This window comes from Salmo trutta, chromosome 28 (assembly GCF_901001165.1).
Source record: "Salmo trutta chromosome 28, fSalTru1.1, whole genome shotgun sequence".
NCBI lineage: Eukaryota > Metazoa > Chordata > Actinopteri > Salmoniformes > Salmonidae > Salmo > Salmo trutta.
Window position 1 is genome coordinate 4,357,665 of NC_042984.1, and position 70,603 is coordinate 4,428,267.

Consider the following 70,603-nt stretch of genomic DNA (forward strand, 5'->3'; position numbering starts at 1 on the left):
ACCACTCAGCCAGTCTCCTAGTCAGAGAGTAGAACAGAGAGATACCTCCTCCACCACTCAGTCAGTCTCCTAGTCAGAGAGTAGAACAGAGAGATACCTCCTCCACCACTCAGCCAGTCTCCTAATCAGAGAGTAGAACAGAGAGATACCTCCTCCACCACTCAGTCAGTCTCCTAGTCAGAGAGTAGAACAGAGAGATACCTCCTCCTCCACTCAGCCAGTCTCCTAGTCAGAGAGTAGAACAGAGAGATACCTCCTCCACCACTCAGTCAGTCTCCTAGTCAGAGAGTAGAACAGAGAGATACCTCCTCCACCACTCAGTCAGTCTCCTAGTCAGAGAGTAGAAGAGAGATACCTCCTCCACCACTCAGTCAGTCTCCTAGTCAGAGAGTAGAACAGAGAGATACCTCCTCCACCACTCAGCCAGTCTCCTAATCAGAGAGTAGAACAGAGAGATACCTCCTCCACCACTCAGTCAGTCTCCTAGTCAGAGAGTAGAACAGAGAGATACCTCCTCCTCCACTCAGCCAGTCTCCTAGTCAGAGAGTAGAACAGAGAGATACCTCCTCCACCACTCAGTCAGTCTCCTAGTCAGAGAGTAGAACAGAGAGATACCTCCTCCACCACTCAGTCAGTCTCCTAGTCAGAGAGTAGAAGAGAGATACCTCCTCCACCACTCAGTCAGTCTCCTAGTCAGAGAGTAGAACAGAGAGATACCTCCACCACCACTCAGCCAGTCTCCTAGTCAGAGAGTAGAACAGAGAGATACCTCCTCCACCACTCAGTCAGTCTCCTAGTCAGAGAGTAGAACAGAGAGATACCTCCTCCACCACTCAGCCAGTCTCCTAGTCAGAGAGTAGAACAGAGAGATACCTCCTCCACCACTCAGTCAGTCTCCTAGTCAGAGAGTAGAACAGAGAGATACCTCCTCCACCACAGCCAGTCTCCTAGTCAGAGAGTAGAACAGAGAGATACCTCCTCCACCACTCAGTCAGTCTCCTAGTCAGAGAGTAGAACAGAGAGATACCTCCTCCACTCAGCCAGTCTCCTAGTCAGAGAGTAGAACAGAGAGATACCTCCTCCACCACTCAGTCAGTCTCCTAGTCAGAGAGTAGAACAGAGAGATACCTCCACCACAGCCAGTCTCCTAGTCAGAGAGTAGAACAGAGAGATACCTCCTCCACTCAGCCAGTCTCCTAGTCAGAGAGTAGAACAGAGAGATACCTCCACCACAGCCAGTCTCCTAGTCAGAGAGTAGAACAGAGAGATACCTCCTCCACCACTCAGCCAGTCTCCTAGTCAGAGAGTAGAACAGAGATACCTCCTCCACCACTCAGTCAGTCTCCTAGTCAGAGAGTAGAACAGAGAGATACCTCCTCCACCACTCAGTCAGTCTCCTAGTCAGAGAGTAGAACAGAGAGATACCTCCTCCACCACTCAGCCAGTCTCCTAGTCAGAGAGTAGAACAGAGAGATACCTCCACCACCACTCAGTCAGTCTCCTAGTCAGAGAGTAGAACAGAGAGATACCTCCTCCACTCAGTCAGTCTCCTAGTCAGAGAGTAGAACAGAGAGATACCTCCTCCACCACTCAGTCAGTCTCCTAGTCAGAGAGTAGAACAGAGAGATACCTCCTCCACCACTCAGTCAGTCTCCTAGTCAGAGAGTAGAACAGAGAGATACCTCCTCCACCACTCAGTCAGTCTCCTAGTCAGAGAGTAGAACAGAGAGATACCTCCTCCACCACTCAGCCAGTCTCCTAGTCAGAGAGTAGAACAGAGAGATACCTCCTCCTCCACTCAGCCAGTCTCCTAGTCAGAGAGTAGAACAGAGAGATACCTCCTCCACCACTCAGCCAGTCTCCTAGTCAGAGAGTAGAACAGAGAGATACCTCCACCACCACTCAGCCAGTCTCCTAGTCAGAGAGTAGAACAGAGAGATACCTCCACCACCACTCAGCCAGTCTCCTAGTCAGAGAGTAGAACAGAGATATACCTCCACCACAGCCAGTCTCCTAGTCAGAGAGTAGAACAGAGAGATACCTCCTCCACCACTCAGCCAGTCTCCTAGTCAGAGAGTAGAACAGAGAGATACCTCCTCCACCACTCAGCCAGTCTCCTAGTCAGAGAGTAGAACAGAGAGATACCTCCTCCACCACAGCCAGTCTCTGTTAAATATGTGTATGTGACCAATAAGATTTGATTTGATTTGATTTTAGCAGTGGAAACACGTTCTCTGGAGTGATGAATCACGATTCACCATCTGGCAGTCCGACGGACGAATCTGGGTTTGGCGGATGCCAGGAGAACGCTACCTGCCCGAATGTATAGTGCCAACTGTAAAGTTTGGTGGAGGAGGAATAATGGTCTGGGGCTGTTTTTCATGGTTCGGGCCCCTTAGTTCCAGTGAAGGGAAATCTTAACGCTACAGAAAACAATGACATTGTAGATGATTCTGTGCTTCCAACTTTGTGGCAACAGTTTGGGGAAGGCCCTTTCCTGTTTCAGCATGACAATGTCCCCGTGCACAAAACGAGGTCTATACAAAAATGGTTTGTCGAGATCATTGTGGATAAACTTGACAGGCCTGCAGAGCCCTGACCTCAACCTCATCGAACACCTTTGGGATAAATTGTAATGCCGAATGTGAGCCAGGCCTAATCGCCCAACATCAGTGCCCGACCTCACTAATGCTCTTGTGGCTGAATGGAAGCAAATTCCCCGCAGCAATGTTCCACCATCTAGTGGAAAGCCTTCCCAGAAGAGTGGAGGCTGTTATAGCAGCAAACTTGGGGACCAACTCCATATTAAATGACCATGATTTTGGAATGAGATGTTGGACGAGCAGGTGTCCACATACTTTTGTCCATGTAGTGTATATACTGTATTACCAGAACATGCCCCTATGGAAACACACTGGGTTGGAAATCGATTACAAATTCAGTGTGATTTGTGAGTGGTGATGCTCTTTAGTTTCTTTGCTGGTAATTTAAGTGTTTTTTTTCACATTGTTTTTTGAGAGTCCAAGGCTAATCTCTCTCTCTCTCTCTCTGCCTTTCACACTCCTCTCTCTCTCTCTTTCCCTAAATCCCCTTCTCCAACCCCCCGTCCCCTAGGTGAGTCTGGACTCCCGGGTGAGAGAGGTGATTAACAGGAAGATACAGGAGCCAACGCCCCACACCTTTGAGGACGCCCAGCTTCAGATCTATACCTTAATGCACAGAGACTCCTATCCTCGCTTCCTCAACTCGTCTATATACAGATCACTGGTTCACCCGGGCTCCCACAACTCCTCAGAGGCATAGGTTCACCCGGGCTTCCTGCACCTCCAGAGAATCATAGGTTCACCCGGGCTTCCTGCACCTCCTCAGAGTCATAGGTTCACCCGGGCTTCCTGCACCTCCAGAGAATCATAGGTTCACCCGGGCTTCCTGCACCTCCTCAGAGTCATAGGTTCACCCGGGCTTCCTGCACCTCCAGAGAATCATAGGTTCACCCGGGCTTCCTGCACCTCCTCAGAGTCATAGGTTCACCCGGGCTTCCTGCACCTCCTCAGAGTCATAGGTTCACCCGGGCTTCCTGCACCTCCAGAGAATCATAGGTTCACCCGGGCTTCCTGCAACTCCTCAGAGTCATAGGTTCACCCGGGCTTCCCACAACTCCTCAGAGTCATAGGTTCACCCGGGCTTCCTGCACCTCCAGAGAATCATAGGTTCACCCGGGCTTCCTGCACCTCCAGAGAATCATAGGTTCACCCGGGCTTCCTGCAACTCCTCAGAGTCATAGGTTCACCCGGGCTTCCCACACCTCCTCAGAGTCACAGGTTCACCTGGGCTTCCTGCACCTCCTCAGAGTCATAGGTTCACCCGGGCTTCCTGCACCTCCTCAGAGTCATAGGTTCACCCGGGCTTCCTGCACCTCCAGAGAATCATAGGTTCACCCGGGCTTCCTGCAACTCCTCAGAGTCATAGGTTCACCCGGGCTTCCCACAACTCCTCAGAGTCATAGGTTCACCCGGGCTTCCTGCACCTCCAGAGAATCATAGGTTCACCCGGGCTTCCTGCACCTCCAGAGAATCATAGGTTCACCCGGGCTTCCTGCAACTCCTCAGAGTCATAGGTTCACCCGGGCTTCCCACACCTCCTCAGAGTCACAGGTTCACCTGGGCTTCCTGCACCTCCTCAGAGTCATAGGTTCACCCGGGCTTCCTGCACCTCCTCAGAGTCATAGGTTCACCCGGGCTTCCTGCACCTCCTCAGAGTCATAGGTTCACAACATTTCACTCACTCACACACACTACTCTCTCTCTCTATCTCTCTGCCTTTCACACTCCTCTCTCTCGCTCGCTCTCTCTCTCTTTCTTTCTCCCTTTCTTTCTTTCTTTCTCTCTCTTGCTCTCTCTCTTTCTCTCTCTCGCTCTCTCTCTTTCTCTCCCTCTTTCTCTCTCTCTCTCTTTCTCTCTCTCCCTCTCTCTCTCTCTCCCTTTCTCTCTCATCCTCTCTCTCTCTCCATCCACTCCCCTCTGTCTCTCTCCATTCCATAACCACTTAAGGAGAAAATATCTATCCTTTTAGGGATTTTTATAATGTTTGTTTTGTGATTTTTCTGTAGGATGTTTTTTGTTGCCCAACCCTTTCACTTTTTCTATTTTTGTTTTTATTTTTATGAACTTCATCATGCCACTTAGGGATTTCCTGTTCCCTATGTAGTTCACTACCCACGTAAGGCTTTGGTCAAAAGTAGTGCACTATATAGGGAATATGGTGCCATTTTGACAAGCCAAGGTAACTGGAAGACACAGGGTTGTTCACGGAGAATAAAACAAGACACATTCATGGAAGACAGAGACATTATTTCTGTTGGATATCATTCTACAATTCGTGGTGACAACTGTTACTCGCATTTACATACAACAATCTGCTTTGTTCACAGTATGTTATTGTTTTACTTTCTCCTGACAAAACGTCCTGATTTGAGAAGATAAAAGAACCTCGGCAATAAAGACACTGGTGACTTTCTAACGTCCACACAACGTTCACACAACATTAAAGACACAACGTTCACACAACATTAAAGACACAACGTTAAAGACACAACATTAAAGACACAACTTTCCCGATCCTGACCCCTCCCCTCTGCCGGACCGCCTGCACACTGCTGCTCTACTCCGCTTCTGACCTTTGAACTGTCACCTTTGACCTGTCCACTGTCTCCCTCACCTCACTGCTGTGATTGGCTATCAGAGGCATCGGGATGAGCTGTGGTTGGTCGATCGATCAGGGTAGGAACGGGGGCTAAGACATTTTCCATCCCAGGTGCAAAAAAAAAAGAAGAAAAGACTCACAATAAAAAAACATACACCTGTCTGTTAACAGTTAAAACAACTGTTTCATGGGAAATGGAGTTTGAGGACAACACCTGTCTGTTAACAGTTAAAACAACTGTTTCATGGGAAATGGAGTTTGAGGACAACACCTGTCTGTTAACAGTTAAAACAACTGTTTCATGGGAAATTGAGTTTGAGGACAACACCTGTCTGTTAACAGTTAAAACAACTGTTTCATGGGAAATGGAGTTTGAGGACAACACCTGTCTGTTAACAGTTAAAACAACTGTTTCATGGGAAATGGAGTTTGAGGACAACACCTGTCTGTTAACAGTTAAAACAACTGTTTCATGGGAAATGGAGTTTGAGGACAACACCTGTCTGTAGTTAGAAGACTGAAGATGATGCCTAGGTCTTTACTAGACTTGTTGTCACTCAAAATGCTTTAAACTTAGTATTATTAATGTTATTTATTTTATATTTTGTTAAACTGTGATAATGATTTTATTGTACATATATAAACAGAAACCCTTGACCATCAACACAAACCTCGAGCAAACTCTCAATCAAATCATCAACTGTGTTAAAAGTTCTCTATATGTGGCACCCTATTCCCTCAATAGTGCACTAACAGAGTCCATAGCTTTTTGTCAAAAGTAGTGCACTTCATAGGGAATAGGGTGCCATTTGGGACGACGCCTGTGAGTTTTGGTGTTTCCAGTTTGAAAGGCCCTGCCACTCTGGCACCGCCTGTAGGTGGTGAATGGTACTCCCTCTATGTTCGGGTGTCTCCCTGCTGAGTTCACACAAACCCACTAATACACACAATCCCACTAATACACACAAACCCACTAACCCACTAATACACACAATCCCACTAATACACACAAACCCACTAATACACACAATCCCACTAATACACACAATCCCACTAATACACACAAACCCACTAATACACACAAACCCACTACTACACACAATCCCACTAATACACACAATCCCACTAACCCACTAATACACACAAACCCACTAATACACACAAACCCACTAATATACACAATCCCACTAATACACACAAACCCACTAATACACACAATCCCACTAATACACACAAACCCACTAATACACACAAACCCACTACTACACACAATCCCACTAATACACACAATCCCACTAACCCACTAATACACACAAACCCACTAATACACACAATCCCACTAATACACACAAACCCACTAATACACACAATCCCACTAATACACATTCTCTGTGTGTGTGTGTGTGTGTGTGTGTGTGTGTGTGTGTGTGTGTGTGTGTGTGTGTGTGTGTGTGAGTGTGCTAGTGTATGTGCAAGTGTCTGTGTGTGTTTCAAGTCCGTTTCCAGGTATGTTGGACAGGTGTGTCTTAGCTCTCATATAGTAGGCATCGTGCCAACATCGTGCCAACAACATCGTGCCAACATCGTGCCAACATGTGCCAACATCGTGCCAACATTGTGCCAACATCATGCCAACATCATGCCAACATCGTGCCAACATTTCTCCACAACAGCTCTGGACTGAAAGATGGCCAACAAACATTTCATCCACTCTGTCCCTGGTGCTTCTGGGTAACATACTGTGAACTGAACTGCTCCCATCACTGTCTCAAATCAAGTCCCTTCACTCTATCTGGTCCCCTTCCTGTCCCAAGTCAAGTCCCCTCACTCTGTTCTGTCCCCTTCCTGTCCCAAGTCCAGTCCCCTCACTCTGCTCTGTCCCCTTCCTGTCCCAAGTCAAGTCCCCTCACTCTATCTGGTCCCCTTCCTGTCCCAAGTCAAGTCCCCTCACTCTGTCTAGTCCCCTTCCTGTCCCAAGTCCAGTCCCCTCACTCTGTCTAGTCCCCTTCCTGTCCCAGGTCAAGTCCCCTCACTCTATCTGGTCCCCTTCCTGTCCCAAGTCAAGTCCCCTCACTCTGTCTAGTCCCCTTCCTGTCCCAAGTCAAGTCCCCTCACTCTGTTCTGTCCCCTTCCTGTCCTAAGTCAAGTCCCCTCACTCTGTTCTGTCCCCTTCCTGTCCCAAGTCAAGTCCTCTCACTCTGTTCTGTCCTCTTCCTGTCCCAAGTCAAGTCCCCTCACTCTGTTCTGTCCCTTTCCTGTCCCAAGTCAAGTCCCCTCACTCTGCCTGGTCCCCTTCCTGTCCCAAGTCAAGTCCCCTCACTCTGTCTGGTTAAGCAGTACATACTGTAGGACCAGTTCCCCAGACAAAGATTAAGCCTAGTCCTGGACTAAAATCTATTCTGAATATACACTGTGTGTACAAAACGTTAGGAACATGTTCCTAATATTGAGTTGGAACATGCTGGCCCATGTTGACTCCAATGCTTCCCACAGTTGTGTCAAGTTGGCTGGTAGTGGATCTATACTCTGAATATTTCGTTCCATCTCATCCCACAGATGCTCAATTGGATTGAGACTTGTTGACTGGGCAGGCCACTGCATTAAACTGAATTCACTGTGATGCTTGTGGAACCATTCCTGGACAATCTCAGCCTTGTGGCATCGGGGGTCATTATCCTGCTGAGAAAAATATATTTGCAGATGCACCTGATTGGCCAATGATGTTCAGATATCCTTTTGACATTCAAACGTTGCTCCGCTTTTATCAACGGGCCCAATGTGAAACATCACCATCACATCACCATCACCAGCCTGCAGTGATGACACGCTGCATGATAGATGTACTGATGAAGTGTTCTCCGTACCCTAGTCCTCCCATCAGTGTGAAACAGCAGGGACCCGGGATTCAACAGACGAGACAATGTTTTCCAATCCTCTAGTGTCCAGTGTTTGTTTTCCTTAGCTCGCTGCAACCGCAGTTTCTTGTTTTATGCTGAAAGAAGTGGAACTCTTAAGGAACTCTTAAGATCGTCGGCTGCCATACCTCATTTGTGTCAAGGTACGATGAGTTGTGCATTCTTTTATAGGTCTTTGGCCATCAATTTTGTACAGGACTGTCAGTTGACTAACTGTAGCCCTTCTGTTGCTCTGCACAATTCATATCAGTCTCCTTTGTCCTCTTTTTAAAAAAAACAGCAGTTCTTGACACACTCAAACCGGATTGGCTGGAACCTACTACCAAACCCTGTTCAAAGGCACTTCAATATTTTCTTACCCATTCATCCTCTGAATGGCACTCATACAACAATCCATGTCTCAATTGTCTCAATGCTTAAAAAATCCTTCTTTAACTTGTCTCCTCCAGGTTCATCTACACTGATTGAAGTGGATTTAACAAGTGACATCAATAAAGGATCATAGCTTTCACCTGGATTCACCTGGTCAGTCTTATGTCACGGAAAGAGCAGGTGTTCCTAATGTTTTGTACACTTAGTGTCGACTCCATTGAAAGTACATTCTAGTCCAGGACTAGGCTTAGGGTCATTGTCCTGCTGGAAGGTGAACCTCTGTCCCAGTCTCAAATCTCTCATTCTAGTCCAGGACTAGGCTTAGGGTCATTGTCCTGCTGGAAGGTGAACCTCTGTCCCAGTCTCAAATATCTCTCATTCTAGTCCAGGACTAGGCTTAGGGTCATTGTCCTGCTGGAAGGTGAACCTCTGTCCCAGTCTCAAATCTCTCTCATTCTAGTCCAGGACTAGGCTTGATCCATGTCTGGGAAACCAGCTCTAGAATATTTTTCATAACAAAGTTTCTTTTCAGATAGGGTGTATGTCTGTCCACAAATTGCATTTTTCCTTAACAAGAAATTACTATATTTTGTGAATACAAAAGGGAATAATCCATATTTAACATAATACATACATGTACAGTGGCTTGCGAAAGTATTCACCCCCCTTGACGTTTTTCCTATTTTGTTGCCTTACAACTTGGAATGAAAATAGATTTTTTTGGGTGTTTGTATCATTTGATTTACACAACATGCCTACCGCTTTGAAGATGCAAAATGTTTTTTATTGTGAAACAAACAAGAAATAAGACAAAAAAACTGAAAACTTGAGTGTGCATAACTATTCACCCCCCCCCAAAGTCAATACTTTGTAGAGTCACCTTTTGCAGCAATTACAGCTGCAAGTTTCTTGGGGTATGTCTCTATAAGCTTGGCGCATCTAGCCACTGGGATTTTTGGGCATTCTCCAAGGCAAAACTGCTCCAGCTCCTTCAAGTTGGATGGGTTCCGCTGGTGTACAGCAATCTTTAAGTCATACCACAGATTCTCAATTGGATTGAGGTCTGGGCTTTGACTAGGCCATTCCAAGACATTTAAATGTTTCCCCTTAAACCACTCAAATGTTGCTTTAGCAGTATGCTTAGGGTCATTGTCCTGCTGGAAGGTGAACCTCCGTCCCTGTCTCAAACAGTAGATGTGACAACAGAGAGCAGAATAACAGAGAGCAGTAGATGTGATAACAGAGAACAGTAGATGTGATAACAGACAGCAGTATATGTGTTAACAGAGAGCAGGATAACAGAGAGCAGTAGATGTGATAACAGAGAGCAGAATAACAGAGAGCAGAAGATGTGATAACAGAGAGCAGTAGATGTGGTAACAGAGAGCAGGATAACAGAGAGCAGAAGATGTGATAACAGAGAGCAGAAGATGTGATAACAGAGAGCAGTAGATGTGATAACAGAGAGCAGAATAACAGAGAGCAGTAGATGTGATAACAGAGAGCAGTAGATGTGATAACAGAGAGCAGAAGATGTGACAACAGAGAGCAGAATAACAGAGAGCAGTAGATGTGATAACAGAGAGCAGTAGATGTGATAACAGAGAGCAGTAGATGTGATAACAGAGAGCAGTAGATGTTATAACAGAGAGCAGTAGATGTTATAACAGAGAGCAGTAGATGTGATAACAGAGAGCAGTAGATGTGATAACAGAGAGCAGTAGATGTGATAACAGAGAGCAGTAGATGTGATAACAGAGAGCAGTAGATGTGATAACAGAGAGCAGAATAACAGAGAGCAGCAGATGTGATAACAGAGAGCAGCAGATGTGATAACAGAGAGCAGAATAACAGAGAGCAGTAGATGTGATAACAGAGAGCAGCAGATGTGATAACAGAGAGCAGTAGATGTGATAACAGAGAGCAGCAGATGTGATAACAGAGAGCAGAATAACAGAGAGCAGCAGATGTGATAAGAGAGCAGTAGATGTGATAACAGAGAGCAGCAGATGTGATAACAGAGGGCAGTAGATGTGTTAACAGAGAGCAGAATAACAGAGAGCAGTAGATGTGATAACAGAGAGCAGCAGATGTGATAACAGAGAGCAGTAGATGTGATAACAGAGAGCAGTAGATGTTATAACAGAGAGCAGCAGATGTGATAACTCATCACATAGAGCAGAGAAGAGAGGGAGGGCACTTGGCAGCTTCACTGTGTAACCCAGTAATGCTCTCTTACTGTTACCCTGTAACCCAGGCAATTTTAACTGAGTGGACTATCCTAGCTAAATACAATTAAATGAAATGTCACCTTTAACTGTAGCAGCTTTGCAACATACAACTGTTTTACTGAATGTAAATTAACCAAGTGTCACAGTTGAAAGTAGGCCCAGGACCTTTATCTAATATTCCATTTGATGTTTTTGGTAGAGATGACAGAGTTCATCTCCTCAGCTTCTGTTGTCAGAGGGCCATCTGTTGGATGCTAGAGGGACAGGACAGGAAGGAGGACAGGCTGGACAGGAAGGAGGACAGGCTGGACAGGAAGGAGGACAGTCTGGACAGGAAGGAGGACAGGCTGGACAGGAAGGAGGACAGGCTGGACAGGAGTCAATCCTCACATATCTAGATTGAAAAAATATATAAACGCAACATGTAAAGTGTTGGTCCCATGTTTCATAAGCTGGAATAAAACATCCCAGAAATGTTTCATACGCACAAAAAAAGCTTATTTCTCTCAAATGTTGTGCACAAATTTGTTTACATCCCTGTTAGTGATCATTTCGCCTTTGCCAAGATAATCCATCCACCTGACAGGTGTGGCATATCAAGCAGCTGATTAAACAGTATGATCATTACACAGGTACACCTTTTGCTGGGGACAATAAAAGGCCACTCTTACACAACACAATGCCACAGATATCTCAAGTTTCGAGGGAGTGTGCAATTGGCATGCTGAATGCAGGAATGTCCACCAGAGCTGTTGCCAGAGAATAGAATGTTCATTTCTCTACCGTAAGTCGCCTACAATGTTGTTTTAGACAATATGGCAGTACGTCCAACTGGCCTGAACCGCAGACCACATAACCACACCAGCCCAGGACCTCCACATCCGGCTTCTTCACCTGCGGGATCAACTGAGACCAGCCACCCGGACAGCTGATGAAACTGGGGGTTTGCACAACTGAAGAATTTCTGCACAAACCGTCTCAGGGAAGTTCATCCGTGTGCTCATAATCCTCACCAGGGTCTTGACCTGACTGCAGTTTGGCGTCATTACCGACTGCAGTGGGCAAATGCTCACCTTCAATAACCACTTGCATGCTGGAGAACTGAGCTCTTCGCCGATGAATCCCGGTTTCATCTGTACCGGGCAAATGGTAGACAGCGTGTAGGGTGTCGTGTGGGTGAGCGGCTTGCTGATGTCAATGTTGTGAACAGAGTGCCCCATGGTGGTGATGGGGTTATGGTATGGGCAGGCATAAACTACAGACAACGAACACAATTTAATTTTATCAAAGGCAATTTGAATGCACAGAGATACCGTGAAGAGATCCTGAGGTCCATTGTCGTGCCAATCATCCACCACCATCACCTCATGTTTCACTATGATAATGCACAGCCCCATGTCGCAAAGATCTGTACACAATTCCTGGAAGCTGAAAATGTCAGAGTTCTTCCATGACCTGCATACTCACCAGACATGTCACACATTGAGCATGTTTGGGATGCTCTGGATCGATGTGTACGACAGCATGTTCTAGTTCCCGCCAATATCCAGCAACTACACACAGCCATTGAAGAGGAGTGGGAAAACATTCCACAGGCCACAATCAACAGCCTGATCAACTCTATGTGAAGGAGATGTGTCGCGCTGCATGAGGCAAATAGTAGTCACACCAGATACTGACTGGTTTTCTGATCCACGCCCATATGTAACCAATGTGAAATGGCTAGCTAGTTAGCGGTGGTGCGCGCTAATAGCGTTTCAATCGGTGACGTCACTCGCTCTGAGACCGTGAAGTAGTTGTTCCCCTTGCGTTGCAAGGGCCGCGGCTTTTGTGGCGCGATGGGTAAAGATGCTTCGAGGGTGACTGTTGTCTGTGTGCGGAGGGTCCCTGGTTCGAGCCCAGGTTGGGGCGAGGAGAGGGACGGAAGCTAAACTGTTACACATACCTCTTCTTGGTATCTGTGATCAACAGATGCACATCTCTATCCCCAGTCATGTGAAATCCATAGATTAGAGCCTAATGAATTTATTTCAATTGACTGATTTCCTTATGTGAACTGTAACTCAGTAAAATCGTAATTTTTGGTATTCAGTGTAAATGCTTAATGTTATCACCAGAAAGGACGGGGGAATATGTGTCCAGAGAGAGAAAGGGGGGAGGAATGTGTCCAGAGAGAGAAAGGGGGGAGGGGGGGGGTAGTGTCTCCAGAGAGAAAGAGGCTGAATACTTCACCAAAACAAGAGACAGGGGCTAACTGAATATATACACTGAAACCTAATTAAGACTACGGTAATTAAGCATCTAGTCTTGCAGCTCTTTAGACCTAGAAGTCACGTTGCCTCCGAGTGTCTTGTCAGGAGAGGTTGTGTCTAGACTTGACAGTTCATGCAGCTTTACTATTCTGATCATGTTATTCTGTCTACACCTACATTTAAATGTCCACAGAGTGGCCTTTTTCCAGCGCTATATTCAAATGCCAGCATGCATTCCACAAACGGTGGAATAGGCAAAATATCACAAATAACAACAACGACTGACGGCAATAGCTACCTAGCAAGCTAACCTCTGTAGCTAGCCAACAACGCTAAAGGGAATGCAAAAGGGTTTAGCATAACTCTGTTAGCACATTCACTGAGGTGAAATCTGCACACAATTTTTAGTTTAACTCAGCAAGTCAGTTAAGAACAAATTCTTATTTACGATGACGGCCTACCAGGGAACAGTGGGTTAACTGCCTTGTTCAGGGGCAGAATGACAGATTTTTACCTTGGCAGCTCAGGGATTCGAACAAGCAATCTTCACACTTACTGGCCCAACACTCTAACCACTAGGCTACCTGCCACACCCGATGTACCACCCCCTGAAGTGTTCAGCCAGATCCGAATATAATCGGATCACAAAGCGACCTTTTAATGCGATCTTTGTATTCTGAAGTCACATGTAAGTGTCAAGTGTAGACACGAGGGATTTGAAAGGCTGGCCTGGTCCTGCTCCCCGATCCACAGGTATGGAAATAACCTGCTATTGCCAAAATAAACATAGCACTCCACACACACTACCACGAAGCACTCACATTTCAAGTGTAGACACGACCTCACAATCGTGGTCATTGCGGTACACCGTAGCAAAATGTTTTGCAATGTTGTGGAACATAAAAACAAAAAACCCACCTCCCCCTCTGTTTTGAAGCATTTTGGTCTGTTTCCTACATTGTGAACAGGACTCTAGTCTCGGGCCGGGGAGAGATGGCAGCTGTACCATTCCAAACCCGCTGCGACTACCTCATGACCTCGATGACACTGAACTACAACATTCAGTCATTTATAGATGTTTACAAGTTAATTACAATTAGGTTTGTATTCAAGGATAAGGTCAGCAGCAGATGGACTTCTAGGAATAACTAGCAAGTGCCATGCAAAATGTAGTAGAGCTGAGATATACAAAAACCCAAAAAAAGGCAAGTGAATTGGCTAGAGGTTTGTTCCTCTTTTGGGTTTTTCCACAGCAAACTTTTCAGTTGATCTGGTGAGAAGTGATAGGAAATGTATATCAACTTTTGGAAGGTTTTATAATCTATGATGAAGTTAGATGCAGATCTCTAGCACTCTAAAATATTTTATAAGAAAAAGGGTGAGATTTCAGGCGTAACAAGTCAGGTAAAATTGTCAAAAGGGGATACTTCCTTTTGGGGGGGGGGGGGGGGGGCTTTTCCACAGCAAACATTCCGTCATGTAGATGGACCATCCTTGAGTCTTTCACCTTGTTTGCATTGGCGCGTGTTTAGCGGGACACAGCGCTGTAGAACGTTCAGACAGAAATATGCTATGTAGAACAAACATGCTTCTCTGACATGGTTGCATGTTCTACATATCTGCTCTAGACAGCTGATTTACTGAACTGCACCTGACCCAGTTGATTTACTGAACTGCACGTGGCCCAGTTGATTTACTGAACTGCACGTGGCCCAGTTGATTTACTGAACTGCACGTGGCCCAGTTGATTTACTGAACTGCACGTGGCCCAGTTGATTTACTGAACTGCACGTGGCCCAGTTGATTTACTGAACTGCACGTGGCCCAGTTGATTTACTGAACTGTACGTGGCCCAGTTGATTTACTGAACTGCACGTGGCCCAGTTGATTTACTGAACTGCACGTGGCCCAGTTGATTTACTGAACTGTACGTGGCCCAGTTGATTTACTGAACTGCACGTGGCCCAGTTGATTTACTGAACTGTACGTGGCCCAGTTGATTTACTGAACTGTACGTGGCCCAGTTGATTTACTGAACCTCACGTGGCCCAGTTGATTTACTGAACCTCACGTGGCCCAGTTGATCTACTGAACTGCACGTGGCCTAGTTGATTTACTGAACCTCACGTGGCCCAGTTGATTTACTGAACTGCACGTGGTCCAGTTGATTTACTGAACTGTACGTGGCCCAGTTGATTTACTGAACTGCACGTGGTCCAGTTGATTAACTGAACTGCACGTGGCCCAGTTGATTTACTGAACTGCACGTGGCCCAGTTGATTTACTGAACCGCACGTGGCCCAGTTGATTTACTGAACCGCACGTGGCCCAGTTGATTTACTGAACTGCACGTGGCCTAGTTGATTTACTGAACTGCACGTGGCCCAGTTGATTTACTGAACCGCACGTGGCCCAGTTGATTTACTGAACTGTACGTGGCCCAGTTGATTTACTGAACTGCACGTGGCCCAGTTGATTTACTGAACTGCACGTGACCCAGTTGATTTACTGAACTGCACGTGGCCCAGTTGATTTACTGAACCGCACGTGGCCCAGTTGATTTACTGAACCGCACGTGGCCCTGTTGATTTACTGAACCGCACGTGGCCCAGTTGATTTACTGAACTGCACGTGGCCCAGTTGATTTACTGAACCGCACGTGGCCCAGTTGATTTACTGAACTGCACGTGGCCCAGTTGATTTACTGAACCGCACGTGGCCCAGTTCATTTACTGAACTGTACGTGGCCCAGTTGATTTACTAAACTGTACGTGGCCCAGTTGATTTACTGAACTGCACGTGGTCCAGTTGATTTACTGAACTGTACGCGGCCCAGTTGATTTACTGAACTGCACGCGGCCCAGTTGATTTACTGAACTGCACGTGGCCCAGTTGATTTACTGAACTGCACGTGGCCCAGTTGATTTACTGAACTGCACGTGGCCCAGTTGATTTACTGAACCGCACGTGGCCCAGTTGATTTACTGAACCGCACGTGGCCCAGTTGATTTACTGAACTGCACGTGGCCCAGTTGATTTACTGAACCGCACGTGGCCCAGTTGATTTACTGAACCGCACGTGGCCCAGTTGATTTACTGAACTGCACGTGGCCCAGTTGATTTACTGAACTGCACGTGGCCCAGTTGATTTACTGAACCGCACGTGGCCCAGTTGATTTACTGAACCGCACGTGGCCCAGTTGATTTACTGAACTGCACGTGGCCCAGTTGATTTACTGAACCGCACGTGGCCCAGTTGATTTACTGAACCGCACGTGGCCCAGTTGATTTACTGAACTGCACGTGGTCCAGTTGATTTACTGAACTGCACGTGGTCCAGTTGATTTACTGAACCTCACGTGGCCCAGTTGATTTACTGAACCTCACGTGGCCCAGTTGATTTACTGAACTGTACGTGGCCCAGTTGATTTACTGAACTGCATGTGGTCCAGTTGATTTACTGAACTGTACGCGGCCCAGTTGATTTACTGAACTGTACGTGGCCCAGTTGATTTACTGAACTGCACGTGACCCAGTTGATTTACTGAACTGCACGTGGCCCAGTTGATTTACTGAACCGCACGTGGCCCAGTTGATTTACTGAACCTCACGTGGCCCAGTTGATTTACTGAACCTCACGTGGCCCAGTTGATTTACTGAACTGTACGTGGCCCAGTTGGTTTACTAAACTGTACGTGGCCCAGTTGATTTACTGAACTGCATGTGGTCCAGTTGATTTACTGAACTGCATGTGGTCCAGTTGATTTACTGAACTGTACGCGGCCCAGTTGATTTACTGAACTGTACGTGGCCCAGTTGATTTACTGAACTGCACGTGACCCAGTTGATTTACTGAACTGCACGTGGCCCAGTTGATTTACTGAACCGCACGTGGCCCAGTTGATTTACTGAACCGCACGTGGCCCAGTTGATTTACTGAACCTCACGTGGCCCAGTTGATTTACTGAACTGCACGTGGCCCAGTTGATTTACTGAACCGCACGTGGCCCAGTTGATTTACTGAACCGCACGTGGCCCAGTTGATTTACTGAACTGCACGCGGCCCAGTTGATTTACTGAACTGCACGTGGCCCAGTTGATTTACTGAACTGCACGTGGCCCAGTTGATTTACTGAACTGTACGTGGCCCAGTTGATTTACTGAACTGTGCGTGGCCCAGTTGTTTTCAGGCTCCCGAGTGGCTTGCGGTCTAAGGCATTTCAGTGCTAGAGGCGTCACTACAAACCATTGTTCGATTCCAGGCTGTATCACAACTGACCGTGATTGGGAGTCCCATAGGGCAGCGCACAATTGGCCCAGCGTCGTCCGGGTTATGGTTTGGCCTGGGGGTAGGCCTTCATTGTAAATAAGAATTTGTTCTTAACTGACTTGCCTAGTTAAATAAAAAAGTGTTTTACAAAATGCTAACAAGAACTTACCAGGACCCCCAGTCTCGTTCAACACTCCCTACATCTGTTTTTAATTCAATTGACACAAGTTCCCATTGGGAGGACAAAGTTTACATACAAAATAAATCACTTGCATGACAAAACTTTTCAAACCAGTCGACTGTTTTTGTCAGGATGCCCTCTTCTCCAGCAGCCTGAAATCCAACGAACAGTTTTGATACGTTTTATCACTGTTTCAACAACGGAGAAAGTAGGTTTGGATGTCAGGCTACTTCTCCAGTCCCCGCTAAACCCTTTACTAACATACGATCAGGCTACTTCTCCAGTCCCCGCTAAACCCTTTACTAACATACGATCAGGCTACTTCTCCAGTCCCCACTAAACCCCTTTACTAACATACGATCAGGCTACTTCTCCAGTCCCCACTAAACCCTTTACTAACATACGATCAGGCTACTTCTCCAGTCCCCGCTAAACCCTTTTACTAACATACGATCAGGCTACTTCTCCAGTCCCCACTAAACCCCTTTACTAACATACGATCAGGCTACTTCTCCAGTCCCCGCTAAACCCTTTACTAACATACGATCAGGCTACTTCTCCAGTCCCCACTAAACCCCTTTACTAACATACGATCAGGCTACTTCTCCAGTCCCCGCTAAACCCTTTACTAACATACGATCAGGCTACTTCTCCAGTCCCCGCTAAACCCCTTTACTAACATACGATCAGGCTACTTCTCCAGTCCCCGCTAACCCCCTTTACTAACATACGATCAGGCTACTTCTCCAGTCCCCGCTAAACCCCTTTACTAACATACGATCAGGCTACTTCTCCAGTCCCCGCTAAACCCTTTTTACTAGCGTACGATCAGAGAAGGACAAGAGGAGAAACTGACAACTGTCCCGTCTCCTCCTCATCCCATTTCTCATTCCACTCCTCTGCAACTCTACATCTTCTAGCAGAACCTCCAGCTTTATTCATTTGTTCATTTTAACAGAAGAATTTAAACCTAAATGGAAGTCTTTAAGAACCTGTGCAGCGTGTACGTAAGACAGTAGATACAGAATATCTCCAAACAACGGCCTGTTCTATATACAGCAGGTGTGTATCCCAAACGGCACCCTATTCCCTTTATAGGGCACTACTTTGAGTGCCCTATATAGTGAATAAGGTGCCATTTTGGGACACACATTAAGAGTGCATATACTCTATCTACAGCAAGTGTATAAAACTAATAGCAAAATAATCATTTGTGGCACAGAGAGGCAAAGAAAGGCACCACTATGTTCCCTAATGCCAAAAACAAAAGCTTTTTTTTTTTTGTAAGATATAGCTTAAACTAATAAACATCAAACCAAAACCTTGTTTTTAAGAATAAGTCCTTCACTTCAGCCTGGTACCGGGTAGTGCTCATGTCAACTCGTGTCAAACATGACATTCAATAAGAGGTTGTAGTAAGAGAGCAGATACAGAAAAGTTACCCAGACTAGCTCCATAATCATAGAAATTAAAATACTAGACTAGCTCCATAATCATAGAAATTAAAATACTAGACTAGCTCCATAATCATAGAAATTAAAATACTAGACTAGCTCCATAATCATAGAAATTAAAATACTAGACTAGCTCCATAATCATAGAAATTAAAATACTAGACTAGCTCCATAATCATAGAAATTAAAATACTAGACCAGCTCCATAATCCTAGAAATTAAAATACTAGACCAGCTCCATAATCATAGAAATTAAAATACTAGACTAGCTCCATAATCATAGAAATTAAAATACTAGACCAGCTCCATAATCATAGAAATTAAAATACTAGACCAGCTCCATAATCATAGAAATTAAAATACTAGACTAGCTCCATAATCATAGAAATTAAAATACTAATACACGTCAAACATTTTCTCAAAATATATTCCAGATTTATGAGGATATCAAAACCAAAAAAAAACAAAAGAAAAAAAATGAACAATTTGCAGTTGTAACAAAATAGGTCCCAGTTCTTCTTTATCCGTGTCAGCTCATCTCGTAGCAAATCATCTTCTCCTCAACAGAACTGGAGTGGAAGAGAGAAAAGGTTTCAGTGAAGGTTACACATGTGGTTGATTTACTTTAGTTGAATGCGCTGATTGCAAGTCCTTCTGGATAAGAGCTAAATTACTAAAATGTGACAATACGTGAGAGATTTTTTTTTTTTTAACTATCTAGTAGGTGTGTTGTATTATCCTGATGTGAGAGAATGTATAACTTCATTAAAAATCTGTATGATTACCACTACATTAGTAACCAGTAAAGTCACCACTTTTGCTTGACAATGTCTGCTGCCATCTAGTGGTGACACTGTGGTACTGCAAAAGGGGCTGAGCAGCCAAGACACAACCGTATCCCCATGATTCCACGTCCCCTACATCTCCTAGCCCTTATTTACAAATCACAACAAGTCAAGGTTAGGTACCTCTCATTAGTCATATGTTGGATTCCAAATGAACCCCTTACCTCTACCCCTATACACATGACTACAGATCTGACAGAAGCAAATATGGTAAACATTCCACCTAACCAAATCAGAACGTGAACCACCATACATTCAACTAACCGTTCCAATCATTTAACATCTAGAGAGGAGGGTAGAGGTAAAGGGTCCGTGTGGAACTCAGCAACATGCCCAAACCCTTATCAATCCTAATTCCAACAAGAAAAAAGTTGGACCCGTTCCAAAATAGACCTGCCGGTTCTTGGTGACTTCTGATTGGCCAACAACGACAAGCTACACGACTCCACTCTCGTGAAAAGCAATGAGCGAGAGCAGAAAAATAAAACGATTAAATGTATCTCGCCGTGTAGCTACTGCAAGTGGTCGCGTTCAGATCAGTACTGGATCCTTACAGTTAAAATTACACCCGAGACCCGTAACAAATCACATCAGATCAGAACCAGACCCCGTGACATTATTTAGAATTTTTGATTTGGACACAGGCGGGTCCCGGATCGGGTCTCGGGTCTTCAGGAAGACCTCTAACTCCACCACCACCAGTAAAGAAGGTACTCCCTACAGGGTAGTGTATATAACTAGGGAGCAGGGTAGTGTCTATAACTAGGGAGCAGGGTAGTGTCTATAACTAGGGAGCAGGGTAGTGTCTATAACTAGGGAGCAGGGTAGTGTATATAACTAGGGAGCAGGGTAGTGTCTATAACTAGGGAGCAGGGTAGTGTCTATAACTAGGGAGCAGGGTAGTGTATATAACTAGGGAGCAGGGTAGTGTCTATAACTAGGGAGCAGGGTAGTGTCTATAACTAGGGAGCAGGGTAGTGTCTATAACTAGGGAGCAGGGTAGTGTATATAACTAGGGGGCAGGGTAGTGACTATAACTAGGGAGCAGGGTAGTGTCTATAACTAGGGAGCAGGGTAGTGTCTATAACTAGGGAGCAGGGTAGTGTCTATAACTAGGGAGCAGGGTAGTGTATATAACTAGGGGGCAGGGTAGTGACTATAACTAGGGAGCAGGGTAGTGTATATAACTAGGGAGCAGGGTAGTGTATATAACTAGGGAGCAGGGTAGTGTCTATATCTAGGGAGCAGGGTAGTGTATATAACTAGGGAGCAGGGTAGTGTATATAACTAGGGAGCAGGGTAGTGTCTATAACTAGGGAGCAGGGTAGTGTCTATATCTAGGGAGCAGGGTAGTGTCTATAACTAGGGAGCAGGGTAGTGTATATAACTAGGGAGCAGGGTAGTGTCTATATCTAGGGAGCAGGGTAGTGTATATAACTAGGGAGCAGGGTAGTGTATATAACTAGGGAGCAGGGTAGTGTCTATAACTAGGGAGCAGGGTAGTGTCTATAACTAGGGAGCAGGGTAGTGTCTATAACTAGGGAGCAGGGTAGTGTCTATAACTAGGGAGTAGGGTAGTGTATATAACTAGGGAGCAGGGTAGTGTCTATATCTAGGGAGCAGGGTAGTGTCTATAACTAGGGAGCAGGGTAGTGTCTATATCTAGGGAGCAGGGTAGTGTCTATAACTAGGGAGCAGGGTAGTGTCTATATCTAGGGAGCAGGGTAGTGTCTATAACTAGGGAGCAGGGTAGCACAGCCTACCTTCCAGCGGTTGCCACAGCCGTTGCACAGTACGAAGGTTGTCATGGGTTCGTCAGCACTGCGCGTCTGCACCTAGGAAACACAGAGAACGACAGCTTGTACAGCAGGGGTAGGCAACTCAATTCAGCCGTGGGACTATTTTTGTCAGAGCAGATGGTCAGGGGGGAGCGGAACATAACGATAATAATTTGAACACTGCAAATTGACTACAACTAAGCCTAAAAAGAGATTGTATTTGAAAATAACATACATTACATTTCATTGAGACACGATCACATATTTCTGATGATTTTACAGTCATTTTTGAACCCAAAATAAATATCTAGAAATACAGTACCAGTCAAAAGTTTGGAAACACCTACTGATTCAAGGGTTATTCTTTATTGTTACTATTTTCTACATTGTAGAATAATAGTGAAGACATCAAAACTATGAAATAACACATATGGAATCATGTAGTAACCAAACAAGTGTTAAAACAAATCAAAATATATTTTAGATTCTTCAAAGTAGCCACCCTTTGCCTTGATGACAGTTTTGCACACTCTTGACATTCTCTCAACCAGCTTCATAAAGGTAGTCACATGGAATGAATTTCAATTAACAGGTGTGCCTTGTTAAAAGTTAATTTGTGGAATTTCTTTCCTTCTTAAATGCGTGTTAGCCAATCAGTTGTGTTTTGCCAAGGTAGGGGTAGTATACAGAAGATAGCCCTATTTGGTACAAGTGCATACTGCGCATTCGGTATTCAGACCTCTTGACTTTTTCCACATTTTGTTATTTTACAGCCTTATTCTAAAATGTATTAAATACATGTATTTCCTCATCAATTCCTACACCCAATACCCCACAATAACAAAGCGAAAACAGGTTTTTAGAAATGTTTGCTAATTTCTTCAAAATAAATAACTGAAATACCTTATTTACATAAGTACTCTGTACCGTAACACCCTGTATATAGCCTCCACATTGACTCTGTACCGTAACACCCTGTATATAGTCTCCACATTGACTCTGTACCGTAACACCCTGTATATAGCCTCCACATTGACTCTGTACCGTAACACCCTGTATATAGCCTCCACATTGACTCTGTACCGGTACCCTCTGTATATAGCCTCCACATTGACTCTGTACCGGTACCCCCTGTATATAGTCTCCACATTGACTCTGTACCGTAACACCCTGTATATAGCCTCCACATTGACTCTGTACCGTAACACCCTGTATATAGTCTCCACATTGACTCTGTACCGTAACACCCTGTATATAGTATCCACATTGACTCTGTACCGTAATACCCTGTATATAGCCTCCACTTTGACTCTGTACCATAACACCCTGTATATAGCCTCCACATTGACTCTGTACCGTAACACCCTGTATATAGCCTCCACATTGACTCTGTACCGTAACACCCTGTATATAGCCTTCACACTGACTCTGTACCGGTACCCCCTGTATATAGCCTCCACACTGACTCAATACCCTGTATATAGCCTCCACATTGACTCTGTACCGTAACACCCTGTATATAGCCTCCACACTGACTCTGTACCGTAATAGCCTGTATATAGCCTCCACACTGACTCTGTACCGTAACACCCTGTATATAGCCTCCACACTGACTCTGTACTGGTACCCCCTGTATATAGCCTCCACACTGACTCTGTACCGTAATAGCCTGTATATAGCCTCCACATTGACTCTGTACTGGTACCCCCTGTATATAGCCTCCACACTGACTCTGTACTAGTACCCCCTGTATATAGCCTCCACACTGACTCTGTACCGTAACACCCTGTATATAGCCTCCACACTGACTCTGTACCGTAACACCCTGTATATAGCCTCCACATTGACTCTGTACCGTAACACCCTGTATATAGCCTCCACACTGACTCTGTACCGTAACACCCTGTATATAGCCTCCATATTGACTCTGTACCGTAACACCCTGTATATAGTCTCCACATTGACTCTGTACCGTAACACCCTGTATATAGCCTCCACATTGACTCTGTACCATAAAACCCTGTATATAGCCTCCACATTGACTCTGTACCGTAACACCCTGTATATAGCCTCCACATTGACTCTGTACCGTAACACCCTGTATATAGTCTCCACATTGACTCTGTACCGTAACACCCTGTATATAGCCTCCACATTGACTCTGTACCGTAACACCCTGTATATAGTCTCCACATTGACTCTGTACCGTAACACCCTGTATATAGTATCCACATTGACTCTGTACCGTAATACCCTGTATATAGCCTCCACATTGACTCTGTACCGTAACACCCTGTATATAGCCTCCACATTGACTCTGTACCGTAACACCCTGTATATAGCCTCCACACTGACTCTGTACCGTAACACCCTGTATATAGCCTCCACACTGACTCTGTACCGTAATAGCCTGTATATAGCCTCCACATTGACTCTGTACCGTAACACCCTGTATATAGCCTCCACACTGACTCTGTACCGTAATAGCCTGTATATAGCCTCCACACTGACTCTGTACCGTAACACCCTGTATATAGCCTCCACACTGACTCTGTACCGTAATAGCCTGTATATAGCCTCCACACTGACTCTGTACCGTAACACCCTGTATATAGCCTCCACACTGACTCTGTACTGGTACCCCTTGTATATAGCCTCCACACTGACTCTGTACCGTAATAGCCTGTATATAGCCTCCACATTGACTCTGTACTGGTACCCCCTGTATATAGCCTCCACACTGACTCTGTACTGGTACCCCCTGTATATAGCCTCCACACTGACTCTGTACCGTAACACCCTGTATATAGCCTCCACACTGACTCTGTACCGTAATTGCCTGTATATAGCCTCCACACTGACTCTGTACCGTAACACCCTGTATATAGCCTCCACACTGACTCTGTACCGTAACACCCTGTATATAGCCTCCACACTGACTCTGTACCGTAACACCCTGTATATAGCCTCCACATTGACTCTGTACCGTAACACCCTGTATATAGCCTCCACATTGACTCTGTACCGTAACACCCTGTATATAGTCTCCACATTGACTCTGTACCGTAACACCCTGTATATAGTATCCACATTGACTCTGTACCGTAATACCCTGTATATAGCCTCCACATTGACTCTGTACCGTAACACCCTGTATATAGCCTCCACATTGACTCTGTACCGTAACACCCTGTATATAGCCTCCACATTGACTCTGTACCGTAACACCCTGTATATAGCCTTCACACTGACTCTGTACCGTACCCCCTGTATATAGCCTTCACACTGACTCTGTACCGGTACCTCCTGTATATAGCCTCCACACTGACTCAATACCCTGTATATAGCCTCCACATTGACTCTGTACCGTAACACCCTGTATATAGCCTCCACACTGACTCTGTACCGTAATAGCCTGTATATAGCCTCCACATTGACTCTGTACCGTAACACCCTGTATATAGCCTCCACACTGACTCTGTACCGTAATAGCCTGTATATAGCCTCCACACTGACTCTGTACCGTAACACCCTGTATATAGCCTCCACACTGACTCTGTACCGTAACACCCTGTATATAGCCTCCACACTGACTCTGTACTGGTACCCCCTGTATATAGCCTCCACACTGACTCTGTACCGTAATAGCCTGTATATAGCCTCCACATTGACTCTGTACTGGTACCCCCTGTATATAGCCTCCACACTGACTCTGTACTGGTACCCCCTGTATATAGCCTCCACACTGACTCTATACCGTAATAGCCTGTATATAGCCTCCACACTGACTCTGTACCGTAATTGCCTGTATATAGCCTCCAAACTGACTCTGTACCGTAACACCCTGTATATAGTCTCCACATTGACTCTGTACTTGTACCCCCTGTATATAGCCTCCACATTGACTCTGTACCGTAACACCCTGTATATAGCCTCCACATTGACTCTGTACCGTAACACCCTGTATATAGCCTCCACATTGACTCTGTACCGGTACCCCCTGTATATAGCCTCCACATTGACTCTGTACCGGTACCCCCTGTATATAGTCTCCACATTGACTCTGTACCGTAACACCCTGTATATAGCCTCCACATTGACTCTGTACCGTAACACCCTGTATATAGTCTCCACATTGACTCTGTACCGTAACACCCTGTATATAGTATCCACATTGACTCTGTACCGTAATACCCTGTATATAGCCTCCACATTGACTCTGTACCATAACACCCTGTATATAGCCTCCACATTGACTCTGTACCGTAACACCCTGTATATAGCCTCCACATTGACTCTGTACCGTAACACCCTGTATATAGCCTTCACACTGACTCTGTACCGGTACCCCCTGTATATAGCCTCCACACTGACTCAATACCCTGTATATAGCCTCCACATTGACTCTGTACCGTAACACCCTGTATATAGCCTCCACACTGACTCTGTACCGTAATAGCCTGTATATAGCCTCCACACTGACTCTGTACCGTAACACCCTGTATATAGCCTCCACACTGACTCTGTACTGGTACCCCCTGTATATAGCCTCCACACTGACTCTGTACCGTAATAGCCTGTATATAGCCTCCACATTGACTCTGTACTGGTACCCCCTGTATATAGCCTCCACACTGACTCTGTACTAGTACCCCCTGTATATAGCCTCCACACTGACTCTGTACCGTAACACCCTGTATATAGCCTCCACACTGACTCTGTACCGTAACACCCTGTATATAGCCTCCACATTGACTCTGTACCGTAACACCCTGTATATAGCCTCCACACTGACTCTGTACCGTAACACCCTGTATATAGCCTCCACATTGACTCTGTACCGTAACACCCTGTATATAGTCTCCACATTGACTCTGTACCGTAACACCCTGTATATAGCCTCCACATTGACTCTGTACCATAACACCCTGTATATAGCCTCCACATTGACTCTGTACCGTAACACCCTGTATATAGCCTCCACATTGACTCTGTACCGTAACACCCTGTATATAGTCTCCACATTGACTCTGTACCGTAACACCCTGTATATAGCCTCCACATTGACTCTGTACCGTAACACCCTGTATATAGTCTCCACATTGACTCTGTACCGTAACACCCTGTATATAGTATCCACATTGACTCTGTACCGTAATATCCTGTATATAGCCTCCACATTGACTCTGTACCGTAACACCCTGTATATAGCCTCCACATTGACTCTGTACCGTAACACCCTGTATATAGCCTCCACACTGACTCTGTACCGTAACACCCTGTATATAGCCTCCACACTGACTCTGTACCGTAATAGCCTGTATATAGCCTCCACATTGACTCTGTACCGTAACACCCTGTATATAGCCTCCACACTGACTCTGTACCGTAATAGCCTGTATATAGCCTCCACACTGACTCTGTACCGTAACACCCTGTATATAGCCTCCACACTGACTCTGTACCGTAATAGCCTGTATATAGCCTCCACACTGACTCTGTACCGTAACACCCTGTATATAGCCTCCACACTGACTCTGTACTGGTACCCCTTGTATATAGCCTCCACACTGACTCTGTACCGTAATAGCCTGTATATAGCCTCCACATTGACTCTGTACTGGTACCCCCTGTATATAGCCTCCACACTGACTCTGTACTGGTACCCCCTGTATATAGCCTCCACACTGACTCTGTACCGTAACACCCTGTATATAGCCTCCACACTGACTCTGTACCGTAATTGCCTGTATATAGCCTCCACACTGACTCTGTACCGTAACACCCTGTATATAGCCTCCACACTGACTCTGTACCGTAACACCCTGTATATAGCCTCCACACTGACTCTGTACCGTAACACCCTGTATATAGCCCCCACATTGACTCTGTACCGTAACACCCTGTATATAGCCTCCACACTGACTCTGTACCGTAATAGCCTGTATATAGCCTCCACACTGACTCTGTACCGTAACACCCTGTATATAGCCTCCACACTGACTCTGTACTGGTACCCCCTGTATATAGCCTCCACACTGACTCTGTACCGTAATAGCCTGTATATAGCCTCCACATTGACTCTGTACTGGTACCCCCTGTATATAGCCTCCACACTGACTCTGTACTAGTACCCCCTGTATATAGCCTCCACACTGACTCTGTACCGTAACACCCTGTATATAGCCTCCACACTGACTCTGTACCGTAACACCCTGTATATAGCCTCCACATTGACTCTGTACCGTAACACCCTGTATATAGCCTCCACACTGACTCTGTACCGTAACACCCTGTATATAGCCTCCACATTGACTCTGTACCGTAACACCCTGTATATAGTCTCCACATTGACTCTGTACCGTAACACCCTGTATATAGCCTCCACATTGACTCTGTACCATAACACCCTGTATATAGCCTCCACATTGACTCTGTACCGTAACACCCTGTATATAGCCTCCACATTGACTCTGTACCGTAACACCCTGTATATAGTCTCCACATTGACTCTGTACCGTAACACCCTGTATATAGCCTCCACATTGACTCTGTACCGTAACACCCTGTATATAGTCTCCACATTGACTCTGTACCGTAACACCCTGTATATAGTATCCACATTGACTCTGTACCGCAATACCCTGTATATAGCCTCCACATTGACTCTGTACCGTAACACCCTGTATATAGCCTCCACATTGACTCTGTACCGTAACACCCTGTATATAGCCTCCACACTGACTCTGTACCGTAACACCCTGTATATAGCCTCCACACTGACTCTGTACCGTAATAGCCTGTATATAGCCTCCACATTGACTCTGTACCGTAACACCCTGTATATAGCCTCCACACTGACTCTGTACCGTAATAGCCTGTATATAGCCTCCACACTGACTCTGTACCGTAACACCCTGTATATAGCCTCCACACTGACTCTGTACCGTAATAGCCTGTATATAGCCTCCACACTGACTCTGTACCGTAACACCCTGTATATAGCCTCCACACTGACTCTGTACTGGTACCCCTTGTATATAGCCTCCACACTGACTCTGTACCGTAATAGCCTGTATATAGCCTCCACATTGACTCTGTACTGGTACCCCCTGTATATAGCCTCCACACTGACTCTGTACTGGTACCCCCTGTATATAGCCTCCACACTGACTCTGTACCGTAACACCCTGTATATAGCCTCCACACTGACTCTGTACCGTAATTGCCTGTATATAGCCTCCACACTGACTCTGTACCGTAACACCCTGTATATAGCCTCCACACTGACTCTGTACCGTAACACCCTGTATATAGCCTCCACACTGACTCTGTACCGTAACACCCTGTATATAGCCCCCACATTGACTCTGTACCGTAACACCCTGTATATAGCCTCCACATTGACTCTGTACCGTAACACCCTGTATATAGTCTCCACATTGACTCTGTACCGTAACACCCTGTATATAGTATCCACATTGACTCTGTACCGTAATACCCTGTATATAGCCTCCACATTGACTCTGTACCGTAACACCCTGTATATAGCCTCCACATTGACTCTGTACCGTAACACCCTGTATATAGCCTCCACATTGACTCTGTACCGTAACACCCTGTATATAGCCTTCACACTGACTCTGTACCGTACCCCCTGTATATAGCCTTCACACTGACTCTGTACCGGTACCTCCTGTATATAGCCTCCACACTGACTCAATACCCTGTATATAGCCTCCACATTGACTCTGTACCGTAACACCCTGTATATAGCCTCCACACTGACTCTGTACCGTAATAGCCTGTATATAGCCTCCACATTGACTCTGTACCGTAACACCCTGTATATAGCCTCCACACTGACTCTGTACCGTAATAGCCTGTATATAGCCTCCACACTGACTCTGTACCGTAACACCCTGTATATAGCCTCCACACTGACTCTGTACCGTAACACCCTGTATATAGCCTCCACACTGACTCTGTACTGGTACCCCCTGTATATAGCCTCCACACTGACTCTGTACCGTAATAGCCTGTATATAGCCTCCACATTGACTATGTACTGGTACCCCCTGTATATAGCCTCCACACTGACTCTGTACTGGTACCCCCTGTATATAGCCTCCACACTGACTCTATACCGTAATAGCCTGTATATAGCCTCCACACTGACTCTGTACCGTAATTGCCTGTATATAGCCTCCACACTGACTCTGTACCGTAACACCCTGTATATAGCCTCCACATTGACTCTGTACCGTAACACCCTGTATATAGTCTCCACATTGACTCTGTACCGTAACACCCTGTATATAGTATCCACATTGACTCTGTACCGTAACACCCTGTACATAGCCTCCACATTGACTCTGTACCGTAACACCCTGTATATAGCCTCCACATTGACTCTGTATTGTAACACCCTGTATATAGCCTCCACATTGACTCTGTACCGTAACACCCTGTATATAGCCTTCACACTGACTCTGTACCGGTACCCCCTGTATATAGCCTCCACACTGACTCAATACCCTGTATATAGCCTCCACATTGACTCTGTACCGTAACACCCTGTATATAGCCTCCACACTGACTCTGTACCGTAATAGCCTGTATATAGCCTCCACATTGACTCTGTACCGTAACACCCTGTATATAGCCTCCACACTGACTCTGTACCGTAATAGCCTGTATATAGCCTCCACACTGACTCTGTACCGTAACACCCTGTATATAGCCTCCACACTGACTCTGTACCGTAATAGCCTGTATATAGCCTCCACACTGACTCTGTACCGTAACACCCTGTATATAGCCTCCACACTGACTCTGTACTGGTACCCCCTGTATATAGCCTCCACACTGACTCTGTACCGTAATAGCCTGTATATAGCCTCCACATTGACTCTGTACTGGTACCCCCTGTATATAGCCTCCACACTGACTCTGTACTGGTACCCCCTGTATATAGCCTCCACACTGACTCTGTACCGTAACACCCTGTATATAGTCTCCACATTGACTCTGTACCGTAACACCCTGTATATAGCCTCCACATTGACTCTGTACCATAACACCCTGTATATAGCCTCCACATTGACTCTGTACCGTAACACCCTGTATATAGCCTCCACATTGACTCTGTACCGGTACCCCCCTGTATATAGCCTCCACATTGACTCTGTACCGTAACACCCTGTATATAGTCTCCACATTGACTCTGTACCGTAACACCCTGTATATAGCCTCCACATTGTTACGTTATTGTGTTACTTTTTATTATTTTCTACTATAGTTTATTTGGTAAATATTTTCTTAACTTTTCTTAAACTGCACTGTTGGTTAAGGGCTTGCATGTAAGCATTTCACAGTAAGGTCTACACTTGTATTCGGCGCATGTGACAAATAAAGTTTGATTTGATTTTAATGTCCTTGAGTGGCCCAGCCAGAGCCCGGACTTAAATCCCCATCGAACATCTCTGGAGAGACCTGAAAATAGCTGTGCAGCAACACTCCCCAACCAACCTGACAGAGCTTGAGAGGATCTGCAGAGAAGAATGGGAGAAACTTCCCAAATATAGGTGTGCTAAGCTTGTAGCGTCATACCCAAAAAGACTCAAGGCTGTAATCGCTGCCAAAGGTGCTTCAACAAAGTACTGAGTAAAAGGTCTGAATACTTATGTAAATGTAATTTCAGTAGTTTTTTGTATTTTTATAAATTTGCAAACATTTCTAAAAACCTGTTTAGGTCATGGTGTGTAGATTGATGAAGAAAACAAACAATTTAATTCATTTTAGAATAACTGTAATGTAACAACAGTGGAAAAAGTCAAGGGGTCTGAATACTTTCTGAATACAATGTATATATAGGTATCAAAATAATTCCCACTAAAATCTTTGGCGGTCCAAAAAAACAATACTTTCAGTCCAGTTTTAGCCCACTGGCCGCTAGTAGCCTACCTCTCGTCTACAGTATCTGTTAGGTGTTTCAATACTTTCTGAAGGCACGGTATGTCAGTACCTGTGTAGAGGTCCAGTTCTCTGTGTCAGTACCTGTGTAGAGGTCCAGTTCTCTGTGTCAGTACCTGTGTAGAGGTCCAGTTCTCTGTGTCAGTACCTGTGTATAGGTCCAGTTCTCTGTGTCAGTACCTGTGTAGAGGTCCAGTTCTCTATATCAGTACCTGTGTAGAGGTCCAGTTCTCTATGTCAGTACCTGTGTATAGGTGCAGTTCTTGCCCCTGCATTTGCCACATTGAAACATGTCCGTCTCGGTCCCGCCCACTTTAGACAGCTGGTGCTCTCTGATGGCGTCCTTGGTCAAAGTCTTCCTCATCTCTTTCAGCTCCGCGCTCGCCATCTCCTGGTTGGGTCACACACAGACAGAACCTTACAGGACGGTCTCAGTGTCAGATATGAAACACTATTTTAGAGTAAACCCTTAATATTTCAACGTGTGTAAAAGGGCTTCGCATCGGTTTTTTCTCTCGGGCTGAGCCTTCGTTCTGTGATTGGTCAACAGTAGGGATTCTACAATTATGTTTTCGTTGTCATTCAACGAGAGACGACTCGCTTTCATGTAAAAAAAAAAAAAAAAGAATCCATTGAGAAATACTGCACCAAACATCTCTGTTAGATGTAAAAACTGAATTATCTTAGATTAGTTTGGCTACGGCGTCTTTGTTTTTCAAGCGAAGGTCTTTTAAGGGAGTATGAGAGCACACTAGTTTGGTTGGGGTAGACACCAGCTGAACTGAAGCATGATGCTTTACTATTAAAACATGAAACACACAGACACCTCTCTCTCACACTACTCACCCCCCCCACGCTCCCACACACCCACTCCTCCCCCACGCTCCCCACCACACACACTCCCCCCCACACACACTCCCCCACACACCCACTCCCCCCCCCACGCTACCCACACACACCTCTCCCCCGCACACACACAGACACCTCTCTCTCACACTACACACTCCCCCCACGCTTCCCACACACCCACTCCCCCCCCCCCACGCTACCCACACACACCTCTCCCCCGCACACACACAGACCCCTCCATTTACCTCAGCGGCCATGTTAGCGATGCGGTCAGCTGAGATGTTTCCAGCGAGGACATTGCGTCGGAGGTCTGGGTTCTTCGGGTCCTTCAGGTTGGAGATACGGCTCCTCAGTCTGGACTTGTACTTCTGGTCTGTAGACTTAAACTCCTGGTAGATACGTGGAGCGGGGAGGTGAAGGACAACGACGCCGAGAAGAAGAAAAAAACTTTTTGCCACCCAAAACCACAACCCTGTCCTCACACTATTACAATGTGTCTGGTCCTCACCACACCACTAGAAACAGAACAACAACAAGAACACAGGTGGAAAGGATATAGTCCTCAATCTGAGCAGCCAAATTCTCCGTGTCTGCTCCAATGGGCTTGTAGTCATCTGGAATATCAAACAGAATGGTCAGCGTAGGCCAGTGGCCAATCCTCAACAAACAAAAAAAAGGGCTTTAGTTTGAGATACCGTTACTCGAGGTATAACAAAACACTACCATGTTTTCCTATCTATCTAAGGTCTCCCTTCTATTAAAACGGTGGTTGTATAAAAATATTTCACTACAAAAGTGGTTAAATTAATAGATTGTGACACATCTTTAACTTATAAAGTGCAGAATAATAGTTTCTGGCTGAAGAGGAGGCACGGCACATAAGGTCATATAACCCAATATTACATTTACGTAATTTAGCAGACGCTCTTATCCAGAGCGACTTACAAATTGGTGCATTCACCTTATGATATCCAGTGGAACAACCACTTTACAATAGTACATCTAAATGGGGGGGGGTTAGAAGGATTACTCTATCCTATCCCAGGTATTCCTTAAAGAGGTGGGGTTTCAGGTGTCTACGGAAGGTGGTGATGACTCCGTTGTCCTGGCTAAAATGTGGAATACAAGTAGTCATTTGTTGGCACTACATACACAAACAACCAACGTTAGGATATCTTAACACATCTAGGAAATAGAGACCTGTAAACACAGATTAAAAAAATTGGTTGGAAATATCAACTATGAATGTTTATGATGAATGGTAAACTTCACTCTTTGGTAGCTGTTCAATAGACCATTTTCTAAATGTTGCTTTCATTCAGTGCTGTATGGTCCTGCATGATATAAATGCATACAGTTACATTATATTTGTTTATGTTGTGGTTATTGTAATTAGCTTTAAGGCAAGTGGGCTCAGACACTTAAAACTGACAAAATAAATTTCAGTCAAAAGTTCCTCTGTGGATTTTATATGTTTATCCCCTATTCTTGCAATTACGTTAGGGGGGGCCCCCCGTAGATTTGACTCCAAATCCATTATGGCCTCCAAAATCCAATATGGCTGCCAAACTACCATTAAAAAGTGGTTTAATCATCTGTATACACTGAGTATACAAAACATTAAGAACACAAGGCTGCAGACTCAGAGCATACGCTGACCAGCTGACAAGTGTCTTCACTGTCATGTTCAACCTCTCCCTGACCGAGTCTGTAAGAACTACATGTTTCAAGCAGACCCACCATAGTCCCTGTGTCCAACTGACTAAATGACTATCGCCCCGTAGCACTCACATCTGTCGTCATAAAATACTTTGAAAGGCTGGCCATGGCTCACATCAACGACATTATCCCAGACACCCACTCCGATTCGCATTTCGCCTCAACAGATCCACAGATGACACAATCTCTATGGCCCTCCACACTGCCCTCTCCCACCTGGACAAGAGGAACACCTATGTGAGAATGCTGTTAATTTACTACAGCTCAGCATTCAACACCATAGTGCCCTCAAAGCTCATCACTAAGCTAAGGATCCTGGGACTAAACACCTCCCTCTGCAACTGGAAACTGGACTTCTTGACGGGCCGCCCCCAGGTGGTGAAGGTAGGCAACAACACATCTCCCACGCTGACCCTCAGGGGCCTTCTTAAGTTTGCTGACGACACAGAGTTGGTAGGCCTGATCACAGATGACGATGACAGCCTATAGGGAGGAGGTCAGAGACCTGGCAGCGTGGTGCCAGGACCAACAACCTCTCCCTCAACGTCAGCAAGACAAAGGAGCTGATCGTGGATTACAGGAAATGGAGGGCGAAGCACGCCCCTATGGACATTGACGGGGCTGTAGTGTAGCTGGTCGAGAGCGTCAAGTTTCTCTGTGTCCACATCACTAAGGATCTATCATGGTCCATACAGTCAAAAAGAGGGTATGTTTCTTCTTTCAGGAGGCTGAAAAGATTTGGCCTCAGATCCTCAAAAAAATGTAACTCGATTGAGAGAATCTTAACTGACTACATCACTGCTTGGCATCTGACAGCAAGGTGCTTCAATTGCGCCTCTCCAATGTCAATGCCATCCTAAAAATCTCCCAGAACTCTCCTTGATATTCCCCCTTCCATCATCAGTCCTCCTCTCAGCCCGTTACTACAGACAGAGGCACCGTGGAACTGGACGTCCACATTTTAGGAGGCCATTCAAAAGCCAAAAAGCTGTCTGGAAATTGCTGGTGTACATTGTCCTCCTATATATCCATGTACCAACCAGGGCTGCCCAGCCTATGTGACACCTGAACTGGACGAGAGCTTATGCTAGGGTGACTCATGCATTGGTCTGTGCAGTAATCCCAACATCCCTATAAGGACATATGCCATTTATGACAAATAAGAAGGACCCTTGGATGGTAGAACTTGCTGTATGTGATCGTTTTATGGTGATCGTTTTATGGTGGCTAGGGATTGACTGTGAGAAAGCGGTCTTTATGCATCATGCTTGATCTTCCCTGCGCTTGTCTTCACTGTGGCTCAGTTGGTAGATCATGGTGTGTGCAACGCCAGGGTTGTGGGTTTGATTCCCACAGGGGGGCCAGTACAATTTTTTTTTTTTTAAATGCATGAAATGAAATGTATGTATTCACAACTGTAAGTCGCTCTGGATAAGAGCGTCTGTTAAATGACTAAAATGTAAATGTGATCCACCTCTTCTGCAACTCTTTTACTGTCCAGGGATCATCTTCAGTATATGTGTGGAGTTGAACCAACACTTCTTAGTCATAGTCTCTGACTTAGCTACACTTTAACTAGCCTCTAAGTAATCTGAGGTCCCCTTCCCTCTCCACACGTCCTGCTGGCCGTGCCCCCGGTCCATAATCACCCACACTTAATATCGGTCAAATTATCATTATGTAAAGGTACTTCTGTTTTATATTTGTAATACAATTGCAAAACTTTTTTAAATACTCTTTTTTCGCTTTGTGATTATGGGGTATTGTGTGTAGATTGATGGGGGGGGGGGGGGGGGGGGGGGGGAATTATTTAAACCATTTTAGAATAAAGCCGTAATGTAACTGTCACGTCCTGACCCTCGTAAGATGTCATTTTCTATAGTAGAGTAGGTCAGGGCGTGACAGGGGGTGTTTTGTGTTTTTCTATTTCTATGTTTAGTTCTAGTTTTTCTATTTCTATGTTGGGGTTGTTTGGTGTTGATCTCCAATTGGAGGCAGCTGGTCCTCGTTACCTCTAATTGGAGATCATATTTAAGTTGGGGTTTGTCTATGGGGTTTTGTGGGTAGTTGTTTTGTGAGTTTCACCTGACGGAACTGTTGGCTGTCGTTTTGTTGTTTTTTTGTTTGTTTAAGTGTTATAATTAAAGTAAACATGAGCACTCTACACGCCGCGCCTTGGTCCCCTTTATACGACGCGTTACAGTAACAAAATGTGGAAAAAAGAGTGAGGGGTCTGAATACTCTCCGAATGGACTGTGTGTGTTTACAGGTTTATATTTCCTAGATGCATTAAGATTTTCCTAATGTTGTTTGTTTGTATTTGTAAGGCAGACAATTGACTATTTGTATTCCAAAGTTTTTAGCAATATCAGAGCTTTCAATATAGGGTTACATGACCTTATGTTGACCACGGTCCCTCCAGCCAGGCATTATTTTGTACCGTTTGAGTTAAATGGGTGTCGCAATATCTATTGAATCACTTTTACAGTAAAATATCTTTACACAACAACATTTATACCTCGGGAAGACGGGTATCTCAACATTTAACTGGTCTACAGTGCCTTGCAAAAGTATTCATCCCCCTTGGTGTTTTTCCTATTTTGTTGCATTATAACCTGTAATTTAAATGGATTTTTATTTTGGATTTCATGTAATGGATATACACAAAATAGTCCAAATTAGTGAAGTGAAATGAAAAAAATTACGTGTTTCAAAAAATTTGAATATAGTAAAAAACTGGAAAGTGGTGTGTGCTAATGTATTCACCCCCTTGGCTATGAAGCCCCTAAATAAGATCTGGTGCAACCAATTACCTTCAGAAGTCACATAATTAGTTCAATAAAGTCCTCCTGTGTGCAATCTAAGTGTCACATGATCTGTCACATGATCTCAGTATATATACACCTGTTCTGAAAGGCCCCAGAGTCTGCAACACTACTAAGCAAGCAGCACCATGAAGACCAAGGAGCTCTCCAAACAGGTCAGGGACAAAGTTGTGGAGAAGTACAAATCAGGGTTGGTTATAAAACAATACCTGAAACTTTGAACATCCCACGGAGCACCATTAAATCCATTATTAAAAAATGGAAAGAATATGGCACCACAACAAACCTGCCAAGAGAGGGCCGCCCACCAAAACTCACGGACCAGGCAAGGAGGGCATTAATCAGAGAGGCAACAAAGAGACCAAAGATAACCCTGAAGGAGCTGCAAAGCTCCACAGTGGAGATTGGAGTATCTGTCCATAGGACCACTTTAAGCCGTACACTCCACAGAGCTGGGCTTTACGGAAGAGTGGCCAGAAAAAAAGCCATTGCTTAAAGAAAAAAATAAGCAAACACTTTTGGTGTTCACCAAAAGGCATGTGGGAGACTCCTCAAACATATGAAAGAAAGTACTCTGGTCAGATGAGACTAAAATTGAGCTTTTTGGCCAGCAAGGAAAACGCTATGTCTGGCGCAAACCCAACACCTCCCATCACCCCGAGAACACCATCCCACAGTGAAGCATGGTGGTGGCAGCATCATGCTGTGGGGATGTTTTTCATAGACAGGGACTGGGAAACTGGTCTGAATTGAAGGAATGATAGATGGTGGTAAACACAGTGAAATTCTTGAGGGAAACCTGTTTCAGTCTTCCAGAGATTTGAGACTGGGACGGAGGTTCACCTTCCAGCAGGACAATGACCCTAAGCATACTGCTAAAGCAACACTCAAGTGGTTTAAGGGGAAAAATGTAAATGTCTTGGAATGGCCTAGTCAAAGCCCAGACCTCAATCCAATTGAGAATCTGTGGTATGACTTAAAGATTGCTGTACACCAGCGGAACCCATCCAACTTGAAGGAGCTGGAGCAGTTTTGCCTTGAAGAATGGGCAAAAATCCCAGTGGCTAGATGTGCCAAGCTTATAGAAACACACCCCAAGAGACTTGCAGCTGTAATTGCTGCAAAAGTTGGCTCTACAAAGTATTGACTTTGGGGGGTGAATAGTTATGCACTCTCAAGTTCAGTTTTTTGTCTTATTTCTTGTTTGTTTCACAATAAGACATATTTTCCATCTTCGAAGTGGTAGGCATGTTGTGTAAATGAAATGATACAAACCCCCCCAAAATCCATTTTAATTCCAGGTTGTAAGGCAACAAAATAGGAAAAATGTCACGGGGGGGTGAATACTTTCACAAGCCACTGTATTAGTTTTTACCACAAATTTCACATTCATTTAAAATTGGCCCTCCAGCCACCCCATACCTCAGATCCCCCTTGTGATTGGGCTCTGTTACACCCACAGAATGCCTTCAGAAAGTATTCATACCCCTTGACTTATTCAACATTATGTTGTGTTACAGACTGAATTCAAAATGGATTCCATGTTTTAGAATTCTACACACAGTGAAAACATGTTTTTATTAACATTTTCAAATGTATTGAAAATTAACTGAAGATCGATCTAATTTCCATGTATTCACACCCCTGAGTCAATACATGTTAGAATAACCTTTGGTAGCGATTACAGCTGTGAAGTCTCTAAGAGCTTTGCACACCTGGATTGTACAATATTTGCACATTATTCTTTTAAAAATTCTTCCAAGCTCTGTCAAATTGGTTGTTGATCATTACTAGACAACCATTTTCTGGTCTTGCCATAGATTTTCAAGATGATTTAAATCAAAACTGTAACTAGGCCACTCCAAAACATTCAGGGTCTTCTTGGTAAGCAATTCCAGTGTAGATTTGGCCTTGTGTTTTGGGTTGTTGTCCTGCTGAAAGGTGAATTAATCTCCCAGTGTTTGGTGGAAAGCAGACTTTCAGTCTTTTTTCCTCTAGGATTTTGCATGTGCTTAGATCTATTCAGTTTCTTTTTATCCTAAAGAACTCCCTAGTTCTTGCCGATGACAAGCATACCCATAACATGATGCAGCCACCACCACGCTTGAAAATATGACGAGTGGTACTCAGTGATCTGTTGTATTTGCCTCAAACATCTTTCTATTCAGGACATAGAGATAATTTCTTTGCAATATTTTCTGCAGTTTTACTTTAGTGCCTTATTGCAAACAGAATGCAAGTTTTGGATATTTTTATTCTGTACAGGCTTCCTTCTTTTCACTGTCATTTAGGTTAGTATTGTAGACTAACTACAATTCAACTATGTAACTGTTTTAAAGTCACCATTGGCCTCATGGTGAAATCTCTGAGCGGTTTCCTTCCTCTCCGGCAACCAAGTTAGGAAGGACGCTAGTGTCTTTGTATTGTCTGGGTGTATTGATAATGCATCCAAAGTGTAATTAATAACTTCATCATGCTTTTTTTAACCAATAGGTGCCCTTCTTTACGAGACATTGGAAAACCTCCCTGGTATTTGTGATTAAATGTGTTTGATATTCACTGCTCGACTGAGGGACCTTACAGATACTTGTATGTGTGGGGTACAGAGATGAGGTAGTCGTTAAAAAAATCCTGTTAATCTCTTATTGCGCACAGAGTAAGTCCATGCAACATATGGCCAAAAGTATGTGGACACCCCTTCAAACTATTGCTGACAGGTGTATAAAATCGAGCACACAGTCATGCAATCTCCATAGACAAACATTAGCAGTAGAATGGCCCTACTGAAGAGCTCTGTGACTTTCAACGTGGCACAGTCCAACAAGTCAGTTCCTCAAATTTCTGCCCTGCTAGAGCTTCCCCCGGTCAAATGTAAGTGCTGTTATTGTTAAGTCGAAACGTCCAGGAGCAACAACGGCTCAGCCACAAAAGTGGCAGGCCACACCAGCTCACAGAACGGGACCACCGAGTGCTGAAAAATCCTCTGTCCTCAGTTGCAACACTCACGACAGAGTTCTAATCTGCCTCTGGAAGCAACATCAGCACTAGAACTGTTCGTCATGATATTATAGACAATTCTGTGCTTCCAACATTGTGGCAACAGTTTGGGGAAGGCCCTTTCCTGTTTCAGCATGACAATGCCCCCTTGCACAACGCGAGGTCCATACAAAAATGGTTTGTCAAGATCTGTGTGGAAGAACTTAACTGGCCTGCACAGAGCCCTGACCTGTAGTGTATACGACTTGTTAAGCACATTTTTACTCCTGAACTTATTTAGGCTTGCCATAACAAAGGGGTTGAATACTTATTCACTCAAGACATTTCAGCTTTTAATTTTTAATTTAAGTGTAAACAATTCTAAAAACATTATTCCACTTTGACATTATGGGGTATTGTGATGTCATTATGGGGTATTGTGATGTCATTATGGGGTATTGTGATGTCATTATGAGGTATTGTTTGTAGACCAGAGACACAAAATCTCAATTTAAGTCAAGGGGTATGAATACTTTCTGAAGGCATTGTATAAACCTATACAGCTCTGGAATGTGCCGATAATGGCAGCCATCTTGGTAGGGTCTGTCTCACCGTCGGTCTGCAGGGCAGCCACCAGCAGCTCTCGGCACTTTGTGCGTACGCTGTCAGTGGTGACGGGAGTAGGAGGGAAGGAGGTGAACTTTAGGGTGGTGGGGGTCGTAGGTGTGGTGGGAGTCTTCGGGGGCTCCGGCTGTTCTTGTTTCTTACTAGAGGGTAGACAAGCGGGTGACAGCGAGAAGAAAGTGTTACATTGTGTTATGAGTCACCCTGATCCTTCCATTTATTCTGACTGGGTATCAAACCGCCGTCGTCTTACCTACCCGACCCAAGTATTTTGGGCTCAAGCTAGATTACCCATCACCAACGAGTAGTTCATTGAACCACCTATGCAACATATGACTCCACATTAGCCCGCTGAGCTAAAGCCTAGGCATTAGTTCATGGAGCTCACATAAGTCTTCAGAGCTCAGACAAGGTGATTCACAGGAACTACCTCTGGTATAGGACTGACACTCGGGTTGGGCACGGCGTCTCACCTCCGGTCGCTGGATCCAGGACTGTCCTTGGACGTCGATGACCTCAGAGGAGAGCCCTCCCTCCTCTTCTCCTCCACAGCTTTCCCCTCAGCACCGTCTGTAGACACACACAGTCAGCTGATTCATATCTATATAGGTGATGCTTCAACATTTACATAATAGTACCTGGAGGAAAATTAGGGAGGTTTTTGCTTTTTAAATTTTAGTCAAGATGAGGGTTTAGTATTTTATTTATTTTTTATTTATCATCTAGTCCAATTAATTTGTAATAGATGAAATGTCAAAATGTCAGTGTTTTAGTACTTTAGTTGCTTATGAGGCTATATATCAATGTGCATAATACCACCCTTCTTCTCTGATTCTCCACTGGGAAATATCAAGTGTGCCTATAGGCTAGTTAGAGTGGTCTCAGTCACATGATCCACGGCCTATAGGCCAGTTAGAGTGGTCTCAGTCACATGATCCACAGCCTATAGGCTAGTTAGAGTGGTCTCAGTCACATGATCCACGGCCTATAGGCCAGTTAGAGTGGTCTCAGTCACATGATCCACAGCCTATAGGCTAGTTAGAGTGGTCTCAGTCACATGATCCACAGCCTATAGGCTAGTTAGAGTGGTCTCAGTCACATGATCCACGGCCCAAATGCCAGTTAGAGTGGTCTCAGTCACATGATCCACGGCCTATAGGCCAGTTAGAGTGGTCTCAGTCACATGATCCACAGCCTATAGGCTAGTTAGAGTGGTCTCAGTCACATGATCCACAGCCTATAGGCTAGTTAGAGTGGTCTCAGTCACATGATCCACAGCCTATAGGCTAGTTAGAGTGGTCTCAGTCACATGATCCACAGCCTATAGGCTAGTTAGAGTGGTCTCAGTCACATGATCCACAGCCTATAGGCTAGTTAGAGTGGTCTCAGTCACATGATCCACAGCCTATAGGCTAGGAAGGCCTAGTCCAATAAACTCATTATTTTGCAGACGGACTAGCCTGTAGCCTATGTTCTGTTCAGTATGAGAATGAGAGCGCGAAGACGAGGAGGGCCAAAGCTCAACTTTGATAGCTTGCTACTACTATAGTACATTTTTATTAAAAACAATGTTTCTTTCCCATGATGTATTTATCATAGTTATTGACCTCACGATAAGCCAGATACTTTACACTGAGTATATAAAAACATTAAGAACACCTGCTCTTCTATGACATAGCTTTCACCTGGTCAGTCTGTGATCCCTTATTGATGCCACTTGTTAAATCCACTTCAAATCAGTGTAGATGAAGGGAAGGAGACAGGTTAAAGAAGGATTTCTAAGCATTGAGACAATTGAGACATGGATTGTGTATCTGTGCTATTCAGAGGGCGAATGGGCAAGACTAAATATTAAAGTGCCTTTGAACGGAGTATGGTAGTAGGTGCCAGACGGACCGGTTTGTGTCAAGAACTGCAACGCTGCTGGGTTTTTCACGCTCAACAGGTTCTCGTGTGTATCAAGAATGGTCCACCACCCAAAGGAAATCCAGCCAACTTGACTCTGGGACGCATTGGGAGTCAACATGGGCCAGCATACCTGTGGAAAGCTTTCGACACTTTGTAAAGTCCATGCCCCGATGAATTGAGGCTGTTCTGAGGGGGGTTGCGATTCAATATTAGGAAGGTGTTCCTAATGTTTGGTAAACTCGATCTATATTGTGGTGAAGGAAACTTAAAGCAGCAGCCACTGCACAATCAATCAGAAATGGACAGCTCATGGTGCTGAAAGTAGACATAATTACATTTCGGCAGTCCTCATTTTAACGAAGACTTTACTAAATAACAAGAGGGCTTTTGTGTTGGAGGCTATTTATTCCTACAGGAGAAATAAGAGGAAGTCCGACCCGTTAAGACAGATGAAACTAGGCTATAGGTTGATATATCCATAGATGTGTTAGTCAATTCCTCTACCCACCATGCACTCTTTAACTAGCCTACCTCTGTTTCAGCGAAGGGCTGTTAGTTAAAACCCAAGACTGGTATTGAGGGGGTATGTGGGGGTATGCCATAGGTCTACCTTTTATCAAAGAAAATGTCAACAAGTACAGGCATAAACCTTGCTAGCGTAAGATTTTTTAAGAAAGCAAAAAACAGATCCGATAAATATATAAAGTGATCTATAACAGTGACTTGGTCCGCGATGCTTCAAGGCTACAAAACAAGTTGTAAAATACCCGGGAAAGACATGACTCCAATGCATATGGGGATATCATTGTTTGGTTTGACATCGAGGCTGAGCTTTACAACCCTTCTGGAGCCAAGGAGACAACACACGGACTAATTCTGTCACTATCAATTGATCAAAAGCTATTCACTTCCTGTACAATAGAAGACGTTGTGACTGTCTCTCGTTGGGTTAAACCACGGAAGAAGAGTAGCCAGCAGTTAAAGCTGACATTTTCCTGCGTCGGTAGACCTACCCTGTCTGGGGTGGAAAGGTAGGCCTACTCTGTCTGGGGTGGAAAGGTAGGCCTACCCTGTCTGGGGTGGAAAGGTAGGTCTACTCTGTCTGGGGTGGAAAGGTAGGTCTACTCTGTCTGGGGTGGAATGGTAGGTCTACTCTGTCTGGGGTGGAAAGGTAGGCCTACCCTGTCTGGGGTGGAAAGGTAGGTCTACTCTGTCTGGGGTGGAAAGGTAGGCCTACTCTGTCTAGGGTGGAAAGGTAGGCCTACTCTGTCTGGGGTGGAAAGGTAGGCCTACTCTGTCTGGGGTGGAAAGGTAGGCCTACTCTGTCTGGGGTGGAATGGTAGGCCTACTCTGTCTGGGGTGGAATGGTAGGCCTACTCTGTCTGGGGTGGAATGGTAGGCCTACTCTGTCTGGGGTGGAAAGGTAGGCCTACTCTGTCTGGGGTGGAAAGGTAGACCTACTCTGTCTGGGGTGGAATGGTAGACCTACTCTGTCTGGGGTGGAAAGGTAGGTCTACTCTGTCTGGGGTGGAAAGGTAGGTCTACTCTGTCTGGGGTGGAAAGGTAGACCTACTCTGTCTGGGGTGGAATGGTAGACCTACTCTGTCTGGGGTGGAAAGGTAGGTCTACTCTGTCTGGGGTGGAAAGGTAGGTCTACTCTGTCTGGGGTGGAAAGGTAGGTCCTACTCTGTCTGGGTGGAATGGTAGACCTACTCTGTCTGGGGTGGAAAGGTAGGTCTACTCTGTCTGGGGTGGAAAGGTAGGTCTACCATGTCTGGGGTGGAAAGGTAGGTCTACCCTGTCTGGGGTGGAAAGGTAGGTCTACCCTGTCTGGGGTGGAAAGGTAGGTCTACCCTGTCTGGGGTGGAAAGGTAGGTCTACTCTGTCTGGGGTGGAAAGGTAGGACTACTCTGTCTGGGGTGGAAAGGTAGGTCTACTCTGTCTGGGGTGGAAAGGTAGGACTACTCTGTCTGGGGTGGAAAGGTAGGTCTACTCTGTCTGGGGTGGAAAGGTAGGTCTACTCTGTCTGGGGTGGAAAGGTAGGCCTACTCTGTCTGGGGTGGAAAGGTAGGACTACTCTGTCTGGGGTGGAAAGGTAGGTCCTACTCTGTCTGGGGTGGAAAGGTAGGACTACTCTGTCTGGGGTGGAAAGGTAGGCCTACTCTGTCTGGGGTGGAAAGGTAGACCTACTCTGTCTGGGGTGGAAAGGTAGACCTACTCTGTCTGGGGTGGAAAGGTAGGACTACTCTGTCTGGGGTGGAAAGGTAGACCTACTCTGTCTGGGGTGGAAAGGTAGACCTACTCTGTCTGGGGTGGAATGGTAGGCCTACTCTGTCTGGGGTGGAAAGGTAGGTCTACTCTGTCTGGGGTGGAAAGGTAGACCTACTCTGTCTGGGGTGGAATGGTAGGCCTACTCTGTCTGGGGTGGAATGGTAGGCCTACTCTGTCTGGGGTGGAATGGTAGGCCTACTCTGTCTGGGGTGGAAAGGTAGGCCTACTCTGTCTGGGGTGGAAAGGTAGGCCTACTCTGTCTGGGGTGGAAAGGTAGGTCTACTCTGTCTGGGGTGGAAAGGTAGACCTACTCTGTCTGGGGTGGAATGGTAGGCCTACTCTGTCTGGGGTGGAATGGTAGGCCTACTCTGTCTGGGGTGGAATGGTAGGCCTACTCTGTCTGGGGTGGAAAGGTAGGTCTACTCTGTCTGGGGTGGAATGGTAGGCCTACTCTGTCTGGGGTGGAATGGTAGGCCTACTCTGTCTGGGGTGGAATGGTAGGCCTACTCTGTCTGGGGTGGAATGGTAGGCCTACTCTGTCTGGGGTGGAAAGGTAGGTCTACTCTGTCTGGGGTGGAATGGTAGGCCTAACTTCTGAAAGTACCTTGCTCAGATTCCTAATGACGTCTCAGATGTAATTATTTGCAAACAGGGACAGTTGTATCGCAAACAAGACACAGTGATTTGGCCTTGGAGAAGTATGATGAGATGAACACATAGGCCTCTCTCTCGGTCTATTCTTAGCCTGGAATTTCAGTCATTTGTGTGGTATTAAAAAAAAGTTTCTGCTAATATGTAAAATGCATGAAATGTTTATAAAAAGCATTTTTTTCTTGGGCCTGCAAATACTATGATAGTAAAAGCATTGCATGAATCTATCAAGGAGATCTTTCCAACCTACTCTTGTCCACGGTGGTCTGCAAACCCACAACCTTCTGGCTCACAGCCATGTGTATTATCAAAATTCCTGTGTTGCCACGTAATGCTTAAAGGACGAAGGACAGTTTCTAAAACTGCATATCTAAGGCTCTAGTCTGTTCAAGAAGTCAGGTTAAATGGAAGACATGTTCTCTGCCATCCACTTTATGTTTTAATTACTAATTTTGGGTAAAGGGGAGGGTCACTTTGTTTTACCCCAATGCGTTCAGAGAGGATTTAGGTTAAATATACTTTGCTGAAGGGAGAGACATCCATTTCCATTTCAGAGAGGTCAGATTTTCTAATCAAGTTCACTCCCTTAGAAACATGCTTCCTGTTTGGACTTCTTAAACTATAGTTGTTGTATTACTGTATTATAATAAGTATCCATTACGGTCTCTCTAGATCAGACAGGATCCCACCTGTCCAGTACAGACACACCAACAGACAGACACCACGTTTCACAGGTATAAGGCAGACCCTACAGGTATAAGGCAGACCCTACAGGTATAAGGCAGACCCTACAGGTATAAGGCAGACCCTACAGGTATAAGGCAGACCCTACAGGTATGAGGCAGACCCTACAGGTGTGAGGCAGACCCTACAGGATATAAGGCAGACCCTACAGGTGTGAGGCAGACCCTACAGGTATAAGGCAGACCCTACAGGTGTGAGGCAGACCCTACAGGTATAAGGCAGACCCTACAGGTATAAGGCAGACCCTACAGGTGTGAGGCAGACCCTACAGGTGTGAGGCAGACCCTACAGGTATAAGGCAGACCCTACAGGTGTGAGGCAGACCCTACAGGTATAAGGCAGACTCTACAGGTGTGAGGCAGACCCTACAGGTATAAGGCAGACCCTACAGGTATAAGGCAGACCCTACAGGTGTGAGGCAGACCCTACAGGTGTGAGGCAGACCCTACAGGTATAAGGCAGACCCTACAGGTATAAGGCAGACCCTACAGGTATAAGGCAGACCCTACAGGTGTGAGGCAGACCCTACAGGTATAAGGCAGACTCTACAGGTGTGAGGCAGACCCTACAGGTGTGAGGCAGACCCTACAGGTGTGAGGCAGACCTGCAGGACAAACTTACCCAATAGTTTCTTCCAGGACTTGATGAGTGACTTGGCCAGGGTCTGGACCTCTTCCTCTGAACTCTGCTTCCTCACAGCGTTCACTGACATACCGATCCTGGTGGACTAACAAACACATTGTGTATTAGCTTCATCGTTACAGTTCGTCAAAGCGTTCACGGATCCTGGTGGACTGACACCGGCATTGAGGAAAATAGTATTGATCATAGTAATACAATATTATTTTCTTCAGACAGAGGCCTACAGCAAGAGGAGAACAAGCTTAGGTCTACCTGTAGGGTCTCCAGAGACATGTTGGTGATCTGTAACTCCCTCAACAGATATATGGCACCGTCCTGTGAAGAAAGGAGATATTGACACCTGTTGAATTGAATGGATACTGTCTACAATAATGTAAATCTATTTTCAGTGAGCAAGCATATTCCAACACAATATTAGGCTAGAAACTATGATTTCAAAAATAAATTAAATCATTCAGGCCTATGGTGATACGGGAAAGATTTGTTGTTGTTTTTTAAAGGCGGGTGGGGCTTAATTTGGTCCGGTTAACGGTCAACGGTAACGGCAGGTCATCCATGAGGCAGGACTGATTGTGTATGGATTTATGAGGTTTATCTCCAGGTAAAATATTCTGGTTTCGCCTCCAGGCAGGGGTTGACAGAAGAGGTAGTGGCTTGATAAAAACAATATCCAGGCTCAAGGTTAGCTTATACACAGGGCAGCCTTTATGTGCCGGCCTTGGGGGGCCTGTCCTGCTCCAGCGAACCTCCTTAGAGGGCCTGTCCTGCTCTACCGTACCTCCTTAGAGGGCCTGTCCCGCTCTACCGTACCTCCTTGGAGGGCCTGTCCTGCTCTACCGTACCTCCTTGGAGGGCCTGTCCCGCTCTACCATACCTCCTTAGAGGGCCTGTCCCACACTACCGTACCTCCTTGGAGGGCCTGTCCTGCTCCAGCGTACCTCCTTGGAGGGCCTGTCCTGCTCCAGCGTACCTCCTTGGAGGGCCTGTCCTGCTCTACCGTACCTCCTTGGAGGGCCTCTACCGTACCTCCTTGGAGGGCCTGTCCTGCTCTACCGTACCTCCTTGGAGGGCCTCTACCGTACCTCCTTGGAGGGCCTGTCCTGCTCTACCGTACCTCCTTGGAGGGCCTGTCCTGCTCTACCGTACCTCCTTAGAGGGCCTGTCCTGCTCTACCGTACCTCCTTGGAGGGCCTCTACCGTACCTCCTTGGCCTTGGAGGGCCTGTCCTGCTCTACCGTACCTCCTTGGCCTTGGAGGGCCTGTCCCGCTCTACCGTACCTCCTTGGAGACACGGTCATTGTTATAATTGTAATATCACAAACAGTGTTATAACCAGTTTTAGGAGGGAATGTAATTTTTTTTGTTTATGGTTGCCCCCCTCCTCCCAACAGTAGGGCCTGCTCCCCTCCTCCTCCCAACAGTAGGGCCTGCTCCCCCCCTCCTCCCAACAGTAGGGCCTGCTCCCCCCTCCTCCCAACAGTAGGGCCTGCTCCCCCCCTCCTCCCAACAGTAGGGCCTGCTCCCCCCCCTCCTCCCAACAGTAGGGCCTGCTCCCCCCCTCCTCCCAACAGTAGGGCCTGCTCCCCCCCTCCTCCCAACAGTAGGGCCTGCTCCCCTCCTCCTCCCAACAGTAGGGCCTGCTCCCCTCTTCCCCCCAACAGTAGGGCCTGCTCCCCCTCCACCTCCCAACAGTAGGGCCTGCTCCCCTCCTCCTCCCAAAAGTAGGGCTGCTCCCCTCCTCCTCCCAACAGTAGGGCCTGCTCCCCTCCTCCTCCCAACAGTAGGGCCTGCTCCCCCCCTCCTCCCAACAGTAGGGCCTGCTCCCCTCCTCCTCCCAACAGTAGGGCCTGCTCCCCTCCTCCTCCCAACTACTCCCCTCCTCCTCCCAACAGTAGGGCCTCCTCCCCCCCTCCTCCCAACAGTAGGGCCTGCTCCCCTCCTCCTCCCAACTACTCCCCTCCTCCTCCCAACAGTAGGGCCTGCTCCCCCCCTCCTCCCAACAGTAGGGCCTACTCCCCTCCTCCTCCCAACAGTAGGGCCTGCTCCCCCTCCTCCTCCCAACAGTAGGGCCTGCTCCCCTCCTTCACCCAACAGTAGGGCCTGCTCCCCCCCTCCTCCCAACAGTAGGGCCTGCTCCCCTCCTCCTCCCAACAGTAGGGCCTGCTCCCCCTCCTCCTCCCAACAGTAGGCCCTGCTCCCCTCCTCCTCCCAACAGTAGGGCCTGCTCCCCTCCTCCTCCCAACAGTAGGGCCTGCTCCCCCTCCTCCCCCCAACAGTACGGCCTGCTCCCCTCCTCCCCCCAACAGTAGGGCCTGCTCCCCTCCTCCTCCCAACAGTAGGGCCTGCTCCCCTCCTCCCCCCAACAGTAGGGCCTGCTCCCCTCCTCCTCCCAACAGTAGGGCCTGCTCCCCTCCTCCTCCCAACAGTACGGCCTGCTCCCCTCCAGTACTGAGTCAATGTGCAGGGGTACGAGGTAATAACATGGCTATATACAGGGAGTACCAGTACTGAGTCAATGTGCAGGGGTACGAGGTAATAACATGGCTATATACCTGGGGTACCAGTACTGAGTCAATGTGCAGGGGTACGAGGTAATAACATGGCTATATACCTGGGGTACCAGTACTGAGTCAATGTGCAGGGGTACGAGGTAATAACATGGCTACATACACGGGGTACCAGTACTGAGTCAATGTGCTGGGGTACGAGGTAATAACATGGCTATATACACGCTGTACCAGTACTGAGTCAATGTGCAGGGGTACGAGGTTATAACATGGCTATATACCCGGGGTACCAGTACTGAGTCGATGCGCAGGGGTACGAGGTAATAACATGGCTATATACCTGGGGTACCAGTACTGAGTCAATGTGCAGGGGTACGAGGTAATAACATGGCTATATACCTGGGGTACCAGTACTGAGGCAATGTGCAGGGGTACGAGGTAATAACATGGCTATATACCCGGGGTACCAGTACTGAGTCAATGTGCTGGGGTACGAGGTAACATGGCTATATACCTGGGGTACCAGTACTGAGTCAATGTGCAGGGGTACAAGGTAACAACATGGCTATATACCTGGGGTACCAGTACTGAGTCAATGTGCAGGGGTATGAGGTAATAACATGGCTATATACCCGGGGTACCAGTACTGAGTCAATGTGCAGGGGTACGAGGTAATAACATGGCTATATACCTGGGGTACCAGTACTGAGTCAATGTGCAGGGGTACGAGGTAATAACATGGCTATATACAGGGAGTACCAGTACTGAGTCAATGTGCAGGGGTACGAGGTAATAACATGGCTATATACCTGGGGTACCAGTACTGAGTCAATGTGCAGGGGTACGAGTTAATAACATGGCTACATACACGGGGTACCAGTACTGAGTCAATGTGCTGGGGTACGAGGTAATAACATGGCTATATACACGCTGTACCAGTACTGAGTCAATGTGCAGGGGTACGAGGTAATAACATGGCTATATACCTGGGGTACCAGTACTGAGTCAATGTGCTGGGGTACGAGGTAATAACATGGCTATATACCTGGGGTACCAGTACTGAGTCAATGTGCTGGGGTACGAGGTAATAACATGGCTATATACCTGGGGTACCAGTACTGAGTCAATGTGCAGGGGTACGAGGTAATAACATGGCTATATACCTGGGGTACCAGTACTGAGTCAATGTGCTGGGGTACGAGGTAATAACATGGCTATATACCTGGGGTACCAGTACTGAGTCAATGTGCAGGGGTACGAGGTAATAACATGGCGATATACCTGGGGTACCAGTACTGAGTCAATGTGCAGGGGTACGAGGTAATAACATGGCTATATACCTGGGGTACCAGTACTGAGTCAATGTGCTGGGGTACGAGGTAATAACATGGCTATATACCTGGGGTACCAGTACTGAGTCAATGTGCAGGGGTACGAGGTAATAACATGGCTATATACCTGGGGTACCAGTACTGAGTCAATGTGCTGGGGTACGAGGTAATAACAAGGCTATATACCTGGGGTACCAGTACTGAGTCAATGTGCAGGGGTACGAGGTAATAACATGGCTATATACCTGGGGTACCAGTACTGAGTCAATGTGCAGGGGTACGAGGTAATAACATGGCTATATACCAGGGGTACCAGTACTGAGTCAATGTGCAGGGGTACGAGGTAATAACATGGCTATATACCCGGGGTACCAGTACTGAGTCAATGTGCTGGGGTACGAGGTAACATGGCTATATACCTGGGGTACCAGTACTGAGTCAATGTGCAGGGGTACAAGGTAACAACATGGCTATATACCTGGGGTACCAGTACTGAGTCAATGTGCAGGGGTATGAGGTAATAACATGGCTATATACCCGGGGTACCAGTACTGAGTCAATGTGCAGGGGTACGAGGTAATAACATGGCTATATACCTGGGGTACCAGTACTGAGTCAATGTGCAGGGGTACGAGGTAATAACATGGCTATATAATAGGGAGTACCAGTACTGAGTCAATGTGCAGGGGTATGAGGTAATAACATGGCTATATACCTGGGGTACCAGTACTGAGTCAATGTGCAGGGGTACGAGGTAACATGGCTATATACCTGGGGTACCAGTACTGAGTCAATGTGCAGGGGTACGAGGTAATAACATGGCTATATACCTGGGGTACCAGTACTGAGTCAATGTGCAGGGGTACAAGGTAACAACATGGCTATATACACAGAGTACCAGTACTGAGTCAATGTGCAGGGGTACGAGGTAATAACATGGCTATATACCCGGGGTACCAGTACTGAGTCAATGTGCAGGGGTACGAGGTAATAACATGGCTACATACCTGGGGTACCAGTACTGAGTCGTTGCGCAGGGGTACGAGGTAATAACATGGCTATATACCTGGGGTACCAGTACTGAGTCAATGTGCAGGGGTACGAGGTAATAACATGGCTATATACCCGGGGTACCAGTACTGAGTCAATGTGCTGGGGTACGAGGTAATAACATGGCTATATACCCGGGGTACCAGTACTGAGTCGTTGCGCAGGGGTACGAGGTAATAACATGGCTATATACCTGGGGTACCAGTACTGAGTCGTTGCGCAGGGGTACGAGGTAATAACATGGCTATATACCTGGGGTACCAGTACTGAGTCGTTGCGCAGGGGTACGAGGTAATAACATGGCTATATACCTGGGGTACCAGTACTGAGTCGATGCGCAGGGGTACGAGGTAATTGAGGTAGATATGTAACATATAACTAGGATTAAGGCATTAGGATAGATAATAAACAGCAGATAGTAAAGTTGATAACCAGCCTGTATAATTGCCTGAAACGAAAGTAATTTTACAGATATAAACAAAATGAAATAAATGATGGGGATGATGATGATGATGGGGGAGAAAGGGTGAGTTGATGACCCAGGGGAAGCAAACAATGTATAATTATGTAATCACCAATTGTGAATGGAAAAACAATTGTGGGCCATTCTATTGTAACGAGCCATTGAAATGATTATCTCTATGTATCAGTCCACCAAATCCAAGTTGTCTTATCATTTGGTGGTGCCCATATGACCCCCCACCAAATGAAACCTTGAGACAGGAGAGAAGAACGGACTGCTTTGGGCCGATTATCAGCACAAAATGTCATCACTAAGAGCGCAGGATCAAATAATAATAAAAAAAAACGAAATCAGCAACGCATCAGCTTTCGTTGTTTATGTGACATACTCCAACCGATAACTGACTATTTTTGACTTGGGTCATATCGACACGCTAATAATGATGTTTAGTCTACTGATGTTTTTATCATTTGACTGGGCGTCTTGCTGACCGGGCGTCTTTGTGGTCGGCGCATTTTATTTTGTGTCGTTATAGAAAGAAGCTGTTACCGCGTTCCAACACTTTCTCTTTCATAGTTGTAACTAAGGCACTCCGCGAATGTAATGTACTGAACACTTTCATGTTTTTACATGTCCTACAGTGAAATAAACGAATGAAAATGCTTGTGATATTTAAAATATGTATTCTAATGTTACCGAAGACCTTAAAAGCACAACCAAATGATATGTTTTTTGCAATAGCGTATATGAAATGCATTAATTATACTATTAGCTTGAAAAAAAGAGCTCCTCTTAATGTTAATCATTTGATTTACTTGCACGCATAGGAGTTCCGTGACATGGAAATAAAATGCCCATCCAACTGATTCGTCCCGCTCTATACAGACATCATATCATCCCACTGATTAGCCTGCTTAGCCAAACGCTACACACATGGACTTTAGTTTATTCTTGAAGTAGGCAATGTAGCGAACAATACAGCAAACGAAATAATTCAGTTTGAGTCGTCAAAATAACGATTGGGCCTGAGTAATTCTGAGAACACGAGAGGCCGGGGATGTGTTGGTCAACCACTCATAAACAAATCCCCACCGTTAATGTAACACGGTTTCAATATCTATTATTACAACACACGCTGCAACACCGTAGCAAAGTGCAACAATTCATTTTCATTTCAAATCGACCGAGAAAAAAAAAATCTGCTATTTTTTTGTTTGTTTTGAGTTCAGAACAACCCGAACAACAAATAGCCAACACCTTTCAGTCGCTTTTCCAGAATGTTCGATGGCTACAAATGTGCATCACACCTACACCACTATACCCCTGCTATACCCCTGCTATATTCCTGCTATACCCCTGCTATACCCCTGCCATACCCCTGCCATACTCCTGCCATACCCCTGCCATACCCCTGCTATATTCCTGCCATACCCCTGCTATATTCCTGCCATACCCCTGCTATACCCCCTGCCATACCCCTGCCATACCCCTGCCATACTCCTGCCATACCCCTGCCATACCCCTGCTATACTCCTGCCATACCCCTGCTATATTCCTGCCATACCCCTGCTATACCCCCTGCCATACCCCTGCCATAGCCCTGCTATACTCCTGCCATACCCCTGCTATACTCCTGCTATAACCCTGCCATACCCCCTGCTATACCCCCTGCTATACTCCTGCCATACCCCTGCTATACTCCTGCTATAACCCTGCCATACCCCCTGCTATACCCCCTGCTATACTCCTGCCATACCCCTGCTATACTCCTGCTATAACCCTGCCATACCCCCTGCTATACCCCCTGCTATACTCCTGCCATACCCCTGCTATACCCCTGCCATACCCCCTGCTATACCCCTGCTATACCCCTGCCATACCCCCTGCTATACCCCCTGCTTGCTATATTCCTGCTACATTCCTGCTATACCCCTGCTATACTCCTGCACTGCCTGGCCTCTACCTGATGTATGATGCTGGCTGGGGGCGTTGGTCCAGCGTCCACTACCGCGCTAACTAACAAACTCAACTTACCGTGTTTTTCTTGTGCACCATTTTGTCCAGCTTTTTAGCAATGCGTTCGACCTCGTGGTCTTTCGCCATTTTGCTTGTATTTTTTTGTTGTTGCTTTTTTTGTATCTGCTCTTCTCTCCCGTTACGGATGAACCTCCATTTATGTTGAGAGACAAAAACAACCTCTATCGTCTCTTTCCTTTCCCTCACAGTCCTGAAAGCATCCACTTCTTCCCCCGCGGCGCTGGTTCCGACGACTGCTTCTTCTTCTTCAAGGTTTTATGGTAGACTACACCTATTGGTGTATTGCAGCGCCACCTACTGTACGGGGTATTGAAACAACAAATTCATTAATGAATGATCCAATATTCGACATCATACAAAAACAACAACAAAAAAAATCCCACTCATTCAGTCACAGTTGAAATCACGTCTCTAAATTAGACTCAGGATTCCTCCGCTCAGCCGCGCTCACAAATGACACCTGTTTTCTCTGTTTGTGTTGTGGAGTTGATAGCCAATGTCATAAAACGCTACAAAATCCACCTTCTTAATAACATGCGACATGTCAGGATCGCTCTGTTGACATGGAAGATTATCTGGTGTATCTACTCCGACTACCATTACTTCCTCAACTTCTCTCCCTTCTTACACTCTTATCACAGCATCTGGATATGAATCATGCTGGACAACGCTTATTCTCAACACCTGTCACCTTCAGCCTAACAGAAAACTTCAGAAATTCGTGTGCATGTTCACCACAACAAGTGCAGCATTTAGGCTCAGCTGGCATACGATACGACCTACAGTCGTACGTACACTTGACACATTACCAGCTATTTTGCATTTATCACACTGCAATGGGTTTGGGCACGAAGACTGTCACATGGGTACCTCTCAAAAAAACATAAATACAAATGAGAAGGGAATGGATGGAGCGGGCGTCCTCACTCCACCCACCATGCAGGTAAGTCAGTGCGCAACAAACACTTGATCCAATAATTTGAATATACCCTTTGCTTTTACTTCTAAAGCCAAACCAACTCTTAGGCGCCCTGCTTCGAAGATCCACACACACACAATACTGTCACGTCCTGGCCAGTATAAGGGTTAATTGTTATTGTAGTTTGGTCAGGGCGTGGCAAGAGGGTATTTGTTTTATGTGGTTCGGGGTGGTGTGTTTGTTAAAGGGCGTTTGATTTTATTATTTCTGGGTTTTGGTTTATGTTCTATGTTTAGGTATTTCTATGTTTAGTCGAGTGAGTGTATTTCTATGTTAGGTTAATGGGGGGGTTGGGACTCTCAATTGGAGGCAGGTGCTTCCTCGTTGCCTCTGATTGAGAGTCCTAAATATGGGTAATTGTTTGGTGTAGGTTTTGTGGGAGATTGTTACTTGTCTAGCGTGTGTGAGCCTGAGAAGACTGTTTCGTTGATCGTGAGTTCGTTTTGTTATTTTGGTGTTCATTTTGAGTTAATAAAAGTTCAAGATGAGCAACCACATACCTGCTGCATTTTGGTCCTCCTTTCCCAACGACAACCGTGACAAACACGTTACAAACCGATATCTTCTTACACACACAAACAAAAATAAAAAATGACCCCTCTTCTCTTCACTCTCATCAACGCAGCCTTATTCAACGCATTCACAATATTTAACAAAGACTTCGATCAGATATCTCAGGTAACAACATCGACCCAAAAGGTTAAAGGAATACAGAAAGTGAAAAAAAATGCACCACCAACTACCATCTATATACCCCTATTACACACCACCATCTATATTCCACTATTACACACCACCATCTATATACCACTATTACACACCACCATCTATATTCCACTATTACACACCACCATCTATATACCACTATTACACACCACCATCTATATACCACTATTACACACCACCACCTATATACCACTATTACACACCACCACCTATATACCACTATTACACACCACCACCTATATACCACTATTACACACCACCATCTATATACCACTATTACACACCACCATCTATATACCACTATTACACACCACCATCTATATACCACTATTACACACCACCATCTATATACCACTATTACACACCACCATCTATACACCACTATTACTATTACACACCACCATCTATATACCACTATTACACACCACCACCATCTATATACCACTATTACACACCACCATCTATATACCGCTATTACACACCACCACCTATATACCACTATTACACACCACCATCTATATACCACTATTACACACCACCACCTATATACCACTATTACACACCACCATCTATATACCACTAATACACACCACCATCTATATACCACTATTATATACCACCATCTATATACCACTATTACACACCACCACCTATATACCACTATTACACACCACCATCTATATACCACTATTACACACCACCATCTATATACCACTATTACACACCACCATCTATATACCACTATTACACACCACCATCTATACACCACTATTACTATTACACACCACCATCTATATACCACTATTACACACCACCACCATCTATATACCACTATTACACACCACCATCTATATACCACTATTACACACCACCACCTATATACCACTATTACACACCACCAACTATATACCACTATTACATAACATCATCTATATACCACTATTACACACCACCATCTATATACCACTATTACACACCACCAACTATATACCACTATTACTATTACACACCACCATCTATATACCACTATTACACACCACCATCTATATACCACTGTTACACACCACCACCTATATACCACTATTACACACCACCATCTATATACCACTGTTACACACCACCACCTATATACCACTATTACATACCACCATCTATATACCACTGTTACACACCACCACCTATATACCACTATTACACACCACCATCTATATACCACTATTACACACCACCATCTATATACCACTATTACACACCACCATCTATATACCACTATTACTATTACACACCACCAACTAACATCTATATACCTCTATTACACACCACCACCTATATACCACTATTACACACCACCATCTATACCACTATTACACACCACCATCTATATACCACTATTACACACCACCATCTATATACCACTATTACACACCACCATCTATATACCACTATTACACACCACCATCTATATACCACTATTACATACCACCACCACCTATATACCACTATTACACACCACCACCTATATACCACTATTACACACCACCATCTATATACCACTATTACACACCACCATCTATACACCACTATTACACACCACCATCTATATACCACTATTACACACCACCATCTATATACCACTATTACACACCACCATCTATATACCACTATTATACACCACCATCTAACATCTATATACCACTATTACACACCACCATCTATATACCACTATTACACACACCATCTATATACCACTATTACACACCACCATCTATATACCACTATTACACACCACCAACTATATACCACTATTACACACCACCATCTATATACCACTATTACACACCACCATCTATATACCACTATTACACACCACCATCTATATACCACTATTACACACCACCAACTATATACCACTATTACACACCACCATCTATATAACCACTATTTACACACCACCATCTATATACCACTTTTACACACCACCATCTATACACCACTATTACACACCACCATCTATATACCACTATTACACACCACCATCTATATACCACTATTACACACCACCATCTATATACCACTATTATACACCACCATCTAACATCTATATACCACTATTACACACCACCATCTATATACCACTATTACACACCACCATCTATATACCACTATTACACACCACCATCTATATACCACTATTACACACCACCAACTATATACCACTATTACACACCACCATCTATATACCACTATTACACACCACCAACTATATACCACTATTACACACCACCATCTATATACCACTATTACACACCACCATCTATATACCACTTTTACACACCACCATCTATATACCACTATTACACACCACCATCTATATACCACTATTACACACCACCAACTATATACCACTATTACACACCACCATCTATATACCACTATTACACACCGCCATCTATATACCACTATTACACACCACCATCTATATACCACTATTACACACCACCATCTATATACCACTATTACACACCACCATCTATATACCACTATTACTATTACACACCACCATCTATATACCACTATTACACACCACCATCTATATACCACTATTACACACCACCACCTATATACCACTATTACACACCACCATCTATATACCACTATTACACACCACCATATATATACCACTATTACACACCACCAACTATATACCACTATTACACACCACCAACTATTTACCACTATTACACACCACCACCTATATACCACTATTACACACCATCTATTTACCACTATTACACACCACCATCTATATACCACTATTACACACCACCAACTATATACCACTATTACTATTACACACCACCATCTATATACCACTATTACACACCACCATCTATATACCACTATTACACACCACCACCTATATACCACCAACTATATACCACTATTACACACCACCATCTATATACCACTATTACACACCACCAACTATATACCACTATTACACACCACCACCTATATACCACCAACTGCCTCAGCATTAGACCCACTGTTCCACTCTGACCCTGGTAACCTCAACCTGTCTCTCTTTTACTGGACACATCTTCTGATCCTTAGCAACACGAGCACCCCACAAGTGACACACACATATATATATATATATATATTTTTTCCCACCAATACTAGGTATTTCTTTGTCCCGTGACCTCTCACACATTCCTCACATGTCTGAATCTCCCTCCTATACACGGCTTCAAGATTACCATATGCTTGGCATGTGAAACACCTTAGTGGGTTATTTCTTACCAAAGCTATTTTGGAATAACTGACATATCCATAGATGCAGGAAGTATTTACATTTTAGTCATTTAGCAGACGCTCTTATCCAGAGCACTTAGAGTGCATACATTTTATTGCATTTTTAAATACTGGCCCCCCCGTGGGAATCAAACCCACAACCCTGGCATTGCAAGCGCCATGCTCTACCAACCGAGCTACAGTGGGACTAGTATGGGTGCTGAGGGTGCTGTAGCACCCCCTGATAAATAACAAATAAACATTTCTCCACCAAATTCATGCACTAGGCCTTTATCAGTCATGTAAGAGCAGAGTGGAGCAAACTACTCGTCAGCAGATCGGGAAGAAAGGCCTCTGAGTATTTTGTATGTTGCATTACAATGGGCTGAACAACACGTCAATGTGTTTTTGTAACAAATACTTTCAAATTTTTAATTTGTATTTTCAAAATGCAAAATACTTTTTAATACCATTTCTTTATAGCGTTTCACAACTTTGTGGCCCTTTTTTCACCAAAACAATGGTATCAAATGTCTGATGGCACTATGGTGTGATAATAGTGGTATGTAATAGTGGTATATTGTAGATGTATACATTTATGTAAAAAATTAACAATTGCAAAGCATGCTGAGCATTACTCTGATGAGCTCCGCGCCGAAACAAGAACAATGACAATACCCAGTGTGCTTTGCAGTTGTTAATTTTCATATATACATTTACATTAGATTTTGGTAATTTAGCAGACACTCTTATTCAGAGTGACAGTACATTCAACTCAGGTAGATAAACAACGACATATCACAGTCATAGCAATTAAGAACTGTCTGTAACCATTACTGTGAATGTTGTTGCTGTTCGGCTGGCCACATACAAATGTATTTTACAATACAAAAATACAGCCTTCCCTGTAGCTCAGTTGGTAGAGCATGGTGTTTGCAACGCCAGGGTTGTGGGTTTGACTCCCACGGGGGGCCAGCACAGGAAAAAAAAAATATGTATGAAATGAAATGTATGCATTCACTACTGTAAGTCGCTCTGGATAAGAGCGTCTGCTAAATTACTAAAATGTAAAATATTAATTAAATACAATACTTTGCAAAAGTAGACTTATAAGAAATCCTGCTATGCCCTCAGACGAACCATCAAACAAGCAAAGCATCAATACAGGATTAATATTGAATCCTTCTACACCGGCGCTGACGCTCGTCGGATGTGGTAACATCACAAAGCCGCTGGGCCAGACAGATTACCAGGATGTGTACTCAAAACATCAAGTGTCTTCACTGACATTTTCAATCTCTCCCTGAGAGATAATCTGTAATATCTACATGTTCCAAGCAGACCACCATAGTCCCTGTGTCCAAGGAAGCGAAGGTAACCTGTCTAAATGATTACCGCCCGTGGCACTCACATCGGTAGCCATGAAGTGCTTCGAAAGGCTGGTCATGGCTCACATCAACAGCATTATCCCAGAAACCCTAGACCCACTCCAATTTGCATAACGCCCCAACAGATCCACAGATGACACAATCTCAATCGCCCTCCACACTGCCCTTTCCCACCTGGACAAAAGGAAACCCTATGTGAGAATGCTGTTCATTGACTACAGCTCAGCGTTCAACACCATATTTTGCTGACGACAAAACAGTGGTAGGCCTGATCACTGACAATGATGAGACAGCCTCTAGGGAGGAGATCAGAGACCTGGCCGGGTGGTGCCAGGACAACAACCTCTCCCTCAATGTGAGCAAGACAAAGGAGCTGATCGTGGACTATAGGAAAAGGCGGGCCGAACAGTCCCCCATTAACATTGACTGGGCTGTAGTGGAGAGGGTCGAGAGTTTCAAGTTCCTTGGTGTCCACATCACCAACAATCTATTATGGTCCAAACACACCAAGACAGTAGTGAAGAGGGCACGACAAAACCTTTTCCCCCCCAGGAGACTGAAAAGATTTGGCATGGGTCCTCAGATCCTCAAAAAGTTCTACAGCTACACCATCGAGAGCATCCTGACTTGTTGCATCACCGCCTGGTATGGCAACTTCTCGGCATCTGACCGTAAGGCGCTACAGAGGGTAGTACAAACGGCCCAGTACATCCCTGGGGCCAAGCTTCCTGCCACCCAGGACCTATATAATAGGCGGTGTCAGGGGAAAGCCCATAAAATTGTCAGAGACTCCAGTCAAAAGTTATAGACTGTTTTCTCTGCTACCGCACGGCAAACGGTACCGGAGCGCCAAGTCTAGGACCTAAGGACAATTTACATTGACCACCCCCCCTTGTACACTGCTGCTACTCGCTGTTTGTTTGTTACCTATGCAGCCACTTTGCCCCTACCTACATGTACAGATTACCTCAACTAGCCTGTACCCCTGCACACTGACTCGGTACCGGTGCCCCCTGTATAAAGCCTTGTTATTGTTATTCTTATTGTGTTACTTTTTATTATTACTTTTTATTTTAGTCTACTTTGTAAATATTTTCATAACTCTTCTTGAACTGCGCTTGTTCGAAACCATTTGGGCACAGTTCAGTGCCAGTGGCACTGACGCACAACCAGCTCCATGCAAATGACAACGTTATGTAAGTACAAATCTTCAGCAATATGTGGTGGACAGCACAGTAGGCCAGCTGGACAGAGGAGAAGAGACTGGGTGTAAAAGACTATTCTTGGATGCTGTCATTGGTCAAACGTTAGAATGATTCAGCGAACGCAACAGCCAACAGCTGGAGGCCCTGTTTGCCCTTGACCCAGAGAGCCATGAAGTGCTGTGATGTGATTTTCTTTTTTTAAACCACTGCTGGATCTAAGCAAGACTGAATGGGGGGGGGGGGGGGGGGGGTGCTCGGTCCTCCTTTTCCTGTAGTCGACGATCAGCTCCTTTGTCTTGCTCACATTGAGGGAGAGGTTGTTGTCCTGGCACCACACTACCAGGTCTCTGTCCTCCTCCTTATAGGCTGTCTCATCGTTGTCGGTGAACAGGCCTACCACTGTTGTGTCGTCAGCAAACTTAATGGTGGCGTTGGAGTCGTGCTTGGCCATGCAGTCGTGGGTGAACAGGGAGTACAGGAGGGAACTAAGGACGTATCCCTGAGTGGCCCCCATGTTGAGGATCATAGTGGCAGACGTGTTGTTGCCTACCCTTAACCACCTGGGGGACGGCCCATCAGGAAGTCCAGGATCCAGTTGCAGAGGGAGGTGTTTAGTCCCAGGGTCCTTAGCTTAGTGATGAGCTTTGAGGGCACTATAGTGTTGAACGCTGAGCTGTAGTCAATGAATAGCATTCTCACATAGGTGTTCCTTTTGTCCAGGTGGGAGAGGGCAGTGTGGAGTGAGTCATCTGTCGATCTCTTGGGGCCGTATGCGAATTGATCTCGGGAGTCTCTGCCATTTGAGCTTGTTTATTGTGGTATAGCGTGACAATAAGCAGAATTCAAATATACAAGAACTCACCAACATTGTGCTCCCTCACTGATTTAAACTGCCCCTTTAGTCCGTTTATCCTGATGCCGGGTCTGGTCTGGCCTCTCCATGCTCTTCAAGAACAAACTAACGTCGGCACCAGACTAAATAACACCTTTTCTTCATCAGCCAGTGGGCGTCGCTGTTTCTCTGTTTAGGGTTGACTCGCAGCGGGTGGGTGGACGCCTGTCAGTTCATTTTATTTCATTCCATGATAGTAAGCCACCCACTGACTACACGGTAGGTGCAGTGTGTGTGTGTGTGTGTGTGTGTGTGTGTGTGTGTGTGTGTGTGTGTGTGTGTGTGTGTGTGTGTGTGTGTGTGTTTGCTTTGTTAGGAAACTCCACCTCAGCTACTGGGGGAAGTCCTTCTATGCCACTGTTCAGGCTTCACACACACACACACACACACACACACACACACACACACACACACACACACACACACACACACACACACACACACACACACACACACACACACACACACACGTTGGGAGGAAGCCCTGCCGCCATAGTGGCAGTGAGGTGGGTTTTTTTCAGACCGTTTCCAAGGTTGTATTATTCCTGTCCATAACAATGTTCTGCTCCACTGGGGCCCACTGATGAGGACATTGTTGTCATACCAAAGTTATTCAACAGAAAGATTCATCTGTGAACACACAGCCTTCATGCTTTGTGTGTGTCTGTCTTCAACATCTAATAAACGGTAGGCTAAAAGTAAACATATTATAGTTGTCCTATAGTATCTTAACTAATAGCACTAAAATTATTGGACTCCATCAAGCAATCTGGTCAAGTAATTGACTTTGTGTTATGTGAACTGTTTTACTGCCATTTTACTGTGGGTCATTAATACATGCCACAGTCCAAACTGTTCGCTGCTCTGGCACCCCAATGGTGGAACAAGCCCCCTCACGACGCCAGGACAGCGGAGTCAATCACCACCTTCCGGAGACACCTGAAACCCCACCTCTTTAAGGAATACCTGGGATAGCATTAAGTAATCCTTCTAACCCCCCCCCTACCCTCTCCCCCAAAAAGATATAGATGTACTATTGTAAAGTGGTTGTTCCACTGGATATCATAAGGTGAATGCGCCAATTTGTATGTCGCTCTGGATAAGAGCGTCTGCTAAATGACGTAAATGGAAATGGAAATTACTCCAGGCAGTTGCTTCATTACACCACTAGATGGTAGTGTTTTCAGATTCTTTCGTTTTTAAAGCTGTCCACTTTACTACGCTGCATAATGAAATACTTCAGATCGCCTACTCACAAAAATACCGATTGTCTTTATTGCGCAAGCCATTACGAAGTTTTTGAATTGTCAATCATGTGTGATTTTTGTTGTTTAACCTTCAGAGTAGGCTTCTAGTGTTGTTTATAAGATGTTATGAGTTGATATGAGGACAGGTATCAGACTGAGAATGAACAGAGCTCTCTGTCTTACAGACAGTCAAGGTGGGTAAATTGAAATCAGATAGCATGACATTTTTCACTGTCACAGAATATATTCGATATCCCACCGCAGATGAAAACCCAAATGCATGGGAGATTGAAGCTTTTGGGGATACAGGGCTAAAATGTATTTGAAAGAAAAGTAACGTCTTCTGAACTGAACTCAGACATACGAAGTGTGGTACTGTAGATCACTGTTAGGCATATGGCCAGATTATACAAATGACGTTCCTCCAAAGGCCTTTATAGCACAACCAAGTCCTCATACTGCCAATCATGGTACAGAATCATCTTGAAGTATCCACTATGACCTATTTATTGCCTTACCTCCCTAATCTTACTACATTTGCACTCACTGTATATAGACCTTTTCTATTGTGTTAATGACTGTATGTTTGTTTATTCCATGTGTAACTCTGTGTTGTTGTTTGTGTCGCACTGCTTTTCTCTATCTTGGTCAGGTCGCAGTTGTAAATGAAAACTTCTTCTCAACTGGCCTACCTGGTTAAATAAAGGTGAAATACATTTTTATTTTTTTAAGATGGTCCTCCATTTAGTCATCGAATTGAATTATCCTCCCTGCCTCTCCTCTGTCTAGAGTCCTCTCTGTCTGTTAGATGAGAGGAGATGAGAGGACATGTTCTTGATTCCTAACACATGTACTAAAGCACATACTAAAGCACATAAAACACTGGTTCACACACAAACACAAAGACACACACACACACACACACACAAACAAACAAACACACACACACACACACACTGGTTCACAAGCCTGGAGACGCAAACAGACAAGACAAAACATGTTGTTGTTTAGGTTGACATGCTGTTGTTTAGGTTGACATGTTGTTGTTTATGTTGACATGTAGTTTATATTGCGTACCGTTTTTAGGTGAGTTGCACTACAGAAGAAATCCCTGAGTCAACATAGGCTACTTACTGGATATCATTGCAATATTTTCTAATAGATCATGGGAAGTTAAGGATAATGACAGTAATGATTAGCAATAACTAGTAATGACTAATAATGACTAGTAATGATTAGCAATGACAGTAATGACTAGTAATGACAGTAATGATTAGTAATGACAGTAATGATTAGCAATAACTAGTAATGACTACTAATGACAGTAATGACTAGTAATGACAGTAATGACTAGTAATGACTAGTAATGACAGTAATGACTAGTAATGACAGTAATGACAGTAATGATAGTAATGACAGTAATGATTAGTAATGATTAGTAATGACTAGTAATGACAGTAATGACAGTAATGATTAGTAATGACAGTAATGACAGTAATGACAGTAATGATTAGTAATGACTAGTAATGACAGTAATGACTAGTAATGACAGTAATGACAGTAATGATTAGTAATGACAGTAATGACAGTAATGACAGTAATGATTAGTAATGACTAGTAATGACAGTAATGACTAGTAATGACAGTAATGACTAGTAATGACAGTAATGATTAGTAATGACAGTAATGACAGTAATGACAGTAATGACAGTAATGATTAGTAATGACAGTAATGACTAGTAATGACTAGTAATGATTAGTAGTAATGATTAGCCTTCCCTGTAGCTCAGTTGGTAGAGCATGGTGTTTGCAACACCAGGGTTGTGGGTTCGATTCCCACGGGGGGCCAGCACAGAAAAAAAATGTATGAAATTGTATGAAATGTATGCATTCACTACTGTAAGTCGCTCTGGATAAGAGCGTCTGCTAAATGACTAAAATGTAATGTAAATGTAATTAGTAAGGACTAGTAATGATTAGCAATGACAGTAATGATTAGCAATGACAGTAATGATTAGCAATGACAGTAATGATTAGTAATGATTAGCAATGATTAGTAATGATTAGTAATGACAGTAATGATTAGCAATGACAGTAATGACAGTAATGATTAGCAATGACAGTAATGACTAGTAATGACAGTAATGACTAGTAATGATTAGTAATGACTAGTAATGACTAGTAATGATTAGTAATGACTAGTAATGACAGTAATGACTAGTAATGACTAGTAATGACTAGTAATGACTAGTAATGACTAGTAATGACAGTAATGACAGTAATGACTAGTAATGACAGTAATGGCAGTAATGATTAGTAATGACAGTAATGACAGTAACAACAGTAAGTATATATTTCGAATAATTCTAAGGAAGAGAGTGGCTGTAAGACAATGCTGTATCCCTCATCTGAGTGTGTCAAACATTGACTCACTGGTTCATGGTCAGTCTTACCCTGGCAATGGTGGACATTGTGTGATATGAGTCAATATTAATAATACAGTATTGTGTTACAGTCCTATCAATGCTGAGGTCATGGGTTCCATTCCCACAGGGACGACACACTGAACATTTATGCGTTCATGTCTGAGAAATGTCTGCTGGCTCTGAGTCCAGCCTTCAACAACCCTCTCTGCTGCTGGCTCTGAGTCCAGTCTTCAACAACCCTCTCTGCTGCTGGCTCTGAGTCCAGCCTTCAACAATGAGGCAGTCGGTTTATCCCAGGGTGTGTGTGTGTGTGTGTGTGTGTGTGTGTGTGTGTGTGTGTGTGTGTGTGTGTGTGTGTGGCTTGCCCCTTGTCCAACCCGTGTCACGACAGATGTTCTCATGTCCTCATTCTGCTAGCCCATAACGATGACATCACCATGTTCCTGTCTCTGAAGCTGAGATTTGAGTCACACTGGCGGAATGTGGTGGGTCTGTGTCTCAAATTGGTACCCTTATTCCCTATGTAGTGCACTACATAGAGCTCTGGTAGTACATTATAGGGAAACAGGGTGCCATTTGGGACATAACGGTGGCTGATCTGCTGGACAGTGGCAGGAAATACAATAATAAAACCAAACAATGGGCTCCACCATCCACCTTACCTCAGACTGACCCGCTCCTATGTAGCTGGCTACCCTGCTGTCAGTAAGTCTCTCCTCTTTCCATGGTCAATCAGTGTTTGCCACACCATATCGTCGTTCTCTAAACGTCCAGAAAGCCAAAACTCAAAACCTCAAAAGATTGATTACAACATACTAGAAAATATCCATCATATCCAAGTGTTTTTGAACATTAAACTTGTTACTGCCAGAAGCAGCATCTGGAACAGTAGAGGATCATGGGTAAAAACCCTGGGGGGGGGGGGGGGGGGGGAAGTCAAGCCAGGAAAGAAAAGCCATTTTACAACTTGTTGCGTTGTTTGCTCTATAACATGTTAGTTCATATGCATTGACAGTGATATATAGGCCTAAAGGCAGAGACAATAAGAAAACAGTGGTAGAATAGTGGTAGAATAAATTCAACCACACCTTTGTTTCATCACTAAACCAAAATGTATTTTTACATTTCTCCTCCATCACGCATTTGTTTGTGGAACAGTTACATTTCAATATAGGCTGCTGAACTACAAAGACCAGAACAGTTACATTTCAATATAGGCTGCTGAACTACAAAGATCAGAACAGTTACATTTCAGTATAGCCTCTTGCAAATTGAAGGAAATGTATGAAACACAGAGAGATGACAGATGCCTTATTTTGAATGTGTTTTTCTTTTTCCCTTGGTCAATTTTTGGGGAAGGCTGGTTCTCTTCACGTCCATGAATACAAATCAAATCAAGTTTGGGGAGGCAGGTAGCCTAGTGGTTAGAGAGTTGAGCCAGTAACCGCAAGGTTGCTAGATTGAATCCCTGAGCTGACAAAGTAAAAATCTGTTGCTCTGCCCCTGAACAAAGAAGTTAACCCACTGTTCCCCGGTAGGCTGTCATTGTAAATAAGAATTTGTTCTTAACTGACTTGACTAGTTAAATTGAAGGTAAACTTTTAAATTCTCTTCCCAATGACATTAAGACACACACACACATCCATTAGAATGTGGGGAGGGAAGGAAGAGCAAAGGTTCTGAATACCTCCGAGGCCTGAACCCTGCACTTCCGAGGCCTGAACCCTACACTTCCGAGGCCTGAACCCTACACCTCCGAGGCCTCAGCCTGAACCCTACACTTCCGAGGCCTGAACCCTACACCTCCGAGGCCTGAACCCTGCACTTCCGAGGCCTGAACCCTACACTTCCGAGGCCTGAACCCTACACTTCCGAGGCCTGAACCCTACACCTCCGAGGCCTGAACCCTACACCTCCGAGGCCTGAACCCTACACCTCCGAGGCCTCAGCCTGAACCCTACACCTCCGAGGCCCGAACACTACACCTTCGAGGCCTGAACCCTACACCTCCGAGGCCTGAACCCTACACCTCCGAGGCCTGAACCCTACACTTCCGAGGCCTGAACCCTACACCTCCGAGGCCTGAACCCTACACCTCCGGGGCCTGAACCCTACACCTCCGAGGCCTGAACCCTACACTTCCGACGCCTGAACCCTACACCTCCAAGGCCTGAACCCTGCACTTCCGAGGCCTGAACCCTACACCTCCGAGGCCTGAACCCTGCACTTCCGAGGCCTGAACCCTACACCTCCGAGGCCTGAACCCTGCACTTCCGAGGCCTGAACCCTGCAATTCCGAGGCCTGAACTCTACACCTCCAAGGCCTGAGTGCAAAAAAGCTAGAATGGAGTGCACTGAGCATGAAACTTTGAGACAGGAGAAAAGAAAGGACTGCACCGGTTGGATAGAACAAGCTGGTGGCAATGCTTTGGGCCAATTATCAGCACAAAAATGTCATCACTGAGAGTGCAGGCTCAAACAAAAAAATGAAATCAGCAACGCATCAGCTTTTGTTGTTTATGTGACATGCTCCAACCGATAACTGACTATTTTTGACTGCGGTCATATCGACACCTTCATTAAAATGACATTATTAATTTTGTGCCGGTTTTAACCATTATCAAGCATGTTCGGTGAATTGTTTTGTTTTTGTCATGATAGAAAGAAGCTGTTCCAACACATACACTTTCTGTTTTATAGTAACTAAGGCGCTCCACGAATAATATAATGTTACGGGCGTCATATAAAGGTGACCAATGCGCAGCGTGTTTAGTGCTCATCTTGAAGTTTAATGAAAAATCGAACACTTTACAAAATAACCAAAATGACAGCCGACAGTTCTGTCAGGTACTTTAAACGAAACAGAAAACAACTACCCACGAAAACAAAAGGGAAAAACAGGCTGCCTAAGTATGGCTTCCAATTAGAGACAACGATAGACAGCTGCCTCTGATTGGAAACCATACCCGGTCAAAAACATAGAAAAACAAAACATAGAATGCCCACCCACTTATCACACCCTGACCTAACTAAACAGAGAAAACACAGCTCTCCTAGGTCATAGCGTGACATATAATGTATTGAACACTTGAATGTGTTTACGTATCTACTATAGTAACGTAAACTAATGAAAAAGCTTGTGATATTTAAAATACGTTATTTTTCGTATTTTAAATGTTACCTAAGACCTTCAAACATAACCGAATTATATTTTTTTCCCGATAGCATATATGACATGCATTAATTACACTATTAGCTTGAAGAGGAGCTCCTCTTCGTGTTAATCATTTGTTTTACTTGAACACATACTGTAGGAGGTCCCGTGAAAACAAAACCCAACGGAAATCAAACGCCCATCCAACTGATTCGTTCTGGCCCCGGCTATATAGATATCAAATCATAATGGAATGTTATTGGTCACGTACACATTTTTAGCAGATGTTATTGCGGTTGTATCGAAATGTTTGTGTTCCTAGTTCCAACAGCGCAGTAGTATCTAACAGTTCACGACAATACACACAAATCTAAAAGTAAACGAATGGATTTAAGAACTATATAAATATTAGGATGAGCAATGTCGAAGTGGCGTTGACTAGAATACAGTAGAATAGAATAGAGTACACACATATGAGATGAGTAAAGCAATATGTAATCGTTGTTAATAACGTGACTAGTGTTCCATTATTAAAGTGACCTGTGATTCCGTGTCTATGTATACAGGGCAGCAGCCTCTAAGGTTGGAGACGTCCCCCTCCTCAACTCCCTTCCTACATTATCCAATTCCCCTTCCTACCTCATCCCTTTCCCTTCCTACCTCATCCATCTTCCTTCCTACCTCATCCAACTCCCTTCCTACCTCATCCAACTCCCCTTCCTACCTCATCCAACTCCCTTCCTCCCTGATTTGATTTGAACCTACCTCATCCATTTCCCATCCTACCTCTTTCATCTCCCATCCTACCTCATTCATCTCCCTATCTCATCCAATTCTCTTCCTACCTCATTCATCTCTGTTCCTACCTCATCCTTCTCTGTTCCTACCTCATCCATCTCTGTTCCTACCTCATCCATCTCCCTTCCTACCTCATCCATCTCCCTTCCTACCTCATCCTTCTCTGTTCCTACCTCATCCATCTCCCTTTCTACCTCATCCAGCTCCCTTCCTACCTCATCCAACTCTCTTACTACCTCATCCATCTCCATTCCAACTTCATCCATCTCTGTTCTACCTCATCCATCTCTCTTCCTACCTCATCCAACTCTCTTCCTACCTCATCCATCTCTGTTCCTACCTCATCCATCTCTCTTCCTACCTCATCCATCTCCATTCTAACTTCATCCATCTCTGTTCCTACCTCATCCTTCTCCATTCTA

At 45.0% G+C, this 70,603-nt stretch overlaps 1 protein-coding gene and 1 long non-coding RNA gene across 2 annotated transcripts; both read right to left on the reverse strand.

Moving 5' to 3' along the window:
• Window positions 1-4,829: 4,829 nt before the first annotated feature.
• On the reverse strand, window positions 4,830-5,501 carry LOC115165297 (uncharacterized). Its single transcript, XR_003870123.1, has 2 exons — window positions 5,417-5,501; window positions 4,830-5,359 (listed from the first exon to the last, which is right to left on the reverse strand). It is a non-coding gene; the product is annotated as an uncharacterized LOC115165297 (long non-coding RNA).
• An 11,922-nt stretch (window positions 5,502-17,423) lies between these two features.
• On the reverse strand, window positions 17,424-54,350 carry LOC115165295 (transcription elongation factor A protein 2). Its single transcript, XM_029718339.1, has 10 exons — window positions 54,070-54,350; window positions 46,937-46,999; window positions 46,664-46,769; window positions 40,942-41,038; window positions 40,457-40,611; window positions 32,882-32,938; window positions 32,570-32,724; window positions 31,720-31,866; window positions 21,486-21,557; window positions 17,424-19,446 (listed from the first exon to the last, which is right to left on the reverse strand). The coding sequence occupies exons 1-10, from the start codon at window positions 54,136-54,138 to the stop codon at window positions 19,438-19,440; spliced, it is 930 nt and encodes a 309-aa protein (XP_029574199.1). The 5' UTR covers window positions 54,139-54,350; the 3' UTR covers window positions 17,424-19,437.
• Window positions 54,351-70,603: the final 16,253 nt, after the last annotated feature.

Excerpts from the sequence above, each read along its gene's own strand:
- LOC115165295 (XM_029718339.1), bottom strand. The coding sequence starts at position 54,138 with ATGGCGAAAGACCACGAGGTCGAACGCATTGCTAAAAAGCTGGACAAA. Across the intron at positions 46,770-46,936 it reads TGTCTCTGGAGACCCTACAG|TCCACCAGGATCGGTATGTC; the intron begins GTAGACCTAAGC and ends TGTGTTTGTTAG. Across the intron at positions 32,725-32,881 it reads GGCTGCTCAGATTGAGGACT|GTATCTACCAGGAGTTTAAG; the intron begins ATATCCTTTCCA and ends TCCCCGCTCCAC.